Source organism: Telopea speciosissima, chromosome 3 (genome assembly GCF_018873765.1).
Source record: "Telopea speciosissima isolate NSW1024214 ecotype Mountain lineage chromosome 3, Tspe_v1, whole genome shotgun sequence".
NCBI classification, from domain to species: domain Eukaryota; kingdom Viridiplantae; phylum Streptophyta; class Magnoliopsida; order Proteales; family Proteaceae; genus Telopea; species Telopea speciosissima.
The window spans coordinates 59,453,207-59,525,295 of record NC_057918.1 but is presented as its reverse complement, the minus strand read 5'-3'; the positions used below and the strand labels follow the sequence as shown (position 1 = coordinate 59,525,295).

General features: G+C 40.6%; 2 protein-coding genes and 1 long non-coding RNA gene across 3 annotated transcripts in view; 2 read left to right on the top strand and 1 right to left on the bottom strand.

Moving 5' to 3' along the window:
• Positions 1 to 15,563: 15,563 nt before the first annotated feature.
• On the top strand, positions 15,564 to 46,849 carry LOC122655359 (RNA pseudouridine synthase 3, mitochondrial). The gene is made up of 9 exons (XM_043849560.1): positions 15,564 to 15,568; positions 32,190 to 32,506; positions 36,193 to 36,264; positions 36,449 to 36,607; positions 37,045 to 37,092; positions 37,188 to 37,268; positions 37,946 to 38,062; positions 46,344 to 46,445; positions 46,577 to 46,849. The coding sequence occupies exons 2-9, from the start codon at positions 32,192 to 32,194 to the stop codon at positions 46,847 to 46,849; spliced, it is 1,167 nt and encodes a 388-aa protein (XP_043705495.1). The 5' UTR covers positions 15,564 to 15,568; positions 32,190 to 32,191.
• Positions 46,850 to 57,931: 11,082 nt separating this feature from the next.
• LOC122655357 lies at positions 57,932 to 60,386 on the bottom strand. Its single transcript, XM_043849559.1, has 5 exons — positions 60,096 to 60,386; positions 59,436 to 59,987; positions 59,330 to 59,353; positions 58,436 to 59,233; positions 57,932 to 58,336 (listed from the first exon to the last, which is right to left on the bottom strand). The coding sequence occupies exons 1-5, from the start codon at positions 60,384 to 60,386 to the stop codon at positions 57,932 to 57,934; spliced, it is 2,070 nt and encodes a 689-aa protein (XP_043705494.1).
• Positions 60,387 to 66,813: 6,427 nt separating this feature from the next.
• Positions 66,814 to 72,089, top strand: part of LOC122656528 — a 15,552-nt gene continuing 10,276 nt past the window's right edge. The window contains exons 1-2 of the long non-coding RNA XR_006332119.1: positions 66,814 to 67,092; positions 70,164 to 70,168. This is a non-coding gene — a long non-coding RNA (uncharacterized LOC122656528). The remainder of the gene's footprint in view (positions 67,093 to 70,163; positions 70,169 to 72,089) is intronic.

The following is a 72,089-nucleotide window of genomic DNA, read 5'->3' as shown; positions in this document are numbered from 1 at the left end:
TTGTAATATTTGAATTTTTAATCGGAAAATGATGTACACACTAGCGGGATGTAATAGAATCTCACATAACAGCATTTTATTGACCGCTAGATGAAGCGGGAGGCTTCTTAACCATTCAATACCACTGCCCTACATCACTCCTAATTAAGGGTGTCAAAACCAAACCGAAACCATTTACCTAAATCAAACCGAACCGTTTCAACCAAAATGACAGATCATTTAGTTAAATGGTTCAGTTATGGTTTTAGAAATGACACCGTTTATTTAATCGGTTCGGTTCGATTTAGAGCGATTAATCCAACGGTTTCAAACCGTGTAATCCAATTAAAACCGATTATAACCAAACCGTCTAACCGTTTACAAGCCTCAGTTTCAGTGGAGCTATTGATTCATACTATTATGTGCTTCGGGGTCTCTGTATTTTGAAGCTTTAACCATGCCTTCCGTTGTTCCTATTTCATTCTTAATTTTTATATGTGTCTTCCTTAATGTATAAATATTACAGATTCTAGGAAATACGGTATTAAAAGAGATGCACTAGGTGGAATTTCTGATTGGAAAGATTAATAGAAAGTCCATTTTCTATTAAAAAAGCAGCAGTAGTCGTCTAACCGAAACCGTGTAAAACCGTTTAACTGAAACCATTTACCAAACGGTTCAGGTTTTGATTGTGAGACCGTTTAGTTATACGGTTTGGTTACGGTTTCTACTCTCAAGCAATTAAAATCGAATCGAACAGAACCATTTAACCGAAATCAGACCGTTTAGCACCCTTACTCCTGATCCACCGCCAACCAAACTACTGTGAGCTTTGCCCCATCTCTCCTCTTCGCATTTATCTCCCGTCATCGCCACCTTCAATCCCCCACCACAGTCACCTACTGTCCTGTCAACTCGAGATCGCTCCCCTACTCACACACCCCACATCTCCCTGCTATCGATTATCCATGGTCTCTACACTACTATTACCATTGATGTTTGTTAAGTTGGGCTACTTGGTTGTATTCACGATAGTGGGAGAGTCCCTATCGTGAGAGGTTTTTGTTTCCTATTTTATTTTTTATTGCTTAGTTAAGTAGTTCCTATTCCTGTGTTATTTATGTTATCTTAGATTCCTTGTTAGTCTGTAATACAACATCATTACCCTATATATGCATTGGAGTCCAGTGACAGTAGATACTTACTGATTCTGTTGTTGGATCGATTTTTCTCCAATCACTCCTCTCTTATTCTTCTTCTTCTTTCTTTTCTCTCATTCTGGTTTCTGGTTGATTGGTTGTGAAATTCTCATAAGTTACATGGTAGCAAAGAAAACATAGCCAGTCAATCACACATTTTGATTTTGATTCTCATGGATTGCTATAATCATTGAAAATGATTTGATAGTCTGCAGCAGATTCTGGAGTTACTCTACTACGTTATGGGCGGGCATTTTACTACAGGTTTCTATTGTATCAATCTACCCATGTTTGGTTCTTGTTGAAGCATCTACTGGGGGTTGGATTAGTCAATTACAGCCAATGTAATGTTTCATTCCAATGCTAAAGGGGTTTGGGATGACCTGACCGGACCCTGATCTCCTACGGCGCGCTGCCCGTAGCGGTGAGAGTGGTGCAGACCATGTTGCGAGCACAATGATCGCCTTACCCCCCGCTCGGGCAAGGTGCTAGGCAGGGGTAAGGCGGTCATTGCGCGTGCGACATGGTCTGCGCCGCTCACCCCGCTACGGGCAGGCGCGCCGTAGAAGATCTCGATACTGACCTGGAAAGAACTTTTTCTCAAGAAAAGAGTGTATATGATCTATATGATAAACTATTTCCTCTCAAGAAAAGTGACAGGTTCTTGAATGACTATTTTAACACTTTTACTGGTATAAGCGAGGAACTTAATATTAATCATCCTCTTACTACTGATTTTGAACAGTTACAACTTCAACAATAAAAATTTTTGTTACAAAATTTATGGCAAGATTGAGTACTGACTTATCAATATGTTAAGATTCAATTGCTTAATGGAGAAAAAATGCCATCGGTGAATGAATACACGCCTTCAACGTATTATTTCTCCTCCCGAAGACAATTCTACCTTTGCCTTTTATCGTGGTCGCAGTTTCTCTGGGAGAGGCAAGGTCGTGGTGGTAGAGGTACTAGTAGACAATAGAGTGACCGACCTCCTAGACATTGTACTTTTTATGGAAAATCCAATCAAACAATTAATACGACTTGGGCTAAACATGGTCAAATAGAGTGGGTTCCTCCCTTAGCTAATGCTGCTACTTTTGATCGTACTACTGCAAATATGTTTTCTAGTGGCATCAATCTTGTTTCCTCATCAAGGGCTATTACATTCAGGTCTGTGTCTAAAGATGACTGATGAACACATTTATGTGTTAAATCTTAGGGCATAAGGCATACATTTTACCACATTGGACAGAGTTACTTTGGTGCTTTCTTGTGCTTTTCAGGTTTTGGGGGGCTATTTTAGACTATCGAGAGCTACATCTCCAAATTTACATGTAAAGCTGCCTAATGTTTTTGGATGGCTATGTTCAGAGCTAAATTTTGAGCAAGATGGACGTGGCGGAATTCAGTTACGCATTCGTTTAGGCCACCATGCAATCGATTATTCTTTTCAGGCCAAGAAAGGATAATGGGTCAGAAAGGAGCTGTAGTGCAAGCCCATAGTCATTTTGCCAATGCCCAAGGACATTTTTGACATTAAAGAAGGTACTTCTAAGCAATGGTGGAGATCTACTACAAGTACAGGATTGTTTCGACAATTTTCCAACCTTGAATAATCAAATTTGATTGTACCTTGCTGTGCAAATCTAGCTACTCCGGACGATCTTTTTGGCAGTGCTCCTCAGGTACATCCACATGATTTAGGAATCTTGAAATGCTAAGGTTAAAGTAATCATCTTTGTAAGAAGAAACAATTATAACTCTACTGTGGCTGCAAAACATGTTTTCATTTGATTATGAGTGAAGGGCTAAGTACTTTATAAGAGTAATATTTCATTGTTAGTATAAAGAAGTGTGGTGCTAGGTGATAAGGATCCAATTAAAACTCTATTTCTTGTTAGTTCATAAATATCATTTTGTCTGTGTTATGCCATGCGTAGCTTAATATTGTATTTCATTTATCATTCTTTTAGACTTGATATAGCTAAAGAGGAACAAGTTAGTTTATATAGTTGAGACCAACTTTTCAATAGACATATTCATTTCTAACCTATTATTATACTTAGTTGACCATCCATACTTGTGATATTATTTGTCTAATCATTAACAAGTATTTGTGTTGGATCTCATACTACCTAATGTGCTTCGTGTTTCTATACCAGAGCATTCATTGTAACTTACCATCTCATGACAGTTCTAGAGATATATCATCAATTATTAGATTACAATCCCCTCAAGTGTGTTAAGGCATCAGTTAGACCTGAGCAACTCAAACTCAGAATTCTCTTTAGATGATCTGTGATGAATTTTGAATTTGTGCATAAAAGGACACGCTGTTTCAGTCTATTTATTTGGATGATTACTTGCTCAAGTCCTTGTTTCTGCCTATTGCTTATAAATGGGTCAGATTTGAGTTTGATTTAGACTATTGATCGCTTAATCTCTGTTTCAGTCCATTGCATTTTAAATGTATCAGACTTTAACATGACTTGGATATATTTACTTAAATCTCTTATTTCATCCCATCTCTGTGGATGCACTTCGAATCTGAAATGGGTAGGGTATTTGGTGAGGTATATCTCTGTTTTATATATGAATTTGGTTTGGATATAAAAATAGATGACATGATGAATCTATTATCTTTGAAATAGGTTAATGGATTGAATATATAAATAATTTAAAAAACAAAAAAAACCACATTTAGCGGCGTTTTTTTACAAATGCCGCTAAAAGTGTAAACTCAATACCTATAACGGCACTTTTTAAATGCCGTTGTAAGACACTTTTTCCAACGTTTATTGAAAAATGGCGCAAAAGAATTGAAATTCAATACCTATTACGACACTTATAAAAACGCCGTTATAGGACATTTTCACCGGCATTTATTAAAAACCGCCGCGAAAAAGGTACATACACAGACACACTAAACAAACGCCGTTGTACAAAAATGGCGGTACCTTTCCCTACATTTCAGCAGCACAAATTATAAACGCCGTAATATCCTATGGCGGCATTTTTCGGGCTTATAGCGGCGTTTACAAACGCCGTCGTAGGCCCAATTTCTTGTAGTGTTTGATTGTTGAGTGGAATCTTAGTCACCACTCTCTCTCTCCTCCAACTTTCGAAGGGCACTTTTGGAATTCTACTTTGGATAGATTTCTTTTGAAAAATATTCTCACATCCATGGAAGGTTGAAAAGTCAAAGATGCCTTGATCTCATTGTTTGGTGAAGACACCTACAAATAAAAGGAAGCACAAGTTTAGAATTAGAAAGTTACTTTTTAAAAAATAGAAGGTTTATGTAGCTAGGATTTTTATCTCTCCCTCTTTCTATTCTTTCTCTTTTTTCTTAGGGATCAAGCTATGTAAAGGAGGAAGGAGAAGAGAATATTCTCCTAGTTTTGAGATCCTCTCTCCCTCTTCCCTTTTCTCCCTTCTTCTCTCCTTCCCCCTATATATACCCCTTGCTCTTGGGTTGTAAGGGTGTTAGTTCTAGTTCAGTTTTTTTTTAGTTAGTTTTAGTTTAGTTTTAGTTCAATTCTAGTTCAATTAATTAGTGAAATTTCTTATTTTATTTTTCTAGTTTTTGGCTTTCTAAGTTCTAGTTTGATTTCATGCTTTCAATTCCATGGTTGTAATGCTTTTGATTCATGCTTTAATTTTATGTCTTCAATATGGTTGTAATAATTCTAGTTTAGTTTCAAGCTTTCTAGTCTAAGTTCCTAAGTTGATGACAAGACTTGGAGATTTAGAAGAAGAAGCCATGCAAGGTTTGTTCAAGTATTCAAGCTCTTCAATTACATTAATGCAAGCAATTTCAGTCCGTGTCAAGCACATCCAGGTTTTTACTCTCTAAACTCTTAATCTCATTCTCTCTTCTTCTATCTCATTCTCCTTCTTCTTCTTTTGTTTTTTTTTTATGTGGTTGTGGTGTGTGGCTGCAATTTATCCCTTCCAATCCGCGTTAGTTTGATAGGTTAGATGGATATGTGTTAGGACGCCAATTTAATTCATGCCAATTTAATTCGTTAGATGCTTGTGAGTTAGAACGCATTAATTTGTTAGTTTAATTAGTTTAATTTAACACTTTAATTTGGTTCACTTTGCATCACTTTAAAGTGAGTAAAATAGGGTGGCGTACATTTCCTTGAGTTCGACCCGTTGCTACGATTGATCCGTACGCTTGCGGTTATTATTTTGTGCAAACAAGTTTTTGGCGCCATTGCCGGGGAGATTATTGTCCACTCTATTTTTCTGATTTTTAAGTAATTCAGAGTGCTTAGTTTCTTGTCTTTTTCCCTTTTCTTCTAAAAAAAAAAAAAATCAGTTTTTGAAAACCTCATCTTGTTTCTCTTCTGTTTCAAAGACTGTTCGCCCAATCTAAAGTCCTTCTTATGCCCAAACCCAGCCTTTTTTTGTGTCCCTCAAAGGATTTGGTTACCTATGACGCTATATCTTGACTTGGTTGGGTGGATTGGCATGTGACTTATCTTTGGAGGTGACCAACTTTGATAACAGGAAAGCGACATAGTGAGTGGTTTGGAAACAGAAACGTATAGTTGTCCTCCATTCTACATCAGAATCCACTTGGAGTTGCCCGTAGGTGGCTCTTGAAGACTATACGGGTTCCCTTGCTATCAACCTATATGACATCCTTATAGCTTTGGAACCATTGTTTCGATATTTGAAGGCAATGCACCAATTGTCTATTTATTGATGAATGGAACTCGGCACAGAGAAGGGGGGGTGAATCTGTGCTTATTAAAATTTTTCGCAAACTCAGATTATAACAACCAACACACAATCGTATGGTCACGTTCCAATCACTACAAAGTAACTTGGTCTACCAGTGAACCACACCCACTCTGCAAGTAAGCACTTCAAAATAAAATATCAAACCACAACACAAGCATATACGTGGTTCAACATAATGGCCTACGTCCACGGAGCAATACCCTCACGGGTTTCGTGCTTTGCTCAAGACACTTCTATTAAAAATCTTAACCCAGCCCCAAATTGAATCCTCTAAGCCCTTATCTTCATCTCCAATCTTCTTTAACCCAGTAAAAATTCATATCATCTTCATCTCCAATCTTCTTCAACCCAGTAGAAATTCATATGGCCTCCTTCGATCCTCTTTTTTTTTTTTTTTTTTTTTTAAATTTCCTATACACTACAACCCAATCCCAAATTGAATCCTCTGTTGGTACAGTCTTCGGCCGGCGAATCTCAGCCTCCTTCTATCCTCCTTCAGTTTCTACTTTTTGTCCAATAATTTTTAAGATTTGTAGTTCTTTTATTATCTGCTCATGGAGGGGGCAGTGGAGGTCGCGGTGGTGCTGGAGGCAGAAGAAGAAGAAGAGAAGAAACGAAGAGAAGGGTTTTGTTGGGAGTAAAGAGGATAGTTTGGGTATTACAATTTAGTAAGGGTAAAATGGGGTTTTTGAAAATTTGGACATGTCCACGTCATCAGATAATGGAGTTTTCTAACAATAGGGTACGGTTGATAGCAAGTTTGAAAAGCAGGGGAGGGGGAAGATATTTTTCAAAACTTGGGTACTGGATTGATATTAGACAAACTTAGGGGAGGGGGATGATATTTTCCCAAAAAACTTTAATTAATCACATTATTTTTCGATTATCGTGCAAGTCCATAACAGAATATAGCATATTTTCAGAATAATTAAGTATATGTATAAGACAATTCTAATTTTGGTTTCCTGATCTCATCATGCTAGATTGAAACCTAAACATCTTACATGGCTGAGAATTGTTCATCACACTATTGCAAATTCTAACAATTCTTGGGTGTTTTATCTGATCAAGTTGCTTTAATTCAATATGACAAAACACTAGGTATAGGTCTATAAAAGCATAATAAAAAGCATTAGACTTACTTCCAATAATGCTGCATTGTTGGAGAAGTCACAAGACAGATCTGAGCATATTTTCATTGTTTCTCCCATATAAACTGTCTGTTCCAGCTCAGAGGTAGAAGAGTACACAATCCAACTGTCCCAAATCAATTGAAGCCATTAAGGGGTCTTTGGAACAACATCTGTACCCTGGCTACCCTCTTCTCCACCGCACGTCGCACCTTTTTGATTCTTCATATCATTGTAAGTAAGGTGAAAGACATGGTTACCATTTTGTTTTCAAGCAACTATACCCAGTTTTTGGGGACTTTTGCTGTCTTTTTATCTAGCCATTGTAGCTATATATGTTAATGGGGATAAAGCTACTATTGTTGATTAAAGCTTGGCACCTAAATTGTACCATCTGGAGGATGCTATTGGTAATTTCAAAGGTTGGAGTGTCCCTGAAACATTTAACACAAATGAATTGATTACTTCCTTCTTACATCTTGTATCATTATCAATCATGTCTTTTGCGAAGTTGAAGCTAATAACTGTTAAGGCTGCAAGTTCTGATGGTAAATCATAAAAAACTTTTTTTTGCTGTTTTCTTGCGTTGGTTGTTATTTCTAAATTGCAGAATATCATTGTTAGACAGTTAAGAAAATGGAAAGTTCATGCAAAAACACAATATTGGTGTAGTTTATTATCCTTTATAGCATGTTAATTACAAACCTCAATTGCCATCCGGGCCAGTTAAAACTTAATTCTTAGAATCTTTTATATTAAAAGAAAAAGAATAAAAACATGTTATCAAATTCTGGAGAAAATCTGGACAGATGTGATCAAATAATTTTTTAACTGAACAGATAACTCAAACATACTTTAAAAAGAGTGGGAGAGGAGAGGAAGAATAGTGCACCTCTACAATTCCTTTTTCCAACAATCACAAGCATCTTCAACGGGTCATTTTAGGTATTTCTGAATGTGAAAATGATATCTTTGTTTTCCCTGTTTTAGATTTCTCTAGAAACCAAGTACACCACGTAAGAGAGAGAGAGAGAGAGAGAGAGAGAGAGAGAGAGATCCATTGCCTCACCCAAGTCTCTCCCTCTCGCAGTCTCTTCTTCTCTCTATTCCTTTGTCTCACACAGGTCACACCTGTCTTCATTGTTTGTTGGAGAAATCCATGGCCAATGAAGAAGGATTAGCATTCATGATTTATTATCAAAAAGGCATATTCAGTGCACGAGGCTCCTGCCACTATGGGTCTGGGGATGGTCATAATGTACGCAGCCTTATCCCTGCTTTCACAACTTGAACTTGTGACCACTTGATCACAATAGAGCAACCTTACTGTTGCACCAAGGCCCACCTTCTAGCATTTCACGATTGATTAATTTTTTTCCCTTAACAATTAGTCGTTGCTTGAACTGTAGCTACAGATCCACTATTTATGGGTTTTTTTAGTAGATTTAGTAATTGAATCGAAACTGATGGCTTCCCTTTTGGTTAATCTGGCTAGGAATCCAGATTTAGAACGATCCAAGGGCTGGAAGGACAAACTCAGCTAGAACTCCTAAACAGTCAACTGATAAACAATTTACAACGGCAAAGGACAATGCTCATAAATTGGCTTCCATCCATTCTTGCAACTAAAACTATAAACTCCAACTCAATCTGTACTCCCAAATAGTCCTTGTTAATATGCTGCTTGTAAGCTTTCTCTCTATTGTCCTTACAAAGTAAAAGTGGATAGCTACCTCGTTAATAGGATTCCATCCATTGTTGCAACTAAAACCATAAACTCCACCTCAATCTGTACTATAGTCCTTGTTAATATGGTGCTTGTAAGCTTTCGCTCTATTGTCCGAAGTAAATATGGATAGCTAGCAGAAGACTTTATCAAAGTAAATATGGACATTGAATCAAGCTAATTCATGATTCAACATATATATTTTAGTAGGCCTTGTTGAATAACTGCCAGGATGCACAAATATTGACCAGTTACTATTTCCCTCTCCCCATCTCTCTCTCTCTCTCTCTCTCTCTCTCTCTCTCTCTCTCACACACACACACACACACACATTTTTGTCCACACATGCATTTGCACGTGCATGTTTACTAGTGTATATATATATATATCCTATCTCTTCCTCCTAGTTAATCATACTTCCCAATGGTAATTATGTCTTGTCTAATTATTGTGTAGCCTTTCTCATCCAAGAAATCCCCACATAATACATGTATCTGCATCTATAATGTACACACCCATCTTATCTTATTTATTTAAATTTGGCTCTATTATTGTTGTCTTTTGGTGGTCTCTTGTGTGTAGGGATTTCCCATGGCTCCATGCAGGTGAAATGATCTAGCCATTGTGCCAGCCCCTCCCCTCGCCTTCAATGTTGGGCAATTTACATATGCAGAAACTGAGGGCATTTACCGAGAGCACCTTCATGACAGGAAAATTTTAGTGGAGAGAGATGTCATGGTGGAGGAATTAATTGCATTCAAGGTGGGGATTAGATTCAACAAATTGAGGTGGAACAGCATGTTGACCAACCTGGACTTCTACTATCCCACACTAGTCAGGGAGTTTTACTCCAACTTGGTGCTAGTCAATGAGGATGGAGAGAGCATTAGGTTGACCTCATTTGTGAAGGGGGTAACCATTGCTTTCAATGAAGTGGAATTGGGCATATTCTGAACATTTCTACAGAAGGAGACAGAGTCTACTATATTCCTGGAAGTGACCCAAACAGATGTTTGTCTCCTACAGATCGTCAAAAATTGTAACGGACACTCACTAATGACAAGACTGATGATAGTGATGACCTCTCAAGGTTTGGTCCTTCTCAATAGGTTCTTACCTTCCTTGCCAAGACCAACTTGGCTCCCTCTAAAGGACATAGCACCCAACCTCCTCTGATGGCTACAACACTGGCATACTCCCTCTACACAGACCAGCAGACTTGTCTTCCTCATGTTATCATCCAGCATATGGCTCATGTAGTGGCCAATCCTCGCCGTAAGAACACCTTGCCATATGGTAGACTGCTCACCCGGGTTTTCCTTCATTTTGGAGTAGACCTCAATAATGAACCCAAGGGAACAAGCCCTGAATGGCCTTTTGGGTTTAATGCATTGCAGAGGATGGGCTTATACTATGATTATTACAGCTCCGAGGAGCCGGTCAAATATGGGGAAGGTGGAGGGCCCCGAGAGACCGATGATGATGATGATATAGAGTTTATGGAATCCAAACCACACACTGCAAGGGCTTCGAGTGCCGGAGATGCAGGTATAGGTGATGATGTTTTTTTTGGCCATCAGGTGGATGAATCTGAGAATGTTGGAGGGGTTTGAAGAAATCAAGGGGCAGTTCTCTTCTTAGGGTCGGCGCCTCGAGAGGATTGAAAAAGAATTGAACGACATCAACACTTTCCTCTTCTATGGTGACAGTGAGAGGACCGATGATCGTGATGGCATGGAGAGCTAGCCCCGCCACTCATCTCAAAATCAGAAGTTATTTTTAATTTGGACTTTTCTTGACTTGACTTGAATTTGCTAGAGCCCTTTTTACTTTTAGCTTTTCTTTATTTTCTTTTCTCTCTTTTGTTTTTTTTTTTTTTTTTTTGATCAGTTTGTTTCAAAAGCTTGGTAATGGTGGAAATGTATATTTTTGGGTTGGAAAGGATACAATTATACCTCCAAGGAAAAGATCTGAACAATTGGACAGTTGAATATTGGCTCTCCATATATATATATTTATATATATATATATATATTTATATACTTGTTTCCTGTAAGTTCTAGGTCTTCTTGGATTATTATTGATTATTGTGGATTGTTATTGCGGATGTCCATATATCACTCGCTTAGGGGTCTAACAATGTAATATAACAGTTATCACCCAAACAACATGTACTTTAAGTCCTAGATTCCATAATTACCTATTATTCTCTAGAGTTCTCAGTTGCACCACAACCAGTCTTCTCTTATGTTTGCATACACTTATTTATGATCTTGAGGCTTTTAATATAGAACCTAATTATTGCAAATAAATCAAATGGTTACGCCAGACTGCGTTCGGTGCAAAGCATCACGCACTGATACCAAGCTGTAACGCCCCCATCCCAATAAAGGGTATTTTACAAGAAAAGGGGTGACTGGGACGACAAGTGTCATCCCAAAACTACCAGGATCACAGATACAGTGTCCTGATCCACAGGCTACCCAATATCAAGGCATGATAATGTCGGGGTACGTAAATCATTGGAGAAACTGTTCCAAAATAAAGAGATTTAATTCAGCTGAAGCGTAAATCTTTTTAAAATCGAATAAGTACAAGGTGTCGGTTCTCTAGTTATAATCATATATTACAATTACTATATCCCGTATCCATCCAGTAAATTCTATAATTTTATAAATTGAGTCCATACATGAATAAAGTTGAATATAGAAATAAAGATTTAAGTCACACCACATGGGCACCATTCTTGGGTGTACGTCGACATCCAAGTCCAAGCCACCGACTCCACTCGATTGGCATCCATAGGAGCTCATCAAGAGGATTACCTGCATATCAACTAAAAGAGGTTGTGCAACGGGGTTAGCTCCACAAGCTAGTGAGAGAGCAAGGGGAATGCACAAACACTCAAACAGACTATTTAAAAGCAATCCATGAGGCATGCACATGTTAGATTTATTTTCCACCTAGCACACAAATTCTAAGTCAAGTGTATACTACTATGATAACTCGGGAGACACTGTGGGTCACTTAACTTATCGCCACAACGAAACCTCAGTTATCACAAGGGAGCCGAAGCCGGTAGAAGCCATCAGACCACCCAGTGGCAGACCACGATAGCCATCACTGCCCTTTGTGAAAACCACAACAAATTTAAATTTTTTTGGAACTTGAGTGATTTCAGGTTCTAGCTCTGAGTCTATGGTGGCATCGATGCTATGGGTTGCATCGGTCGAGGATACAGATGAATCTCTTGACACTCCTATGGAGGATTCTAGGGATTCTTCTCAACTTGCCCTTCTGGAGTCTAAGGATCCCTGTGGAACACCGCACCGGAGTTACCTGTGTTTGATCTGCTGCCTGGAGGCTATGTAGAACCTCTCCCTAAATTAAACTCATTGTAAGTATAATTTAAATGTATTTTATAGTGTTTTGTACGACCAAATAGAGCTAGAAGGGTATTTTAGTCAAATTGCCTCTGTGGAACCCACGTCACCAGTGGGGAATCCAATTCCCAGTAGTTACCCGTCTTTGGATTTCCCCTGATGTCAAACGATATCATTTTACACTTAGAAGAAGCTAATTAAGTAATTAATTCTACTTAGAATCAGTTTTAAGAAGTAATTCACAAAGCAGATTTTTGTTAGTGGGTCGTGGTTGGTAGTTGTCGACATTAGTTTTGACCATCGTCGGTGGTTCTTCTCTCTACATCGCTGTCTTGATTTCTTCTTCTAATCTTTCTCCTCGGCTGGATTTTTGTTGTTGCTTTTGTCATTTTGTTCTTTATTTGGGGTTTTTGAGTATCTAGCTTCTGAGATACATTTTCGTTGAAGAGACATTCTCTTGACTGAGCAAAGTGTTCGCGTTATTATCATGCTTACTTTACTGGCGAACATGCATATGGTTATCCTTCATCCTAACAATTTGGATTCCTTTAAAGCTCAGGTGGGTGGCCGAAAACTAATCTACTAACCTCCATGATTATACTGGCGCTCAATTGCCGAGGAATTGGTTGGCCCTTAGCACGATGGGAGTTGCGATCCCTTACTCAAACGCATCAACCAGACATTTTGTTTCTGTGCGAAACCAAAACTGCTTCTTCCGATTTTCTTTCTTTAAGTTGTAGTCTCAGTTTTGATAACTATATCTCATCTCCTGCATCAAACATGGCTGGTATTATACTTCTTTTCTGGAAAGCCTCTACAAGTTGATTTGTTATGGCAAAGTCCTTGGTGTTTTCATATGGTGGTTAGCTACTTGAACTCTCCACAATACTGGTTTCTCACTGTTGTGTATAAGAATTCTAATCTAGTATTAAGGCACACTCAATGGAGTTCTCTACATTAGTTGATTCCTTACATTGATAAGCCTTAGTTGCTTGTTGGGGACTAGAATACTTGTCTCTCCCCTTCTGAGAAGTGGGGAGGTAGACCTTGGAGTTCATCTTGAGCCACACAATTTATAGATTTTATCAGTAATGCTGCCCTTATTGATCTTCCATTTTCTTGGCCTCCCTTCACATGGGACAATTAACAACTTGGTGCTAGAGGAATTGAAGAGTGACTGGACCAATCCTTCTTCTAGTCCACCCTTCAAATGGTTTGTGGATTGAAAAAGTTCTTGTATGGACTAAAACAGTCACCTCGTGCGTGGTTTGGTTGTTTTACCGAAGTTGTTCTTGAGTTTGTTCTATCTAGATGTGGTGGTGATCACTCTTTCTTCTACAAACAATCAAGTGTAGTAAGGATTTTTTTGATAGTATATGTTGATGATATTATTACTAGTGATGATTCAGTAGGTATTGTGGATTTAAAGTCATATCTTCAACAAAAATTTCAGACTAAGGATTTGGGGAAGTTGAAGTATTTTTTGGGAATTGAAGTGGCTCAATCTTAGAAGGGAGTTTTTTTTTTTACAGTGAAAGTATGTTTTGGATTTACTTACAGAAATAGGCATGCTTAGGTCCAAACCTATTGACTCTCCTATGGATCACAATGTGAAACTCACTGTTGAAGGGGGAGATGTACTTGATGATCCTGAGAGGTATAGAAGACTGGTGGGTAAGTTGAACTATTTAACAGTTACCCAATCGGACATTGCTTTTCCTGTTAGTGTAGTGAGCCAGTTTCTCTCTTCTCCTCGGACTTCTCATTGGGATACTGTTATCCGTATTTTGCGATATCTCAAGAAAGCTTCAAGTAGAGGGATAGTGTATTGAGATCATGGTTACAATCGAATTGAATGGTTTTTAGATGCTGACTGAGCAGGATCTCCAATTAACAGGAGGTTGACTACATGGTACTGTACATTTGTTGGAGGAAATCTTGTTTCTTGAAAAAGTAAGAAACAAAGTGTCATAGCCCGTTCCAGTGCTGAGTCCGAATATAGAGCTATGACACATTTGACATGTGAGTTGATGTGGATACAACAATTGTTATCTGAGTTGGGTTTTAAAACTTCAGTTCCCATTTAGCTGTGGTGTGATAATCAGGTAGCAGTTCATATTGCTTCCAATCCTGTGTTTCATGAGAGGACGAAGCATATGAGATTGATTGCCATTTTGTTCGTGAGAAGACGCAGAATGGATTGATTCTTTCAAGTCATGTCATAACTGGAAAGCAGCTCGCAGATGTGTTTACAAAGCCTTTGGGTAGTGGACGGATCGATTATATTTGTAATAAGTTGGGCATGATTGATATATATACTCCAGCTTGAGAGGGAGTATTAGAAGTGTCGTGTGAAGATGTGGGGCCCATTAATGGTTCTAGGTATAACCGCCTGATGCTAAGGGGTCTCGATTTTTGTGTTTTTTTTTTCTTTTTGATTTTTCCTACTTTGCCCTTAGTCCTATATATATTTTTATATCTTCCTTTATTCATTAATTTAATTGACAACTTACGGTTGTGAGTTCTTCTTCTCCTTCTCTCTTCTCTTCTGTTCTCAGATTTTCGCAGGTAACACTTTACTTATTGAAAAAGAAGTGAGGGAAACTGACTCATTCAGTCATGAAATCTCCTTCATAAAAAGTCTACTTGGTTTAATGAATTTGGGTGGTTGTCAAGTCCTATTCTTTTGGGCAGCGTCGAAAAACTCAATTATATTTTCAATGGTTTTAGTTCTGATGAAGTGTATTTTGTGATGATCTCCTTTTGTGGGATAAATTGAATGGTGTGAATCTATAACCTTGTATGCATACCATTTTCCAGGTACAAGGTATGTCCTTTTTTTATTGGAAGCCCCAGATGTTCTATGTTTCTTGTTAAGAATAGAACACTATCAGCATGACAGCATTGGATGCTTTCTGTAAGCAACATTGTAAGGGTGGTACCAACGCATGATAGGAGATTTTCCATGCCAAAAAACCAACCTGATGAGATGGTAGTACTTAGTAGTGCCCATTCTTTTCATGGACATCCTAAATTAGTCAAGTGTTTGGCTACTCGAGACTTATTTTCCTATTCCACTCTATTGATACAAACTTTTCAAGATTCATGATTCAAGGTTTGGCTAAAGGTTTTATTCCGACTACCAAACTGTCAGCCTTTTTCTGCGTAGTAGTTTCAAGCATGGTGGTGCAGACCTAAAATGGTTAGCATGCCAAGATCGAAAACTAGTAGAGAATAGGGTCTGAACTGAAATGGGTTTGATAAGGTTAAGGTTGATTAGGATGGTTGGTTGCTGGTTTAAATGGAGATAAAGAAAAGCCACGGCTAAAGGGTTATAGAAAGAGGGTTAGGTATAGGGTTTAAAGGCAGCAAAGGGGTGCAAATGGAAGAAAGGTGCAGGAACAGAATATAAGATATCTTGATAACTTACTTGAAGATGATCTGTTGTAATGGATGATGGATGCTTGAAGATAAAGATGATAAATAAAAGATAAATTAGACAATTAGAGTCCCACTAGTGTCCTAGCCGTAGGAGTCCCACCTAGACCACCAAGGGAGATCCATCCAAGGCCCCTTGCTAACAAGTAAGGAACTCATAAGGAGATTGATTTGTTGGTTGTAATTCCTCCTTCCATGAGCAGCCATGGTCTCCTTATATAGTATGAGGATAGAGGCATAAATGCCTATAGATTATAAGCACCAATGACTTACAAACATGACTTTAGTAACCTACTACCAATGACTTTAGGTTACAATCATGACTTTAGTAACCTACCACCAATGATTTTAAGTTACAACCAAGACTTTAGTAACCTACCACCAATGACTTTAAGTTACAACCAAGATTTTAGTAACCTACTACCAATGACTTCAAGTAACATCCAAGACTTTAGTAACCTACCACTAATGACTTTAAGTTATAAACATGACTTTAGTAACCTACTACCAATAACTTTAGGAAAACTCAAAAGACAAGAATAATGAGGGCCGGCCAAGGTGGTCTGATCTGGTCCTAGGGCCAAGAGGATTAGCCATGGGCTAGGTCTGCTACTATTGGCCAGACTTGGGCCTATGCACATGAATTCTTAGTTGGGCTGGGTTGTGGGCTTGGACTGGGCCTTTAGCCTAGCATACTTCTTAACAAAGTAGTAATCAGGCCTTCTTGATGGTGGGCTGTCGGTTGGATCAGCTGGATGTTCTACATCAACTCCCCCATGTTGAAATCATTCATCCCCGATGAATGCTGGATAGTCATGTACTTTTTATAGAGATCCAGATCAAGGCGTTTGAAATCATCGGCATGGATCCAACTAAGATCAGTTCTCGGGTGTCCTTTCCATTTAACGAGAAACTTGTGATACCCCCCATTATGAGTTGCAACATAATGGTCATCAAGCATGTCTTCAATGGTATCCTTTGGGGCAGCCTTGAATTGGGGAAGACGAAGGGAGTGCTCGGTATCACCATCATCGAAATGATGATGGGTGTAAAGAGTGAGATCAGACACATTAAATACATTGGTAATGTTCATGTCGGGTGGTAACTCTAAGAGATAAGCATTAGGACCAATTTGCTTGAGCACTTTGTAAGGACCCATCTTTCGCGGGTGCAATTTGTGGTTGGTTTCAAGCATAATTCTCTCAGCAGGAATACGAACCATAACCATATCACGGGGTGAAAAAGTGACTAAATGTCAATGCCGATTAGCATTTGTAGTATAAGAATCATTGCTAAGGGCAATACGTCGATGCACATCTACATGTACCTCAGTGATGTGCCTAATAAACTCATCCGCCTCAATGCTGACCCAGGCATTAGGAGGGAGTGGGACCAAGTCTATTGGATGTCGGGGTTGGATTCCAAGCACTATCTCAAAAGGGGTGCAACCCATGATGCGGTTAACCGAGCTATTATAGGCAAACTCGACAAGAATAGATGGCCAAGTCTTCTCGTAATCCCTTACCAAACAACGAAGGAGATTACCTAAGCTCCGGTTGACAACTTCTGCTTGCCCATCAGTCAAAGAATGGAATGCCGTAAAGAACTTCAACTGGGTATTGGTTTTCAGCCATAGAGTTTTCTAGAAGTAGCTCATGAACTTGACATCACGATCCGAACAATAGACTCAAGGAGTCCATGAAGGAAAACCACTTCTTTAAAAAAGAGTATAGCAATGTATCCTGCATCAGATGTCTTACGGCATGGGATAAAATGGGTCATTTTGGAGAAACGATCAACAACCACAAATATAGAATCATGCTTGTCTCGAGTAGGAGGAAGACCAAGCATAAAATCCATACTTATGTGAACCCATGGCGAATGTGGAACGAGCAGCAGGGAGTACAAACCAGTATTTTGCTTAGTTCCTTTCACCAGTTGACACGTACAACATTGTTTGATCTCTTGCTCAACATCCTTGAGAGGGTGAGGCCAATAGTAACGATCAATAACTTATAGAAAAGTCCTATCACACCCAAAATGTCCACCTAACCCTCCTCCATGTAGTTCCCGAATAAGGTGCTGCCTTAGGGAAGATGCGGGAATGCATAAACAAGTGCCCTTAAATAAATAACCACCGTGTAGTGAGTATCTGAAATTTGTCCCACCTTGCTGTAAGGTGTTATAGACCTCGGAAAAATCCTTTTCTATGGGTTACTCAGTCTTTACATGATCAATGTTCATGGCATGGGCTGAAAAAGTATTGAGCACCAATATTTTTCGACTAAGGGCATCGGCCACCACGTTCTCCTTGTTTGCCTTGTATTTTAGAGCAAAGACAAACTCTTGCAAATAGACTACCCATTTGGCATGTTTTTGGCTAACCGACTTTTGTGAATGTAAATGCTTGAGGGCCTCATGGTCGGTAAATAAGATAAAAAAATTTTCCAATCAAATAATGGCTCCAATGCTTCAAGACTTGGACCACAACATACAACTCCATGTCATAAGTGGAGTAACGCCGTTTTGCATCATTAAGCTTCTCACTATAGAATGCGATTGGATGTCCAACTTGCATAGGAATGCCACCAATACCAACAGTGGAAGCATCAGTAGACACCTCAAAGATGATGTCAAAGTTGGGAAGTCGTAGGACAGGTGTCTCTATCATACACTTCTTAATTTGAGTGTGGGTTTTAGTAGCAGCGGGTGTCCATTCAAATTTTCCTTTGCCTTTGAGACACTCTGTTATAGGAGCCATGATGGTGCTGAATCCTTTGATGAAGCATCGATAAAAAGAAGCCAAGCCATGGAAACTCTGAACTTCGATGATGGTCTTTGAAATTGGTTAATCAACGATGCTTTGAACCTTCTCTGGATCAGCTTCAACACCTTTGAAAGAGACAATGAATCCAAGGAAAAGAACCTTGGGCAGCATGAAAGAACATTTCTTCAAGTTGATATATAGCTTTGCCGAACGGAGAACTCGCATCACATGGTGTAAATGCTCCAAGTTATTGATTGTGTCCTTGCTATAAATCAAGATGTCGTCAAAATACACAACCAAAAATTTACCAATAAGTGGGCGCAATACCTGAGTCATCACCCTCATGAAAGTAATAAAGGCATTGGTAAGTCCAAAAGACATGACTTTCCATGCATAGAGTCCCTCTTTAATTTTGAAAGTCGTTTTCCATTCATCTTAGGGCCAGATGTGGATTTGGTGATACCCGCTCCTTAAATCTATCTTTGAAAAGATATTGGAGTTGAAAAGCATGTCCAACATGTCATCGAGCTGAGGGATTGGAAATCTATACTTCACGGTGATCTTGTTGATAGCACAGCTATCGATACACATTCATCATAAACCGTCTTTCTTTGGGGTGACAAGGGCCGGTACAGCACAAGGACTCATGCTTTCTTGGTGAAAACCTTTCTTCAATAATTCTTCAACTTGCCTCCTTAACTCTGCATGCTCCGTTGGGCTCAATCAGTATACAGGCAGATTTGGTAAGATAAACCCTGGCACAAGGTTGATAGAATACTGAATGTCCCTCATTGGGGGCAACTCGTCTGGAAGTTCATCTGGGATAAAACCTGCAAAATCATTCAAAAGAGTCTAGATAGGCATGGGATAAGTAACTTTGGGGATGAGGATATTTGCCTTTGTGACCAAGGCGACGACAAGCCTGTTTCAGCACTTATTTTTACAAACTCTCGGCGTGGTACAGCTAGAAGCTTAACACCATTGGAGGTACCTTTTTCCAGCTTCTTGTTGAACTTTTGAGCTGGTGTATTGTTGACTGGTTGGTTTTGTGGCTTTGAATTTTACAAGTTCATTGGATTGAAGATGATCTTCTTTTCTTTGAAAACAAAAGAACAAAGGTTCTTCTTACCGCCAAGTGTTACATCATTGTCATAAATCTATGGTCTACCAAGTAGAACATCGGTCATACTCATAGGAATGACATCACATCAGATTTCTTCTTCATAGAAACCCAACTTAAGGGGAACCGAACATCTTTGATTAACCATTATAGAGTTCCCATTGAGGAGAGATACCTTATATAGTTGAGGATGTTTCTCGGCTTGGAGTTTGACCTTTGCAATAAAACTTTATGAGACAACATTAACACATCAATCGTTGTCCACAATAACTTATGCTACTTTGGGTCCACAGGCCATTCTATTATAGAATATGCATTGCCTTCGCCAAACCTCACCTTATGTTTCAGCCATTCATGAGATTCTAGCTCCTCTTCTTGGTTTTCAAAAACCTGTTCATCTTACTCATCAAGGGGTAAACCATCATTAATTTCAACATCATCATCATTAGATTCAAATTCAGCTACAGTAAGACTAGCACGTCGTACTTTCTGTGGATAGTACTTAGCAAAATGGCCAGTTTTGTTACAATGATAATAAGTTTGGCTTTTGTCACTCTCTTGCATAGGGGACTTTCCTTTGTCAATTGTTTTAGGGACAACACTTAAGTGAAGAAGGGGGCTTATTGTTGGTTGATTGGTTGAAAGTAGTCCTCCTAGCATCTCTAGTGGAAGTGTTAAAAGACCCAGACGATAATTTTAGCAGATCCTCAGCTTCCAAAGCTTTTTTATAACAATCCCTAATATCATAGATACTAGTAATTCCCATTGCTCTACGAACCTCAAGTTTCAAGCCAAGCTTGAATTTGGACATGAGTTGAGCATCACTAGCCTCAATACCAGTTTGAGAAAGTAAGGAAGTGAATTGTTCTATGTATTCAACCATAGACAAGGTTCCTTGATGGAGGGTGTTAAACTGATTATGAAGTCGATCAATGAAAGAAGGGGGAAGATAGTTATTTTTCAAATTATCTTTCATTTCCTCCCAAGATGTAATGGAAGTGCCTTTGACTGCCATTATATTTTCATGCATTTTCCACCATTCCCAAGCAGGACCAATTAATTTGGTCTTGACGAATTTGATTTTTCTCAACTCGGGCATCTCATACCAATCGAAGTAATCATCAACAACATTTAACCAATCAAGAAATATCTAGGAATCGAACTTTCCATTGTACTCTTTCAGATCCATTTTGACCTTGTGAGTATCATCTTGCCTTCGGGGATATTGGTCCGCATTTTGCTCAAAATACGTTGCATGTAATTCTCAAAGATTGGTGGCTGATGTGGTAGTGATGGTGGTGCATGTATGTTGGTCCTTAAAGGAACTCTGCTGGCTGCAAACGATCTGGCTAGTGGATGATGCTCATTTTCAGCCTCCATGTTTTTTATTAGAGGGTGAGAAGTAGAGGGTAATCGCTACTCTATTGCTAATATACGAGTTGACATCTCTTACATGGAGTTAAGCATCTGCCTCATAGTTGTAAAAATTTCTTCAAGAGAGTGGGGGTTATTCTCTTCACCAGACATAGCTCTGATACCAATTTGGTGCAGACCTAAAATGGTTAGCACGCCAAGATCGAAAACTGGTAGAGAATAGAGTCTGAACTGAAATGGGTTTGATAAGGTTAAGGTTGATTAGGATGGTTGGCTGCTAGTTTGAATGGAGATAAAGAAAAGCCACGGCTAAAGGGTTATGTATAGGGTTTAAAGGCAGCAAAGGGGTGCAAATGGAAGAAGGGTGCAAGAACAGAATATAAGATATCTTGATAACTTACTTGAAGATGATCTGTTGTAATGGATGATGGATGCTTGAGGATAAAGATGACAAATAAAAGATAAATTAGACAACTAGAGTCTCACTAGTGTCCTAGCCGTAGGAGTCCCACCTAGACCACCAAGAGAGATCCACCCAAGGTCCCTTGCTAACAAATAAGGAACTCACAAAGAGATTGATTTGTTGGTTGCAATTCCTCCTTCCATGAGCAGCCATGGTCTCTTTATTTAGTATGAGGATAGAGGCATAAATGCCTATAAGTTACAACCACCAATGACTTACAAACATGACTTTAGTAACCTACTACCAATGACTTTAGGTTACAACCATAACTTTAGTAACCTACCACTAATGATCATGACTTTAGTAACCTACCACCAATGACTTTAGGTTACAACTAAGACTTTAATAACCTACCACCAATGACTTTAAATTACAACCAAGACTTTATTAACCTACTACCAATGACTTTAAGTTAAAATCAAGACTTTAGTAACCTACCACTAATGACTTTAAGTTACAAAACATGATTTTAGTAACCTACTACCAATGACTTTAGGAAAACTCAAAAGACAAGAATAAAGAGGGCCAGCCAAGGTGGTTTGATCTGGCCCTAGGCCCAAGAGGATTAACCATGGGCTAGGCCTGCTACTGTTGGCCAGGCTTGGGCCTATGCACATGATTTCTTAGTTGGGCTCGGCTGTGGGCTTGGACTGGACCTTTAGCCTAGCATACTTCTTAACAAAGTAGTGATCATGCCTTCTTCATGGTGGGCTATTGGTTGGATCAGCTGGATGCTCTGCATCACATGGTTCAAGGTCTTGGTTTCGGACCTACTTTCGGCTAGGCCAAAAATCGAGTTGGATCGAGATGTCGGCAAGTTGGTGCACTTTTTTATTTTTGAACTCGTTCCATGGTTTTGGTTGGAGTTTAGTCATGAAACTTTGTATACAGCCTGTTTTGGGCCATTTAAACACAATGACACTATCAGATTTTGAAAAATCAAAGTCTAAATAGGAGTTCGACTTCAGACTCTAGGTTGGTAGGCTCCAACGTACTAATAGGCCCTATTCTACACATAATTAGTAGTATAAAGCAATTAAAGCATACATTTAATATAAAACAACTTAAATAAGCATTAGAAATTAAAAAATGTAAAATACATCAATCTTAACATAGATCTCTATCAACTCCTCTTTCATTCTGACTTGAATCACTTAAAACTTATACATCAAATACTAATACATCATTCCAATATGATCAATACTAAATACTCATACTTCATTCCAAATTTCCAACCTATCACGCAAATGAGTGTCGTGCTGGATCAAAACCTTAAGACCTCGATTGACTTTGCCGAAGCAAGTTAGTCTCTGTTTATGACACATAGGCTTCCCATGTCATAGTGCTGCTAAAGAATCGCACGTAGGCTATGACACATTGGCTTCCCATGTCATAGTGTTGTTGAAGAATCGCACGTACTATTCCACACAATATATAATAGTGGAGTCATCAACAAACCGAAGGTACCCTATCTTAGGGTATGGAAGAGGCGGTGGCGATGATATCGATCCACTGCTATTGCCATCAAGCTGTCGAACTACCATCGACATGTATAGCTGGGTTGGAACTGTGAATATGTAGTCCACAAAACTTAACCCAGTGCTCCGATTACCTCCATAATCAAAACTCAGATGCAGAGTGTACTGATGATGGATAGCCAAAGTGCGACTGCAGCTGCCCAAATTGATCATAACCACTATATTCAGAACCGGTGCTCTCTTGGCCATAATCATAGTCATACTGAGGCTGAGATGCATGCCATGACTCACTCTCACTAGTAGTATCTATACTCATGCTTCCAAAACTTTCAAGCATTGTCTTCATAGCCATTTCCATCGATCGTAAGTTCCGTAACTCCTCATTCTCATCCTGAGCTTGTAACTGTGTGCGACATGGACGTCTCTTGTACGTAGCAGGGGGACCATGGTCTTGATCCTATGCATAGTTGTCATGGTGTCGCCATGGCGTCCTGGCGCTGGAGAAAACTACATATCGAGCTTCGACATGGTTAATGTATAAAAATCGACCGATATGGCCTCCATGGTGTCGCCATGGCGCCGCCATAGACGCCATACCACGATATATGGGCATATCGGTCGATATTTGTACATTTGAATGTATAAAAGTTAGACTTAAATTTTTTTTTTTAAAACCATTTAATAGCTTAGATGTTTTTTCATTAATGTGTATTGGAGGTGTACATTCAAATTAGGGTATATGTTTAAACTATATATGGACATATCGGGCGATTTTTTTTTTTTTAAACCTCTGCCCCTTATTTTCTATTTCCCCCAAATTAAGGTATATGTTTAAACTAGCACTCCCATGTGTCTATTTGTATCCTTCCCAAAACAAAGGGGGTAGAGGTATCTTTTCATATGGGGAGAAGAAAGTTTGCCAGAGTCGATAGACAATGGAAAATAAGAAGGAAGAATTATGAAAAGAAACATACCAACAGTATAGGATACTGTAGCAACTCAAGTGCTTGTTCTAAGGTGATGGTCTCCACATCCTTTATCTGTGATATGATTTGTATTAGTTTCATAGATAATGTATGGACTCAATTGTAAGTGATAACTCTTGACAGCTGTCACAACATAGAAACAATATATGAGCTCAATTGTATGTTTCAACTCATGACAGTTATAACATAGAAACAATAGAGAATTTCGTAAGGATGTCAATTTGGTTCAGTTTCGGTTTGAACAAACAGTTCTTACACTGAAACCAAAACCGAACTGAACCGAATTAAAATAGTGTTTACTTAAACTGAAACAGAACTGAATTTATTTGGTTTGGTTAATTTGGCTCGGTTTTGGAATCAGTTATCGGTTCTGGTTACATGTTGTCACCCTACCCCCTAGGGGAAATTATTCTTGTAGCAAGAGTCTATTATTTTTCCAAACATAACAAAACACCAAATGCCCTTATGAAACTATAGTCAAGGACAAGATGAGAAATAAAATTTACTAAATATAAAGGTTAATTCATATTATTAGTTAGAATTTTCTCACGCTAAGCCCTTGAGTCTCTACAACCAAACCCTTCGATGTGGTCTTCTAGTTGTCTGAAACTCGAAGGCGAACACCGATGCCCTTAAAAAAAGAAGTTTGTAAAGGGAATGATCTTGATCCATGGACTGGATCCTAATGGACTGAACAAGCCCATGTCAAGACTCAACTTCGTGCCAACCAAATGATAGTTTTGACTTGATTTAAAAGAAGGGCTAAAGGGCATAGCAACAACCTAAATCAAGTATGTGCAATCACATAGGGCCCAAGTGATGGCATGGGCCTAGATTGGACTAGGCCAAGGGTTCCACAATCTTACTGAAATCCGATTTATGATTTCTCATAGATGCTGGACTCAATGAATGCGTCAGATCAATGGTTTGATGGTTTAGAGCCCAACCCATGACTCTTCATTGATTTTGGACTTGATAAGATGGGCCTAGAGTGACAGCCCAATGGTTTTTGATGATCCATGGTGGGCCGATACAGAACTTAAGATTCTAACAGTTTGGTTCAGATCCGGGTACAAGTGAAAAATTTATCCAATTAGGATTAAAAGATTGTAATCCTTGAGGTAAGATTGATTTGAGGAACCGGTTTGGGCCCAAAACACTTTGTTATAAGAGGATTTAAGGAAGAAGAAGAAAAAAAAAAAGAAATCGGAGATCATTGGAATCTTGCGATAGAGTTTGCCCAAGATTTTATTTGACTTGTATGACTGGGATTCACTCTTGCCCATAAAATCAGAGTACATTTTAGGTTTAAGCGCTTGGGGCATTGTAACAAGCTTTCTAGGTTTAAGCGCTTGGGCCATTGTGTCTAGCGATGGATCATGCGAGCAGGGGATTTGTCAACTGATATTGAGTTTACTCAATTGGGAAACTCATTATTGTTTGTTTTTTTTTTGGTGAAAGGGCCTTTGTATTTACTTGTTCTTCAAGTTCTCAAGAGTCCATATCGCATCCACTTCCATGAAGTGGAGTTCAGCCCATTGGCCATGAGTGGATTTTAGGTCCATGCGACCCAACCGAAGCTCTACTGCTTCATCTTCTTCTTCTTCCACAGATCGAGCGAACCGTCCAGCTTCCAAAACTTTAAAGCATTGTCTTCATAGTCATTTCCATCGACCGTAAGTTCCGTAACTCCTCGTTCTCATCCTGAGCTTGTGACTATGTGCGACATGGACGTCTCTTGTACTTAGTGGGGGGACCATGGTCCTAATACTATGCATAGTTGTCATGGCGCCGCCATGGCATCCTGGCGCTGGAGAAAACTACATATCGAGCTCCGACATGGTTAATGTATAAATATCGACCGATATGGCCTCCATGGCATCGCCATGGACGCCATACCATGATATATGGGCATATCGGTCAATATTTGTACATTTGGATGTATAAAAATTAGACTTAAATTTTTTTTTAAACCATTTGATAGCTTAGATGCTTTTTCGTTAATGTGTATTGGAGGTGTACATTCAAATTAGGGTATATGTTTAAATTATATATATGGGCATATCGGTCGAATTTTTTTTTTAAAACCTCTGCCCCTTATTTTCTATTTCCCCCAAATTAGGGTATATGTTTAAACTAGCACTCCCATGTGTCTATTTGTATCCTTCCCAAAACAAAGGGGCAGAGGTGTCTTTTCATATGGGGAGAAGAGAGTTTGCCAGGGTCGATAGACAATGGAAAATAAAAAGGAAGAATTATGAAAAGAAACATACCAACAGTACAAGATACTGTAGCAACTCAAGTGCTTGTTCTAAGGCGATGGTCTCCACATCCTTTTTCTGTGATATGATTTGTATTAGTTTCATAAATAATGTATGGACTCAATTGTAAGTGATAACTCTTGACAGCTGTCACAACATAGAAACAATATATGAGCTCAATTGTACGTTTCAACTCATGATAGTTATAACATAGAAACAATAAAGAATTTTGTAAGAGTGTCAATTCGGTTCGGTTTCGGTTTGAACAGACAGTTCTTACACTGAAACCGTAACTGAACTGAACCGCATAAAAATAGTGTTTACTTAAACCGAAATAGAACCAAATTTATTCGGTTTGATTAATTCGTCTCAGTTTTGGATTCAGTTTTCGGTTCCGGTTACATTTTGACACCCTACCCCCTAGGGGAAATTATTCTTGTAACAAGGGTTTGTTATTTTACAAACATAACAAAACACCAAATGCCCTTGTAAAACTATAGTCAAGGACAAGATGAGAAATAAAATTTACTAAATATAAAAGTTAATTCATATTATTAGTTAGAATTTCCTAATGCTGAGCCCTCGAGTCTCTACAACCAAACCCTTTGATGTGGTCTTCTAGTCGTCTGAAACTCGAAGGCGAACACCAATGCCCTTAAGAAAAGAAGTTTGTAAAGGGAATGATCTTGATCCATGGACTAGATCCTAATGGGCCCAAATGATAGTTTTGACTTGATTTAAAAGAAGGGCTAAAGGGCAGAGCAAAAACTTAGATCAGGTATGTGCAATCACATAGGGGCCAAACGATGGCATGGGCCCAGATTGGACTAGGCCAAGGGTTCCACAATCTTACTGAAATCCGATTTATGATTTCTCATAGATGCTGGACTCAATGAATGCGTCAGATCAATGGTTTGATGGTTTAGAGCCCAACCCATGACTCTTCATTGATTTTGGACTTGATAAGATGGGCCTAGAGTGACAGCCCAATGGTCTTCGATGATCCATGGTGGGCCGATACAGACCTTAAGATTCTAACAGTTCGGTTCAGATCCAGGTACAAGTAAAAAACTTATCCATTTAGGATTAAAAGATTGTAATCCTTGAGGTAAGATTGATTTGAGGAACCTATTTGGGCCCAAAACACTTTGTTTTAAGAGGATTTAAGGAAGAAGAAGAAAAAAAAAAAAATCGGAGATCATAGGAATCTTGCGATAGAGTTTACCCAATATTTTATTTGACTTGTATGACTCGGATTCACTCTTGCCCATAAAATTAGAGTACATTTTAGGTTTAAGCGCTTGGGGCATTGTAACAAGCTTCCTAGGTTTAAGCGCTTGGGCCGTTGTGTCTCACAATGGATTATGGGAATGGGGGATTTGTCAACTAATATTGAATTTACTCAACTGGAAAACTCAATATTGTTTTTTTTTTTTTTTTGTGGTGAAAGGCTTTGTATTTATTTGTTCTTCAAGTTCTCAAGAGTCCATATCGCATCCACTTCCATGAAGTGAAGTTCAGCCCATGGGCCATGAGTGGATTTTAGGTCCATGCGACCCAAGCGAAGCTCTGCTACTTCATCTTCTTCCACAGGTCGAGCGAACCGTCCAGCTCTGAAGCCTACAGAGGTTCTCTCTCTCTGTATTGTTTTCTTCACGAACCTTAACCTTACTTTGTTGTTCAGAAACGAGACCTGCTCGAGAGGTCGAGTACTTCGTTCCTCCTGATCGCCTTCTCGCCGGTATTGATTACTGAAGGTTGGTGATCGTCTTCCTACCCTGTAACTGGTGTGGATTCGACTCTCTCTCTCTCTCTCTATACTGTTGTTCATCACGAACCCTAACTGTTCATGTTGTTGTTGTTGATGGAGGTGCATTTCGGTTAATCGAATGATTTATTTTCCTTAGACACTCTCTGTATTGTTGTTCTTCATGAACCCTAACTGGTCATATTGTTGTTGTTGATGGAGGTGCATTTCGGTTAATTGAATGATTTTATTTTCCTACTCTCTCTCTCTCTCTCTGTATTGTTTCTGTTCACGAACCCTAACCTTGCATGGTTGTTGTTGATGGAGGTGAATTTCGGTTAATTGAATGGACTAAAATTGCATTAGTACATACCTACATTATAAATTGGGGATGTTCTGAAAAAAGAATACAGTTTTTATTAAGATTTTTGGAACTTTAAATTTAACCGTTGAATTTTAAGTACATCAGATTGCTTCAAGCTTTTTTCCATAGGAATACAGTTACTAAGTTTCATGTTTACTATCTCATAGGAGCTTTGTTGTCTCTATATTTTGAGATTCGATTCTGGGTTACTTGCTACATTCTTCAATTAGTTCTGTTTCGACTCTGTTTTGAATTAAAGCATAAATACCCATTTCAGGGTTTTGCCTTATCTATCCTTACATTCTCTCATTCTGAGTCAGCTTTGAAGGTCTGTGGCTCATAATCTGGGTCATCAGTTCATCACCATATCTCATGCTGTAAAAGAAGAATGCAATTCAGTTTCTGAGGTGCATGGTTACTCACATGAATAATCATTTTTCTCTATTAAAAATCTCTGGAGTCTTCGAGTCTTTTCAACACTACAAATAATGCATTTTATTAACTGCCATCAAAGCCATGGTTTTACCAGAATGCCTTGCCATGTTGGAAATGAAGATTGTCAATTTTTTTACTGTGACATGGACAAAACTTGATCAATCATTAATATTATAAGTCACTTGGCTCATAATTTTTATGAAGCAATAGGTTGGCTTGAATGGAAATGAAAAATGTCATCTATTGCAAGAGTATGCTGATTTGCTGTTCCTCACTGACCTTTAATGTTGCAACTCCTAACTTTACAGTTTTATTGATGAATGTGAGGCCTTTTGTGTTTCCCTTGGCTATTGGATTGTGTCGAATTGTGGAATGTAGGGGTTATGCTCCTGTGATTAATTTTGAGTATATATATATATATATATATATATATGTATGTATATGTCCTACTTGTTTACTGCTTCAGTGAAGTGAATGAGTTCTAGGAGTGTCCCTCGAACGTCAAAATTGTCATCAATAATATAAACAAGAGAGATGGGTTTTGTGAGCTCCATTCTTAGCTGCGAGTGCTTCGGATCTGGGAGAGCTATGATGGATCACACATACCATTTTAATGGTTGGTCTCTAGCAAACTTCAACTCCTGTGATAGACCCAGCTCTCTCCACCACCTATCATATGGCAAAAGAAAGCATTATCGAGCGGTTATAGTTATAGGGACATTCATCATATTATCAAACAACATAAAGGAATTAACCAACTAAACTTTGCACTCAACTTACTTTAAAATCTGAAGGAGTTCTTGGTGATATGCACTCAACTTACTTTAAAATCCGAAGGAGTTCTTGGTGATATAAGGATTGAACCATGTTAAAATCCATCTCTGCAAATTCCTGTACAAGACTTCTCCATCCATATATGTATATATGTGCCTTGAGAAGTAGTGAGGTCGTAGTTTCTGGCCTTGAATCTAGCAAGGTTCTTGTGATGGGGATGCTCCAAGGTTTCACGTACAGCCCTGGCTAGTCCAGGTTCGAGATGAGTAGTACTCATGTTAGCAGTAGTACTACTAAGAAGGTGCTTGTGAGCAAAGCTGTTGGCTTGATCAAGTGTATCTTCTTCTCCTTGTATTCCAAGGTGTGAAGCTTCATATAACCCCCCTGAGAGGTATGTGGGGTCTCTCCAGAGGTCTCCTACATTCTTTTTATATACACTCACTCAATAACCCCCTGAGAGAGAATCTCATTTAACATTCCTTACGAGACCCCACGAGTGGGCTACAACTACTTTTTCAGTCCCCGCTAGTTGGACCCCATGAGTGGGCTACCCAAATCCTCACTTAAATCATGGTTGGTCTTATGATTTCAAGATGTGTTTGATATTGCCTCTTTTTCTTTCGTTGTGCATTTCATTGTCTTTTTCCACACTTAAATCTTGTTATTGTTGTGGAATCCTGCTATAATTTGACATGTCACCTCAAATTGATTATTGTATTTTACTTTCTATTGTTATGGAATATACCCTAACTTGAAAAGTTACACCTGCAATACACATTAACATAAAAATTAAAAACATTAAACATATACCCTAATTTGGGGGAAATAGAAATCGCAAAAGCCAAAAGAAAGTTCGAGAGTCGAGGCAGAGGAGAGAGTTCATGAGACAGAGGATCGTGACTACGGCAAGCGGCAACTTGGCTTTAGTTCCTGGCTTCCTGCAACTTGAGAGTTCTTCACTCCTTCGAAGTTCGAACCCCTCCGGCAACCTCCAGGACTCCAGGCAAGTAATTTTTTATTTTTTTTTTAATTTGGTTCTTCTTCCTCCTCCCAGTCCTCCGGCAACTCGATCTTTCAGTTCAGTTCTTCAGTTCTCCTCCCAGCCTCTGGTAATGATTACAGCCAGTACTAGTAGTATCGTTTTTTTTTAATTTTTTCTTCTTGCCTTGCACAGCCACACATACATAGTTACACACACAGAGACAGGGAGAGAGTCGAGAGACAGAGGGAGGGGGATTTATTCCAGTTAGTAGTCCTTTCGTTTTTTTTTTTTTTTCTTCTTCGCAACTGCTTGTACAGTCACAGAGACAGGGAGATAGTCAAGAGACAGAGGGGGGGAGGGATTTATTCCAGTTACAGCCATAGTCCTTTCGTTTTTTTTTTTTTCCCCTTTTTTCTTCTTCACAACTGCTTGTACAGTCACAGAGACAGGGAGATAGTTGAGAGACAGAGGGGGGGGGGGGGGGGAGGGATTTAGTCCAGTTACAGCCATTGTCCTCTCAGTTTTATTTTTTCTTCTTCTTGCCTTGCACACAACCACACATGCACAATTACACACACAGAGACAGGGAGAGAGTCGAGAGAAAATAAAAAATAAAAATAGAGAAAATGACATTATAAATAGAGAATAGTAGAATAGTAGTACACTGTCATGTTGATTTTTGATGTTATAGGGTATATATTATAGCATACTAAATGACATTATAAATAGAGAAAATAAAAAATAAAACATGGTCCACATGATCGCCATGGCAACGCCATGGCGGGCGACATGTCGATATATCGATTTGACACCCTTCCTCCGACTAGGATCGCCGTGACGCCGACAACTATGATCCTATGTGGCATGAGTAAACTAAGTCTCACCTATAAACTGCACCGGCTTTGACTCCGTCTGCAACCCGTACTGGTACTGCTCGCGCATCCCCTCATGGCGATCTTCATAATAACCACCTCTTACCATGCCACCGCTATCAAAAGTCATAGATCGCCCAAAGTTGTGTAAGATATAATAAACTGACACCCAACCACCAAGATTTGAACATATGTTTTTGGAAAAAAAAGAGATTTAGGGAGAAATTGCTTACCGTGGAATGTTCAATTCTTCTTCAAAGTTCTTTGGATTTGTTGTAGATCCTGCAAGTTTGATGTTTGCTGTAGTATCTCCGTGCAATAGTGCGATTTTCCGTCAAAAAATGGGTTCAAAACCAAGTTTTTGGAGTATTTTGGAAGTGCTCTGCTGAAACTAGTGAGACAACCGGGAGCAGTCGAGATTTCATATATGTGGGTTTGGTTCAGTCTTGGTCGAGGCAATGCATTCCTCCCATTTCGTAGCTGGTCTCGTGTTGGTTTTGCAAAAAACCAAGATATTTTCAAGACCTCGTTCCATGATTTAAAGAGTAGGGTTCACATTTAGTGTGGGGCAAGTGCTGAGTGTTCCTACTATAGGGGTTGTTGATATTCTTCTATTCTACCTAATGAGTATGATATGATATGTCTATTCTTAATATTTGTTGGAGAGACTCTTGTTTTTTTGTGTTCTAAGTTTGATAGTACCTAGTTGATGTAGAAAGAATAGATAATCCAGGTGCTACCATCTGCATACTAGTCTGCTGATAGTTATCTACTGAATCTACTGTATAGGCCCTCAAATTGGACAGTTTTGATTGAGAATAATTAAGAATATTTACTTCATCTATGGTGTTAAAAACTAACAAAAAGCTTTTTCCACTTCTAAAAGCATATTAATACAAGGTATCCCATTTATTCCATTAGTTACTCTCTTTCTCTTGTTTTATTATGTGCAGTGATGCGCAGGAAGCTACTCCATGGGGGTATACTGCACATGGTTAGGCACTACTCTAGAGTATCGCCACCCCCTCCTGCACATGCGGCCCCCGTCATTCGAGTGCACAATAACATAGCCCAGCTAGGCTGCCCAAAAGGGGGCCCAAAGCCTCGGCAGCTACTTTCACTTCCTGCTTTCCCTGGCCTCCCCCTCCCTGGGAAGAGGTCAGTCAGTGTCCCTGGGAAATCTCCGCATGTCACTGCCATCAGCTGGGTCAAGTACTACTTTGATGACATCCCTGGCTTCATGCTTCAGTCCCATTTCAACAAGGGCCTGGTGAGTATATGCACATTGGAATTTCTTTTTTTGTTATTTCAGAGAGCTTTTCCTTATATATTAGGATCTCAGTGTGGATTTGTAAATATTAGATTTAAGTGCATTCAAAAGTATGCAGATCCTTATATAAGATTAAGAAAAATGCTTTGTAGAATGATCTATGAAACAATTTAGTGTTTGATTACCCAACTTGATCTTAATTGGTAGTACCTCTAGAGTCCACTTCTTCCCCATACTACGAGCAAAAGAGCAAATGTAAAGACCACCATTAAAGCGGCCCATGCGAGGCTTACCATATCTAGGTAAATTATATCCCCTATCTCTATGAATATGAAAGAAATATTTTGTTATATTTTATGTTATTAATAACTAATAAAATAATCAATTTTATAAATAAATATTACCTATGCATAGATATAATAAAATATAATAAACATCCAAAATAAAGGACTATAACTATTATGACTATATAATATAGTAGAATCATTTACGCAGAGTCAAAAATGGATTTTCCCCGAAGTCTATTGATGAACCAATCTAATAAATCCACTCATAACAAGCCCCTATATGCTTTTTGATAGAATCGAGAAGCATTAAGCACAAGCAAGATACAGAGTTACTCCCTTGGAACTAGCAAGGGAATCTTACTAATGGAACATATCGGAATAGTAAGACCTATTGTTTCTTCTGGTGCTTTTCATAAGCGAAAGGCATAAAAATATACAATCCAGATAGATAACTATCTATCACATACCTTCATACCCCATTTGATATAATTCTTACTGTCTCCTGACTTTCCCTCTAAAACAATCGGAACACATTCTATTACCTTCTTGATTGGTCGTTACCGAAAAGATATCTTTCTTTTTTCGATTTTTACTAAAAACCTATTATCTATCCAATCTCAGTGTAATATTGATTTGAATGAATGTCAGAGCCCTCAGTCCGAGACTCTCCTTAGTCTACTCTTCCGCCCCTTCCACTGCTACTAATTTTATTACCGATTGGACTTTCCAATCTAATTCAAGATTCAGTCAGTAGAGATTGCACTAGTAGTGGAAAGGAATTAGGAAGTCTTCATTGTCCTTCTTATACTATAATCTTTCTTTGAATCCTAGGGGCAAGAATTTATAATCTTTTAAAAAAAAAAAAAATATAAAACCTCCAGATTCTTACAGACAGTTCTAGGTCTTTTCCTCTGCTTCTGCTGGGCAAAAATTCGGCAAGTTATATCAGCAGAATAGCAGAATAAGGTATTTTGAGTCTTTGGTTGATTAGGCGACACCTGGATTTGAACTGGGGAATTTGCAGTCGCTCGCCTTACCACTCAGCCATACTGCCAAAACAATACAAAATAGATTAGATGGAAATATTCCCTTTTCTTTTGGGTTGATTACTGAACCTTTTTTTTTATTGAATTAGGTTTGTATTGTATAGTGTATAGTATCTCAACAATTCCTAAAAACTTGCCTTCTCTTTTCTACTGAAATGAAAAGAGAAAATATGGATTTTTATTTTTAGTCACAAAATCCAAAATTCAGGACAAATTATAACCAGTAACTATTGTATTTATACTGTAGTGATTGCAAATTCATAAAGGATTCTTAGGTTTTGATCTCCATTTGTGTTTCCTTAAAAACATAAGAATATAAAAATAGAATATAGAAGAATATAAAATATTGAAAGAATATAAATATGAGATCATATCGAAGCAATAATAAATAGGTATAAATAGATCAACATTTACTTGAGATCCAAACCTAGATCAACATGCCCTCGCCGCAAGCACTATCCCTCCAAATGTTATTAGCATGTGAAGTGAAAGCATGCCTCAAGTGCCGAGGCTCCTCTTGGGATAACAATTATATAATTCTCCTCAGTGTATTGTAATGCTTTAATATAAAGTGGGAGTGAAATAAGGTTCGAGTGTCCGGTTTCATGACATAGTACAGGTGGAAGTAGTTGCAAAAGGGGATCCCATGGGATGCGTCCACCTGATTGGACAGGCCTTGAACCAATTCTAAGCTAGCACTTGCAGATTTGGGAACAAACACACTCAAGAGATGAATACCATGTCCAAGGAGGCAAGGACCAAAACACACTAAGAGATAAGGTGGGGGGGGGGGGGACTCACCTGGTCTGAAACACAGTTGTCCTGGTGTCTAGGCAACCCAATATGTTGGAGAGGGGCTTGACAACTATGGCATTGTTTGAAAACCATTGGATTTGGGAACCCTAAACTCTAAATCATGTAAGGAGTATGAAGGCTCTAGAGCTTTAGAGTCTAGAGAGAGAGAGAGAGAGAGAGAGAGAGAGAGAGAGGTTGGAATGATCTTGCAAGTCTGTTCTAGAGTGTGCAGAGTATCTTTCTTTTTTTTGGCTCCTGAGGATTTGCTTCCAGAGCAGTTTTATGTCTGTTTCGTTCTATGAGACCATAAGATCAAACCTGATTTGTCAAACAGAATTATACTCCCAATCCGTTCCCACAGAACAGAAGATCAATGGAATCGCTCCTGTGGAATGTGACCAAGTGGAATGATTTCCCCCATTGTGTTCCTTGGGAGAGATGTTTTTTCAAAAAATTGTTGCTGCTCAGGGAAATTATTTGGATTTGTAGCTTTAGTACTGGATCATGGACCCATATTCTGTATGGAGCTTCAATGTGTCTTTGAGCTCCCCATTAGCATTCAAATGACAGAAAAAAATATCCCCGAATCTGCATCACATAGTAACATTGAAGCTCTAAATGACTGACTTTCTGTGTGTTGTGTTTTACACACACACACGTCACACACACGCTGACTGTGATTGTCCGGTGAGGATTTTGTCAAGGCTAACTGCTTCTGTGTTCAGTGTCCGCATCATTTTTTATGAATATGGGGATTGCAAATGAACATGAATGGATGGACCTATGTCAGAACTTGATGTTAGTATGTAGGAACTGGGGGCTTTGCTGGGTCAAACTTGTTTGGGCCAAATTCCAGCTTTTTAACCAAGTTGTGACATCGCCTCCTGTATCCTGGATACTCACAAGAGTAACATTATGCATGTTGTCTATTCTGTACCTATGTTTTTTTTATGGGAATTTATAGTTTTTCTTTTTCGATTTTTTTGGGAGAGCAATCAATCCGTATGGATATACAGCTTACTCATTCACATTTTGAACTTTCTTGGGATGGGTTCCATCATTTAGCAAGTGCTTTAATATCAGACAAAAATTTATCTGGTAGTCCATCTTTACATATTGTTGGACACTCAAAGGCTAATGTTCTGACAAAAGACATGGATCTTACCATCTACAAAGTTTTTGTTTAACTACACATTGACTCAATTTTGTTTATCACCTTGGTTGTGCTATTGTTTATCATTTTTAGGTAGAATGCTGATATAAATTTAGATTGAGTTGACAAGAACTCAATTTGGTCAAGATAGGGTCTCTATTTATTGATCCAACTTAAAAGCTTAAACAACGAATGTCAGACTGAATTGATTGGATCAGTGTATTCTTCTCTTTTTTTTTTTTTTTTTTTTTTTTTTGGTGATGGGTAAAATTTTTCTCCTTAATGTTCTCTGATTGTCTGTTCTTGAAAATATTAATTCCACATCTTCTCTTGAGGATATGAAATAAAATATATATATATACAAATTCATTTGAAAGCTTGACTTCCTTTTTATGCATTTTTTAGGTTCAGATAGAATGCCATAATATGGATGACTCATCCTTGGACAAGCAAGGTCAAATGCAATCCTTGAGAAAGGTACAGATGTTGAGACATTTTTTTTCCTTCTTTTTTACTGGATATATCTCACAGGAGACATGTATGAAGTCTCATTTGATTTGATTCGATTTTCCATTCCCTCTTCCTCCCACCCCCTTTCTAGTTAAACTGTATGCCATTTGTTTTGGGTTTATTTATCTACAGTTTAACAGTCTGGATACAGATCGGTCCTAGTGAGGTTATGGAGGCTGGTATGAGAATTTATATACCTGTTTCAGTTGCTGAGGCTAAAATTTCAAAGAGATTTGACACCATACCCAGTGGAACTCTTTATCCAAATGCTGATGAGATCGAGTACTTGCAAAGGCTAGTGATATACAAGGCATGCTCTTCCTTTGTGCTCTCAGTTTAAATTCATTACCTTTCTCCAACTATGTACCTGGATACTGGTAGGCTTGCTGATGTGATAATGGTCTAGGTTTAAGACTTGCTTGAACACATAAATCCAAGGGTACAGGTCAGTTTTACAAAATATAAACAGTTAAAATTAAGTTTCCTACATGTAATTTTTATTGCTTTCCTGTTTCCTCAATTAATTTTATACTGTAATTATTTTTGAAGTTAAAAATTTTGAGAATGGGTGAGCCATCAGCCATGCCTTTGGATTTGATGAGTTCCTTGAGGATTTTACCATCTGCTTTCCTTGATGTAATTTTTACTTGTGGGTCACTGGGAGCTAATATATGTCATTCATTGAGTCCATTATTGTTGTGCTATTTTATGAGCTGAGTCCCATCATTATTGGCTCTGAAATTTCAGGATCCAGCTATAATTGTACTAAATAAGCCCCCTAAATTGCCAGTCAAGGTAAAATCTGTGACCTGCTGCTTTTTGGTGTTTATAGTCTTTTGCAGAAATTAATTTCTTTATTCAACCTTTTTGGATCTTTTGATGCTGTCTAGGGAAATATGCCAGTTCATAATAGCATGGATGCATTAGCAGCTGCGGCATTATCTTTTGGTTATGAGGAGGGTCCCAAGTTGGTGAGCCCCTGGTACTGCATTCTGTAATTCAAGTAAACCAAAATTTGGGAATATGCAAAAAAATAGGTGCCTCTTGTTCATGCTTTGTACTTGAACCCAACAGACTGGCTTTGCTAAGCTGTTTCTTTTTGAATCTGTTGCTTGGGGATAGTTTCATTCCATTTGCTGGAAAGATGTATCATATGCAATTAAATGATGGCTTTGAAATGAGTGGAATTGGAAGCGTGTTTAACTGTAAATCAAATGCGCAAAGATGTGTTGGTAGTGGTTCCTGCTCTCTAGACTGGCTTGTTCAACAATGGAGTTGTTATATTGAAAGAGCTTCATTGGGGGTATAGTGTCTATATTGAATATTGAGAGAACTAGTTCCATGTTTATTTCTGTAATTTTGTGCAAAGATATATGCATGTAGGTATATAACCACAAGTTGCAGATGAGACGTTTTTATTCATAGTGAATACATAAATAGAGTCCCTCCCCCCCACCAGGCCACTACTAAAGATAAATAAAAGAACTAACAGAGAGTGGGGACAAAAAATATTTGAATTGGTCGTTTCTTATGAAAATATTTGATTTAGTTTTTCTTTTTTGAGAAAACATGTTATCTTTATCCTTTTTCTTTTCAGTAAAAAATTTGTTACTTATCAGGAAAAATCTCTTTTTTGATGTTTCATTAGGTTCATCGCCTTGACAGAGAGAGCAGTGGTCTTCTTCTAATGGGTAGGACAAAAGAAAGCAACGATCGACTACATTGGTTGTTCAGCGACACGAGTAAAGCAAAATCTTCATATAAGGTACTCATACACTCTCCTTCCAAAACCTACTCAAGATTTATTAAAGGGTGATGAATTTCATGAATAATGGCTTGTGAACAATGTGTCCACAACCCTTTTATTTATAATCAGAGATCATTACAATAAAGGAAGTCCAGGTCACGAGTCAATGGGTAATCCGTGAACATTCAACACTCCCCCTTAAGTTGGTGCATATATATCATGCATGCCCAACTTGCTAATTACAGAAGAAAAAGACTTATTACAATGACTTTTAGTAAGGACATCTGCTAGTTGATCACTGAACTGAACAAATGGAACACATACAACTCCTTGCTCCAGCTTTTCCTTGATGAAGTGCCTATCAACATCCACATGTTTAGTACGGTCATGCTAGAGTGGGTTAATGGCAGATTTGCTGTCACAATAGAGACACATGGGCTGAGTTGTGGGAAGGTATAGGTCCTGTAGAAGACCTTTTAACCATAGTAACTCACAAACTCCATGTGCCATGGCCCTGAATTCAGCTTCAACACTTGATTGAGCAACAACAGATTGCTTCTTGGTTCTCCAAGTGACTAAGTTTCCTCCAATAAAGGTACAGTACCCTGATATAGACCTCCTGTCATCAAGGCAGCCAGCCCAATCAACATCCGTATATGCTCCTACTCGAGTATGGCTGTGTGGAGAATACAAAATTCCTTTTCCAGGTGAAGACTTCAAGTACCTCAAGATTATGTAGGCAGCCTTCAAATGAGAAGAGTGAGGGTCATGCATATATTGACTGACCAAGCTCACGGCAAATGCTATGTCAGGTCGGGTATGAGATAAGTATATCAAGTGACCAACTAATCTCGGGTAGCTGCCTTTATCAACTGGATCTCCTTCCTTGCTCTTCAGATGAGTGTTAGGCTCCAGTGGTGTGTCTGCAGGCTTACATCCTAGTATTCCCGTTTCACTGAGTAGATCAAGGGTATATTTTTGTTGAGACAAAGAGGTGCCATGTGCTGTGTGGGCAACCTCAATTCCCAAGGAATATCTAAGTCTCCCTAGATCTTTACTTCAAAGTCAGTCCCCAGGTACTTCTTCAACTTCTTCATTTCTTAAGTATCACTTCCAGTGATCACAATGTTATCAACATAGACAATCAACACTGGGACATGCTGCCCTACTTTCTTTATAAATAATGTGTGATCAGCTTTACTCTATGTGGTCGTTTGACACCATAGCTTTGTAAACTCTCCCAAACCAAGCTCTTGGTGATTGCTTCAAGCCATTCAATGCTTTCTTCAGATGACAAACTTTTCCCTTAGTCTTTGAAGTAGCAAACCCCCGTGGGATCTCCATGTAGACTTCTTCAAGATCACCATGGAGGAAGGCATTCTTTACATGTAGTTGTTGAAGATCCCAGCTTTGGTTAACAACACAGGAGATTATTACTCTAACCGTATTCATCTTTGCAACTGGGGTGAATGTTTCCTGGTAATCAATGCCGTGGGTTTGTGTGAACCCTTTTGCAACTAATCTTTCCTTATACCTCTTAACATACCCATCTGCCTTCTGTTTGATGACAAAGACCCATTTGCAGCCAACCGGTTTCTTCCCAGGTGGAAGAGATGTCAATTCCCACGTTTTGTTCTTTCCCAGAGCATCCATCTCCTCATTCATTGCTTCTTTCCACTTCTGTTCGGCAATAGCCTCCTGCCAAGAGTTAGGAATGGAAACAAAGGACAGGGAGGAAACAAATGCTTGAAAGGAAGGAGATAGAGCATCATAAGACACAAAATTAGAGATGGGATGTTGAGTACAACTCCTTTTGGGTTTCCTAATTGCAATAAGTAAATCAAGACTAGGATCATAGATAGGCTTACCACAGTTTGGAGCAGATTGAGTAGAACTTGGAGCCGGTAGTATGGGTGGAGGTGGGCCAGTGGTGGTAGTCTTTTTGTGCCATGTTCCTCTTGCAAATGTTTCATTGAAGGAAGGATATTTTTCAGTCTCCCCTTGAACAATAGGCTACTCCTGAAGCTTCCCTTGATCTTGTTCTTGCCTAGTAATCCCTTTTTGAAGCTCTATTTTCATAGATGGTTCTTCAATAGTTGGAATCTCAACCTCCAATGGCTTAATGAGAGGAGACACCTCTGTACTCCTAGGCTCCCCCTGAAGAGAGGTGTAATGGGTGAAAAATAGGCCTTAGATTCACAGAAAATAACATCCATTGTAACAAGCATCTGCCGTGTGGGGGCATGGTAGCAGTTATAGCCCTTCTAAGTGGCAGAATACCCTAAGAAAACACACCGTAGACCTCGAGGATCAAGTTTACCAATGTGGTGATGATTGCATGCAAAAACAACACACCCAAACACCTTTGGAGGTACAACAAAGGATGAATTACCCAGAAGGACTTCAAGAGGGCAGCGAGTATCCAAGACCCGAGTAGGTAGTCGATTAATGAGATACGAGGCAGCAAGCATAGCATCTCCCCAAAAACATGGAGGGACTTTCATGGTAAACATGAGGGAGCGAGCAACCTCTAAGAGATGGCGGTTTTTTCGCTCAACAACACTATTTTGGACCGGCGTGTCAACACACGAGGTCTGATGTATAATCCTATGAGTGTCAAAGTAGACGGCCGTTCATGTACTCCATCCCATTGCCAGTACGCACAATCTTCACTCGGGCAGCAAATTGATTTTCCATCATTTTATGGAATAATTGGAAGTAAGTAAATACATCACTCTTCTGATTCATCAAATAAACCAATGTGGTCCAACTATAGTAGTTAATGAAAGTAACAAACCAACGAAATCCAGAAGTTGACACACATCGGGTAGGGCACCACACATCCAAATGAATCAAACCAAAAGGAACTAAACTTCTTTTGTCAGAAATGGGAAAAGTAGCTCTAGTTTGTTTAGCAAATATGCAAACATCACAACTAATATTGTTTGGATTACATCCTTGAACCAAAGAGGGAAATAAAGTAGTTAAAATCCCAAGAGAGGGATGGCCAAGACGTCGTTGCCATTTATTAAGTTCATCAAGGACAGAATCAAGAGTGCCAGAAGGAGAGCCATGTGAAGCCAAAGTAGAATTTGCAGAAGAGGATCTGTCAAGCACATAGAGACCACCAACCACCTTACCATTACCAATCGTATGCCCCGAGTCTAATTCCTGAAACAGGCAGTGAGTAGGAAAAAAGGTTACTTTGCAATTCAAGTCTTGGGTGAGACTACTAATGGACAACAGATTAGTAGAAAATTTCGGGACATGTAAAACAAAGGAAAAATGCATAGAAGGCAAGCACTGTACAGTCCCTTTTCCAGAAATAGGAGAAAGGGATCCATCAGCAACACAAACAACTTTGGAATTAACAGATAAAGGGGAATAAGTTAAAAAATTGGAAGGAGAACCTGTCATGTAATCTGTTGCTCCAGAGTCAATTACCCAAGAAGCGGAATCGACGGAGGAACAAGTACCATTAAAAAAAAAATACTTGAACTAGAATTTTTGGGCATGGAAACGACAAAGGCAGCCGTAGAAGAAGTAGAGGAAGCATTGGTGTCCAGTCGGCTCATCAAAGTACGAAGGTGCTGCATCTCGTCCTGGGAAAGAGGCCCGGTCTGATCAGAATAGTGATCATCAGAAACAGCTTGGTTTGAACCATGTCCCCGGGTATTGGCACGACGCCCATAGAGCTTCCAGCAACGGTCCTTGGTATGACGTTCCCTGCCATAGTAGTCACACTTGACCGGAGGGCGATCATTGCTCATATGATCAGTCCCAGTACCCCGGGCAGAATTCCCTCGGGCATCAGACTGAGAACCAGAAAGGAGAGCAGATCGTTCTTGGGTAACAGGTTGAATCATTGCTGTCCGACGATCGTCTTCAGTAGCAACCAGAGAATACGCTTGTTCGAGAGAAGGAAGAGGATCTCGATTTAGGACGGAGGCCCGGATCTGATCAAACTCCAGTGAGAAAATAAAAAACACGCAAGTCCTCCTCCCATTTTTGAAAAGCAGTAGTATCCGCATCACAGGTAGCAGTAAAGGTCCCATAAAAGTCCAATTGTTACCACATGGTATACAACTTGGAATAATACTGGGAAAGAGTCAACTCCAATTGCTTGGTCTGAAGAATTTTTTGGCGAAGCTCATACCTAGTAGTAGCATTGCCAATCTTGGAGTAAGTATACTTGGCTGTTTTCCAAATCTTCGAAGTCGTATCAAGAAGAAGATAACGCTCGGCGATTTCTTGTTCCATAGAGTTCACCAAATAGGACATGACAAGAAAGTTAGACGTCACCCACTTATCCTAGGCAGCACCAGCATCAGTTGGTTTGGCTACCGATCCAGTGATATAGCTAGAAAGACCACGGGAACTGATAGCGAATAGGCAGGAGCGAGACCACAATAAGTAATTGCTACCATTTAATTTAATGGAGCTGGTTTGGAACGGAAGGAAATCACGCTGAGTCGTGCCTTCATGTCCAAATGAGGCAGTAGTAATGTCAGAATCCCCTGGCATGATGGTTGGTTGAAGAAACTCGAAGTATAAATCACTGGGAAGGGTTAAAAAAAGACCGGACAGATGCTTAAAGCATTTGGATCAGAAACGCCCCTTGGTGGGAGTCAACTCACCACCATGGGCGAAAAAGGGAAGGCAGTAACAGAAAAGAGCAGAGAAACCCTTCCGTGAAAAAAGAAGATGGGGCGGAAGGGCTTAAGGAGGCGGAAAAAAAGGAGGGGAGGGGGGTGGCGGAAAAGAAGAGGCGGAAGGTGGAAGGGAGGTGGAAAGTGGTGGCTGGTGGTGGAGGCGGTTGGCGATGGTGGTGGCTAGGGCACAACCGTGAGAAAGAGGAGAGGAGAAAGTAGGAAAAAACTCAACTCCAGGATTCCCGCTCTGATACCATGATGAATTTCATGAATAATGGCTTGTGAAGAATGTGTCCACGACCCCTTTTTTTATAATCAGAGATCATTACAATAAAGGAAATAAAATCCTAGCCAAATCACATGTGCAACATGTGCATAATGAACCTGAACACTTTAATGTATCTGGGTCCGGGTCGCGGGTCAATGGGTTATCCGTGAACATTCAACAAAGGGAAAGTTTCATTCTTTTCCCAATGATATACTTATATACCTATAACTACTATATAGATTTCCAAAGGGTAAAGAGAAGAAAAATGGACGATATGGCTTCCTATGATCCATTAGATTGAGGGTTTTAAAATGGAAACTGTCTGGCAGGACCAATGTCATTCCACGTACGTCATATAGAGGGTCTGGAAGATAGATGCCATACTTTGTTTATATGTGCAACGAAATCCAGTATCTGTATCAATTGTTTCTTTAAGGCTTTATGCTTTTGTGTCATGACAGAATAAATGGATCATGGGGAATTATAAAGGAAAAGTTTAGCCAATTGAAGCATAATTGGAAAGCATTCCAACTAAAGCGGCTAGTTCTTTGACCTAGATGTCGACCCTGATCCATCGCGTGTAAATTTGGGTCCCATTTCAATCACATGGCCCACCTTGCATGGGGCTTTCCCCTTGATTTTTCAACAGTTCTAGTACTGCTCCTATTCAGTAGAAAATGACATTTTTACAACCGAACTCAACTCAACTAACCCTTATCCCAACTAATTGGGTCGGCTACATGGGTTCGGTTTTGATATTCAACTCTATTAATAGTCATTCTTGTTGCAACCTTTGTCCCTTCATGTCTCTTAAAGTCATTTTAGGCATGCCCCTTGCTCTTTTAGCCCCGCCAATCTAAATCATCATTCCTTGAGCATTCAGAGATCTTTGTTGCATATATCTATGCCATCTCAAATGACTTTCTCTCAACGTATCATGCATTGTGCCTACTAAATTATCTCTAATAACTTTTTGGGAGAGAATTCTCTGAGCAAGCGGCATTGTGAAGCACACCAATGAGGGCAGTGAGGTCATTTCAAGTGAGGAAGAGAAAGATAGATGAGGTTGCTAGCATACCCTCCCTTGGTGGCTCAGAGAATCTTTGCCCCAATTTTATTGATAGTTTGGGTCTTGTGCCAAGTATGACCATAGATAGAGCCTATTGGAGGGTAAAGATCCACGTTGTTGGCACCATGTAGCTGAGATTTTCCAAATTTCCTGGGCTATCCTCTTTCCTCTTACTTTTATTTTCCTTTTCTCACTTTTCTTATCTCATTTCTTCATTTTTATTCTTCATTACTCTTACTTTCCTTTCCCTTTGTTAGGACTGCAGTTTTCCCTTCTTTGTTTTGAAAGGATCCATGTAGTCGACCCCATTTAGTTGGGATAAGGCTGATTTGTTGAGTTGTTGTTGTTTCTTACATTTAGCTTCATACATCATCACTATGTCTTATAGCTGTCCTATAAAATTTTCCTTTAATCTTTTAAATGCATTAAAATGGCATGTTGAGAACTCATATAGATCTGATTTGACCCATGATTAAATGATGATAAGGACATGCCCACTAAATTTCAGCCCCATCGAACACCGCAATGTGCCTGAAAAGCTCCTTCAGTTGGAAACTTGGAATACCTTTCAACTTGAGGCACAGATCCAAAAATTTATCAATTTTTCATAAACAGATACTACCCTTGTACTTAAATACTTATGCAAGAAAGCAAATTTAATTCCAATCCAGCACATTCCAGAGTAACACAGGACCATTTAACCAACCATCAGAACTAAATGTTACAAAACGTTTTGTTTTGCATTGAAATATTTAAGTGTTGAATAATCTGACTCAGATTAATCTTGGTAAAATGAAATGGTTCAACTACTGATTTACTGAACAATGAGTTTATTCAGGGATGCACACTGAATGTTGAGATAATGCAAGGCATATCTAGTAGGGACAATTAAGCAAGAATTCACTTTATATAACATTGTGTATTGGAAATTTGGACCATATAATATTGCTATAATATTATCTAGAATTTCAATTATTCTGATATTAAATCCACTAGTATTGTATTCAGCCTAAAAGGATAATAGTGGATTTACGTCATTTAACCAAAATTTCATTCTGAAATGCCGAAAAGCATAATTATCGTGTCACCAAAGGTGCCCAAGTCAAGTGCCATATTTTAGGTGTATTTACTATATTCCTTCACGGAGATGGCGAGGATTATGGTGATGATGATAGTTGAAGATGAAGATAGATAGTTGGATAGGTTCAGCCCAGAGTCTCAATGGTTGCCAATCGTTGGAGTCCCACCTTGATCCCATTTGAGTCTCACAAGGAAAAAACTGTTTCAAAAGGAGTAGTCATATTTCAGATTTTACTTGGATGATTGAGAGCTCACCCATGATTTCAATTTATAGATGAAGGAGGCTGTGCCTCAATTGATTACATCCTAGTAAGCATTTGGAATTCCTAAACAAAAGGAAGAATTCCAAAGGCTAGATACATGAAAAACATTAAATGGTCTTTTGGAATTCCCAAGACATGGGGGGAGGCTTCCAAAGACAATAACTACTTAGCTAGGAAAAACTAAAAGACTAATCAAAACTACCTAGGAAAGTAAAACCCACTACATTAATTAACCTAGAATCATAGTTATCAAGGCGTCGCCAAGGCATCGCCATGGCGTCCAAGCTCCTCGGTCGTCTTGGGTGCCATGGCGGACGCCTTGCCACCATGGTGGTGTCACCTTGAATTTTGACCTTCTAAAACGCCATGGTCACCTTCCCGCCTTGCTAACTATGCTAGGAATGAAAATAAGCTACTACTAAGCCTAATCCCGTATGCCTTCCTTGTGTACCCACATTTTAGGCCCATTAAAGTGGCCATTTACAAGAAACCACATGGAAGCAAAGGCCCAATTCATATATAACCCCACCCAAGGCTTATTTCCAATAAAATAAGCCCATTATGTGACTTATTTGTATAAATTCCAGGTTTGAGTTATATATCCTTGATCTTCTGGGTTTGCAAAACATGATACATCAAGCAGCTAGACAGCTTGATCATCAAGGGCCAAGTTAATGCCTAGGCAATCCATTGACTACTATGTCAAGAAGTTTCTTTTTTTTTTTTTTTTTTTTTTTTTATGTGTTGGGGGGGGTGGGAGCTGGCATTAGGACTGGAACAAAATTTACTACTTAGGATTCTAAGTAGGCATACCATAGCCCTTACAGAGATGGATGAAATTTTCCCTTTTTAAACTGGAAAATTTTGTAAAAAAATAAAATAAAAAATCTTCAAGATAGGTGGCATTGATTTAATTTTGTTTTTCAGTTATCGATTTTAACGATAATGTACTAATTGGATAATTTAGCCTTGGAATGATGCTTGTCAAGCAACAGTGCAGAGGTACTGGGCATTGGTCATAGGGTCTCCGAAAGAAAAAGAAGGTGTTATTCATGCCCCTCTTTCAAAGGTTTGCTGCTTACATTTACTTTACCGCTATGTGCAATTATTGGACTGAAAATAATTCTTTTTACCACTTTTGGATTATATGGCTATGTATTTTCAGTTGAATTATTGACTGTTAATTGCCTTTGATTTCAGGTTCTTCTTAATGATGGGAAAACAGAAAGGGTCATCCTGGCCCATCTCTCCGGTGTAGAAGCTTCTCAAGAGGCTATAACTGAATATCGGGTATTGGGCCCTACGATAAATGGATGCACATGGATTGAGCTGTGTCCACTTACTGGCCGGAAACATCAGGTACATGTAGTATCTAGTTTGAGAAATACCATTGGTGATGGGACCAATCCTCACCTTGACCATACTTTGACCTACCATTATTCAGAATCAGGGCAATCTGGGGTTTTGTCTTAGTTGAGCTGATTCTGATTGAAGTTCAGTCAAAGAATCTGTCATCTGTCATGGATGAAACAATCTCCACAGCATTGTTCTAGTTAATGGTTGCCATGATAACTTTGTATCAATTGGAAGGCCACTCCGCAATTGTGATCTCAAATGGACAGTAACTTGCTGACTGAAAATATGCCATGAATGGTGGAATAAAGGCATCCACTTCACAAACCTTAGAAGAAAAAGAAGAAAATATAAAATAGGTGTCCCGAACAGTCCTTAACAGGTTCATCATTGGTCCTCTTTGGAACCAGAGAGTTGGAAGTTAAAGAATGTAAAAGAACAAGGAGAAAGATGAAGGTAGAAGGCTGAAGAAGAAGAAGAAGAAGAAGAGGAAGAGGGAGAAGAAGAATGTTGTGTGTTAGAGAATTATCTCTACTACACCTATATTACTTCACTAATAAGATGTAAGAAATTACATACACCTCCCTAGGGAGGTAAAGGGTAAAAAGGAGAAAATACAATATAAGACAACTAGACAAATAAACTAGTTCCTAAAGTACCCTGCAATGTAGGCATTGGGTTCGGCAATAATAATATCTCTACCCTTATTACATAAACTCTAACACTCCCCCTCAAGTTGGAGAATAATATCATGCATTTCCAAATGCAGCCAGATCTTCTCCCTGATGAAGTGCCAGTCCATTTCGACGTTCTTTGTTCTGTCTTGTTGCACCGGATTGTGAGTAATGCTTATAGCTGCCTTGTTATCACAATAGAGCCGCATAAGTCCTTCAGTATTGGACCCCAACTCCTGGACCAATCGTCTCAATCATATGAGTTCACAAACTCCATTAGCCATTGCCCTAAAATCTGCCTTTGCACTGGATCTAGCTACAATAGGCTGTTTTTTGCTTCTCCATGTGACCAAATTGCCAGCTACAAATGTGCAATAGCTAGATGTACACCAACTGTCTGAGATGGGTCCAGCCCAATCAGCATCAATGAAACTTTCTATCCTCAAGTGGTTGTGCTTGGCATACATAGTCCTTTCCCTGGAGAGGACTTCAAGTATCTGAGAATGCGATATACAACATCCAAGTGCCCACTCTTGGGAGCATGCATAAATTGGCTTACTACCCCCACTACATAAGAAATATCTGGGCGAGTCATAGACAAAGAGATGAGCTTCCCCACTAGCCTCTGGTACTTCCTTGCATCAGTAAGGGAGGGGCCACAGTCTTCTCCTAGCTTGTGTTTCTGCTCAATAGGAGAACTTGCTGGTTTGCAGCCCAACATCCCTGTCTCTTTCAACAAATCTATAGCAAATTTCCTTGACATATGTTGATTCCCTTATTGGACCTTGGCAACTTCAACTCCCAAGAATTACTTTAAGGGTTCCAGATCTTTGATTTCAAACTGTTGGGCCAGATAGGTCTTCAACCTAGCTATCTCAGTCCTGTCGTCTCCAGTCACTACAATGTCATCAACATAGACAATTAGGGCGTTCAGCACTAGTGGGGCATATGGCTTTTGGTTTTGATTTCCTGGATTTTAGGAGATTATTTTCACTCCAAAATAATCCATGGGTGGACGATATTTGGTGGGTCCCAGCTTAGAAAGAGTCCATTGACTTGTGGTTTCCATACTACTTTTGATTCTCCCAAAAACTAGGAATATCATCAAGATAAATCGTGGAAGGGATCATAATTATCAAGACAGCAAGGAGACCAAGGTGTTAGGGAGGCTCCAAAGTTCGAGGCGGTGACAACAAGCCGGACCAAGGTGTTCAAGGCGCCTGCCTAGGCGACCAAGGAGCCTGGATGCCTAGGTGTTGCCAAGGCGTCTCATAACTATGGAAGGGATCTTAGCAGCCCTATTTAGTAGTTATTTTATTTCAAGATTTGTAATAGTTGTCACTGCATCTATAATGTAAGGCTAGATTAGGGGTAACCTAGCCCGAATTAAACCCACAATAATTCACAGCAGTCAACTAAAATAACCCCAACAGTAGCAGGGCCAAAACTCAGATGTAAGGCCTTGGTTGTAATCCAAAATCTAGCCACTCAATAGGGCTGATAGCAAGGTTGAGTGCAGATCCTAGGGTATCAGCAAACCCTCCAAAGAGGAACGGAAAAGGATGACTAGATCACAAGTTATCAACAGGTCACAAAATTAGAAAGTATGGATCAGTGCGTAGAAACCAAACCATTCAATAGAATGAAACCAAACTTAGGTCGAGTGATGTTTGTATAGAGTAGAAGCACTGCTGAAAGTTTCAATCAATTCTGATGGTGAGGTTGAGAAATGTAGAAGTTGCACCAAAATAGAAGGTTAAGAGATATCTCACAAACCAGCACCTGTTGGGCTCCAGTGAGGATCTAGTGGAGGCCTTGTGGAGTAGGTGATTTGCAACAAGGTTGGTGTAATTTTGATGGACAGAAGTGAAGTTATGAATGGGGAAGCAAGGGAAACCCGGGCTTGAGTGGAAGAGGAGGCGTTATTCGCGACCAGAACGGTAATTTCCTTATGGCCTTTGCTAACTTTTATGGCATTTGCTCTAATACTGAAGTAGAGTTGAGGGTTCTCCTTGATGGTCTTCGCATGTGTGCTAGTTTGGGTCAGATGAATTGCCATGTCAACTCGGACTCCAAAACCATTGTGCGGTTTATATCTACGAGATCTTGTCCTTTATGGAGCTGTTGGTATTGGTTCCGGGAAGTCACTCACTTGATTGATTGTCTCGAAGCGAACGTCCTTTTTTTCCTTTAGAGAGAGTAATCGTGCTGCAGACTTTCTGGCTAATTTGGCTTGCGAATCTAAGAGTAGCACCTCCTTCCAGGTGCAGAGGGAGCTCCCCCCTAGACGAGCAGGTGAAGCCTCTGAGGGAGGTGGTGGCGGCAGTGGAGAGGATGGTGCAAAATCCAAGAAAGATTTTCCTAGGGTCTTACGCTTTGATACCAAGTTCGGAATCAGAATTAGGAGAATGATTTTTGTCATTAATGACAGAGGTCCACTTTATTTATATTGATTACAACCCCAAGGGAAAATAGTAAAGAGGGAAAAATAAATAAAACCTTAAACATAAAGAGAAAATATTCCAATCCCACGGTTCTCAACAGCTACGGATACTTTGCCAAATTTTGCCCACAACGACAAAGCACCAACTGCGTCATTGTTGCACTTGAAGGCAACCCCCAAAGTTCCAAATTTGTTTACCCATAGGATTTGGTGAAGCTGATGGAAAGGATGAGGATGCTGATAAAGAAGATGCTGAGGGTGAAGATGACATGGACGCTAATGGCATACATATCCCATGTGTGGATCTAGCCATTGAGGAGACTGAGAGTGACAAGGAAGAACTTTAAGAGTTTGGGTTTGGAGCTAAAATGGGAGACCCTATGGACACGTCTGAGGATGCTGAAGTTGAGCACTTGGAGTTCATCATTCCATTGAAGTACCTTGAAAAGCGCCTTCTTTGCCTATACAACTACATTTATACTTCCATGGAGTTGCCGGAATTTTTCTATGGATTGAATACGGATGTGTGCCACGTGAAGATCAGTCCACAACTTATCAAAACCCGTTTTCGAGTTTTTGTTTAAATGGGGGGGGGGGGGAGTTGATGTAGTTTGGACCACTCAAACCAGCATGAACCAATACCTTCAAGTGGACCAGATTCATGGAGATCTAGCAGTCCCTTTTGATGGACCAGCCAGCTCGCAGGAGCCAAGTCTTTCTAGTTTTATTTACTTTATGATAGTCCTAGTTCCAGTAGGAGTTTATTTATTTAAGTTGTAATCAGAAACTAATTAAGTAGCTAGATTAGAATTTATATTTCATTATTTCCTATTCAGAATTATTTTGTTTTCTTTTAAGTTGTTGTAGAGCCAAGGGCTCAAGTACAATTTGATTAAGCAAAGTTTGGAGTTTACTCTGCAACTTGTGAGATTCAACCTGGGATTCAGACTGGTGAGAAGCCGAGAGGACAGAGAGATTCTGATCCGCAGGTGGGAAGCCTTAGTTCTTCTATTCTTTCTTTTCTATACTCTGTTTCTGCAACCAATCAAAGTGATTAAAAAAAGGGTTTGTTGGAACTCCTTCGATAGACCTCTGTTTGGTCCAATAACTTGATCGAAGGTAGGGCTTTCATCGGTGAACAGAACCCTGGAGTCGCTTTCCCCAAATCCTCCTCTGTTGCGAGCAATAGATCAGTTGCAGGTCTGTTTTTTTTTTTTTTCTCGCCATATCCAGATTCTGGTTCTGGTTTTGTGATTGGGGCTTACCAATTGGTGTCTATGCTCTGAAATCCATATTGCTAAGGATTACGAACCTCTTTGGAGCTTATCGTGGTATTTGGAGTTCTTGTTGGAGGTTTGAATCAATAGGGAGGGATTTCCTTCCCGCTGGTTCTGGTGTGTTCAAGGTTGAAGACAATCGTTCCCTTCCCCTGATATTACTTCTTTAAGAAATTACAATTTTGCCACTGTATTCCTTGAGTTGTTTTAGTGTCTGGGTGGGACCAAAGCGATCCAAGCCGGGTTTTCGAACCCCAGGTTGCATCATAAAAGACATAGGGACAGGAGGGAGAGGAATTTCCATCAATATTGATGCTGCTGTGGCTTAATTTTCTCTTTGATAGATCTCCAAACTTGTCCATTGAGGTAACCATTGGCTTGAATATAGATTCATCCAATATTCTTTATGGAACCTCCATCAGTCCTATCAATTTCTGTGGCTTGGGGACTTTAACATGCCATCAAGATCCAATAACATATCCATCCAGTTGGCATAGCCGGTTTGACATAAATCTGACTCATTTTGACCTCTATCTTTGGTTTCTTAGATCTGCTCAATTAGTCCTCTCAGACCTGCTGATTTGTGCACTACATCAATATGTCACACTAGTGTGGGTGTGCTCAGTAATTCTTGATTTCTTTCAGCTCAATTAAATTCAAACTAAGTTTTTATTATTTCTGGCAAAATAAGATGTGGGGGGAGGGGGAGTGAATAAATCACTTTCAAAACCTTATGGCCTGCTTTCTCATGCCCATAACTTCTCACCCATCCAACCCTAATTCTCCATGTATGAGCTACAAATTAAATTCATTCTTACCTTGAATTTACTCATCATAAATTTAGAATGCTGAAGACTCACTGATCTTCTACCAAATGCATTGTGGCCATTTGCAGCATGGGACACATTTTAATCTGTATTGCCATGCCAGAATTTCTAAAACATTCTGGGAAACATATATGCATGAGCACAAATACTGAGAAAGAAGCATATATAATAGCTGTATCACTTGTTCTCAAGTAATACCTGTAAAAAAATTGCTTCTCTGCAGTGCTTTGAAGGCTGACTCAAATCCATTGCCATTCATCTTTGTTAGGGATGTAAATGGATATTCGTAAATCCGTATTCGATCCGCGTTCGTATTCGTTTAGGAGAATCCGAATTCGTCCGAAACTAATCGGATACGAATATGATAATCCCCTTATCCGATCGATTATTATCCGATTCGTTTAGCAGTCCAACGGTAATAAAATATCTGAAATATAACTCTGTGTTTGTCTATCCTTTTAAGTTACCTTATTGGATTTTGTTACCTTATTTTTATAAATTTATAAGTTAAGATAATGTGATTCTTTTTCTAGATTTGTTATGGGTTTATATTTATTATTTTATGCAATGTGGTACATGGAATTACATATCTATTAAAAAATCAAAAGTAAAAATCGTAAGAGAATAAAAGACTAAGAAGAGTAGAAGAAAGAGTAATAACTGAACTCTCAAGTTTTAACCCTAACCTTCATCATAAAAATGGTAAATATGTCAACGGATAGTCGAAAAATCGTATTCGATCTGTATTCATATCCATTTAGGAGAATCTGTATTCAAAAAATCATTATCCAAAAATTATCCGAATCCGTCCGAATACCGATAGGATATATCTGAATCCGTCCGAATATAAACGGATACGAATATGATAATGCCACTATCCGACCGAATTCGATCCGTTTACATCCCTAATCTTTGTGTCCCTCTCTTTTCTTTTATCAATTTTTTTCAGATTTCTTAGAAACGGGAAATTCGATCGAGTGAAGAGAAGTACAAAATTTTTTATAAAAGGAAAGGTCCTGAGAAGAAACCCAAAGTGTGAAGAAACAGTAAGAACTGAATAAACCCAAACTTGGTATTAAATTGGAAAAGCAACTTATTAAGTTGTAGAAATTAATGCAACAAACATACCTTACTTCTCTAATAAATTAATGATCACAACACATAATATAATGGAATACAGTCTTTACAATAGTAGAATGTAGGTAAAGCAAGATGTCACTGACCTTGTAAAGCTTCAAATTCCTCTTAAAAATATATCATACTTCAGTCAAAAGATGCAATGTGTTGAAGAAAGTGTAGTGCCAGAATATGAATATCAATTATTCTTGATGCACCAAAGAAAAACCAAAAGAGAAAAGCAAACAATGAAGTAGAGAATGAGAAAGAGAAAGTGATAGAAAGTTAGCTATAAATAGAAGTGGTTTGTTGATGGAGAGAGATTTTCTAATTGATAGGTAAGTATTGAATTTAGATTTATTTCCTATCTCTATTTCTCTCTTTCCTTTATGAGAAATTGAGAGAGAGGTACTGAAGTGTTAGTGTATCAATTATTTCCTTTTGTAAGTTCAATTGAGACAATCTATAACTGGTAGGTAAGTTTGGCTTGAAATTTATTTCATATCTTCTTCAACCATCTTACCTTTTTGAATATTTTTTTTTGGTAACTAATGGCCAAAGGTATCCTTTCACTTTGGAGGCATGGTGAAAAGAATCTTAGCAGCAGTCATGAAATCCAATTTCTCTAATTGACGATACCCATCAACATTCCTTTATTGTAGCATCCTTGTTACCGTTTGCATTGTTGTTTCTTTTTGATACAATAGAGTTGTTGGAGGAGAGAGACCTGGGTTGGATGAGGCATAATCCCCCTAAAAATCGGACCCGAAGGTCTGCTCCCACGCAAAATGTCTACCTAGTACCCATCTTCTTTCAACATTTCTGTACTACAAGGCTTAAAATTGAGGGAAATGTATGAAACACCCCCTGAAAATGAGTCGAAACTCGGATCACCCCCTGAAATTTGAAAATACTCAGATCACCCCCTGAACACTAACACCGTTAGACTGCTGTTAAACTAAAATGTGAAAAGACACATTTACCCTTTTTCAGGTTTAATCCTTTAAAACTAAAAGATTAAAAGACAAATTTGCCCTTTTCAGGTTTAAACCTTTAAAGTAAAAGAATGAAAAGGAAAAAAACCCCAATTTACCGTTGTGGAGCTTAAGCGCAGGACTTCTCTTCGTCCTTCTTCTCCTCTTCGTCTCTGCTAGGGCAACTAGGATCATCTACTACAGTAAGTGTTCTCCTCTTCATCTTTTGCTTCTTCTATTAATAAAATGTGTTGTCCTCTTCGTCTTCTTCTTCTTCTATTGTGTGTTCTCCTCTTTGTCTCTGATATGGCATTCTACTAGGGATCTCTGCTACAGTATACCCTTTGATAATCATCTTTCATTCTTCACTTATTATTAGATTCAATCTGTTCTTCTCTGCTGAAATACCCATTATCAAATGCAAATGCACTAATAATGTGTAATAGACCTAGGATTTTAGAATCCCTTTAAACTCTGAGGAGCAATAACATAGGGAAATTTCTATAACATATTAAAATAGGATGTGAAAAGGGCATCAATTTTCGTGTCTATTTTCATTGTTCACTGAAGTGCTTGAAATGTACTTGAGAATTAGCAACCCAGGCTGCTTGAAATTTCCTTCAAAAATTCTGTTGTGCATAATTTACTTTTCTTGATAAATTATGAGCTTCATGTGAGACTGTCTTTGTTCTCTGTATCAGTTAATATCATGGGTTTCAAACACACACACATATGTTACTTGATTTTCCTATGTTTGTCCTTGAAATTGTACCATATTTACAGATGTTCATGTTTCTTTTATAGATATACAATGTCACTAACAAGTGTGAATGAAAGCTACAGCAACCAAGGTGATTTGAAGTATCTAAATCGACTATGTAGTTGTAACAAAAGAGCAGCAGTGAGAATATCAGAGTCCCAACAGAACAAGCACAAACTATACTACTGCTGTCAAGATGCACCATCAAATGGATGTCGATACTTCTCATGGTGTGACCATGTTAGTTCTCCTAGAGGATTGTCGTTGACTAGAGAGAATTCCCAGACAGTTGTAGCTGAACCTAGCAGAGAATTGCAGTAGATGAATGAAGAAATTCGAAGTTTGAGGAATATTATGGTTAATAGGATGGAGAAGTCAGATTCAAGAGTAGAACTTTTGAGTTATTTTGTACTTGCGTTGTTTGTTTTGGTGGTAGTGGTATTGATTGTAAAAAAATGACTATTGGGTTGACTCTATAGTTAGTTGGGTTGGTTGTTTTAGTATTAACAATGTTTAATGTAAGAGAATCAAATGTTTAATGTAAGAAATGACAATGTTTAATATTTCAATGAAAATTTGGAGTCTTCTTTTGTCATGTATTTGCTCAACTTCTTGTTAATTATTTGAGAGAAATTATACCCAATTGAGTTATATATGAGTTATATAACTCATAAATTTCGGTGAATGACTATGTGGGAATCAGAAGCCAATCATATGATCCAGCCCAATTTAAGAAATCTCATTGTGGTAAGCTGGATCTAAATCCGGTATGCCAGATTCAGATCTGGTATACCTAATTATCTGATTTGCTGCAATTCCTTACAAGGCCTGATATGGGGTGTCCAATTGGCAAGGGCATAAATTATTTTTCAAATATAAATTTCATAAATAATAGATCATTGCATAGATAGTAAAGACTTTCAAGATTACATTTTAACCATGTGCATACCATTTTTCACTTATTATCTCCCTTACATTATCAAAAAGTGTAAAAAACAAAACAACTTATGGGGCTTCAGGATTGGGTTGATCTTGAGGGAAGGGTGGAATGGAGGGAATAGAGCCAGATTCTACAGGGAAGGGTGCCTGAAAAGGTGGTCGAAAACCTTGAGGTGTAAAACCTTGCGGAGTCGCTCCCGGAGTGTCAAGAGATAGGAAACCAAGATTCATAGTCAAGTTTTGCACCGTTGTGAGGATCCGGTCTTGTTTAGAGTTTAATGAATCAAAACCGGTTCGAACTTCTTGATGCAAAGACAGCACATCTTCTTGGAGCTTCTCTTGTCCTATTTCAAGATCTTCCACTCTTGTGTTGGTCTCCTCCATGTAATCCTCCAAGTTGGAAACCCAAGTTTGAAAAACTTCGGGTGCCCAAGGTTGTTGACGGGGTTGCCTCCTTGGTTGGCTCTCACCTTCATTTCCTGAGTCTGCTTCCTCATATTCTTCATTAGAGTCCGGAATATGAATGGTATGGAAAGAATTTCGAGTGATGGGAAGGAATGAAGTGGTAGATTCCATCTCACGATCAATGTCAATGTCATATGTCTTGAAGATGTGTGTAAGATGGCGACCATAAGGAAGGTTTGTGGACCTCTTTGGGTTTTCAATGGACTCCATGTACCGTATAATAAAATAAGGTAGGCACAAGGGAGTAGAGGTGTTGACACAATAGGTAAGGTAAGCTTGAGGGTTCAAGCACTTACTCTGATCTCCTCCTCTAGGAATGAAGTTATGTTGGATGATATATGAAATGACGTGAGGAATGAGCTTGAGGCGAGAAATAGGAACCGATCCCTCATCTCCATGATATTCTTAAAGGATGTTAGAATATACCTCTTCATGATCGATGAGGTCACGAAAGGAAGTGCTCTTGGGGGTCCAAAAAATACACAGACCTTCACTAGAGATATTAAGATATCTAGCAAGATCATCGATCGAAATGACCATGTGATTGCCCTTTACAAAAGTATTTATCTTCAACTCCCTTTCCGATCCGCTAAATCTGAGATTGTTGTAGAAGTATTTAACAAGATTTGGGTAGCAAGGTTCCGTAAGATGAAGGAAGGAATCCCAACCCAAATTCTTGAATTTTTCTTCAAGTTGTAGACTTTGGAAAGAGGCAACATCCATTTCGCGTCGTTCTTCAATTTTCCTATCACGGAATAGAGGCCAAGACTCCCGGTATTCATCGTTGGGGAGAAGGTGCTCCTGAAGTGGTTCCATGACCTCTTTTAGAAGGTGGGGCATCTGGAGGCAATGGGTCCTTCCCTTTATGACTCATGCTTGAATTGATTGTAAAAGTTTTGAGAGAAATGATTGAGAGTAATTGAGTTGATGTGTTTAGCACAAGGTGAGTAAAAGTGAGTGAAAAAAAATGAAGAACACGACAAAATAGTGCCTTTTATATAGGCAAAACATATCCTCCAACGGCTAGAAAACAAGTAGAAAACTACTTGAAAATCCCAATCCGGTATACCGAATCATATGAAAAATTGGACAAATTTTGGCTCACAGTACCCCTTCAACGACTAGAAAAATTAAAAAATGAACATCAATCCGGTATACCGAAACCAATCCGATATACCGGATTCAATATTAACAAACATCCAAGTTAAAATGGTATACCGTTTCCAATCCGGAGTGTGCCGATTTGCTCTCTGGAATTTCACATCTGATGGACATTAGGAAACGGTATACCGGATCCATATCCGGTATACCGAATCGACATTCTCAGCAATTCTGTAACCCAATAGACAATCCCTTACCCAATCTCAGCCAATCCCAGCCAATCCCACCCATATTTAAACCCCTATATGCATCCTTTATACATTCCCTTACTCAATCCCAGCAATATTTAAACCCCTTTATTCAATCCCAGCCATTGAACCTTTGTTTATGACTGGCTACAATGCTCCTAGGTTCCATTAGTCTTTATGTTGGCATTGACAGTAACATATCTTTGTTTTCAAATGGAATCATGCATCTCATTAAATTACATGTAGTACTGAAATTAAAACCCAATAAATAAAGAAATTAGAACTTAAAAACCAAATATTCCATTGATCATTAGTTAAAACACAATAGTCATTACAATTTCTTCAAACCCATCCTAAAAACCAATAAACGTAAAACAGTCATACTGCTCCTCTCCCCCTTGTTGTTGGTACTGATGCACCTCTCCCCCTCGTTGCTGGTACTGATGCACCTCTGCCACCCCTTGCTGCTACTACTGATGCACCTCTGCCACCAACAGCACCAACTCCTCTGCCAGTTGCTGCTCCTCTGGTCGTTGCTACTTCAGCACCTCTGCCAGTTGCTGCTCTTCTGCTCCTTGTTACTACTCCTCTGGTCCTTGTTACTGCTGCTCCTCTGCTCCTTGCTACTGATGCACCTCTCCCCCTTGGTGCTGGTACACTGCCAGTTGTTGGTCCACTGCCAGTTGCTCTCCTTATTCTCCTTGCTTGCTTGGTAGCTCTAGGTGCTCTTTTCAGTTCCTGTGTGGTAAGTTGGCTTTGGGAGCCACTTGCATCATCATTTCTCTTTCTCCACACAATATAAGTTAAGCAGTACAAAAATTAAACAAATATAACATAATGCAATTAAAATAAGTTATTTAAAAGATGTGTTAAAACTAATACCTTCATTGCTCCACCTTGACATGTCCTACTATTATGCCCAATTTGTTTGCATACATCGCACCTAACAGTATTACTTCTCCTTCTAAAATCTGAAGGGTCTGGTTCACTTGGTTCCCTCTTATTTTTCTTTGGTCTTCCTGGTTGTCTTTTCAAAGGTGGAGGTAGCATCATATCATCACCAGGGACAACTTCCCATTCATCCAGACTAGTGAGTGGGTGAATAACTTCCCTGTATGCCAATTTATATCTCTCAACAGAATAACAGGGGTCACAATAGATGTGAATGTCTTCCCTATTAGACATGACACATGCTGCTACATGCTTACAAGGGATTCCTGTAGCTTCCCAGACTCTACAAGAACAAGTTCTGTTTTGTAAATGCACAACAAATTGTGTCCTCCCTTCTAGGACTTCAAATTCATAGTCGGATGCTTGCATAGGATTACAATCTCTTGCTTGTTCATTAATTGAACGGATTATCTTCTGCACAGAAGGTGTCACAATCCCCTCTTGTTTCATTGCATGTGAATACCTCTTGTAAAACCTTCTCATCAATTTGACTCTAATCTCATCAATTAATGATAGAATTGGCTTACTCCTCACATCTCCTATCCAATTGTTTAAGGACTCTGTCATGTTATTAGTTATGTGATCACTTTTACAAGAGAAATCAAATGCATGCCTGCTCCAAGTGGAAAGGTGACTTCTCATCAGCCAATCATGTGCTTCCTTGTCACACAGCAATATTTTCTGCATTGCCTTCTGAAAGAGAAACTCATTTGGTACTTTAGTTGCAGCCTAAAATTGTGTATTCAACCATACACCAAGAAATTTTTCCTTGAAATTACTGTAGATATGTCTACAACAATTCCTATGGTTGGCATGGGGAAAAACTTCAGCTAGTGCATCTTGAAGGCCCTACAACACAATTTAGAAATTATATTAGGACGATATCATATTAACAGAATTGTAACTACACAACACAATTTATAAATCATACATTTCGCTTATCTGACATAAATATCAGGCCAACTGGTAGGTTGTTCGAGCCAAGTGCTTCTTCTAGGTTGTACAAGAACCACCTCCAACTATCTTTGTTCTCAACTTCAACAACACTGTATGCAATGGGAAACAACCCATTGTTCCCATCCACTGAAATTGCAGATAATAGTATTCCTCCATATCTGCCCTTCAAATGACAATCATCTAAACCTATAAAAGGTCTACATCCATTAATAAAGCCTTTCTTGCATGCATCAAGACAGATAAATACTCTTTTAAATTTTGAAGCCTCAGCAAAGTCATGTCTTTCATGGCGGTTGATTATACACACTGTACCAGGGTTCCTATCTATCAAAAGTTTTGCATACAGGGGTAATTTTGCATATTGCTGCTTATGCAATACCTCATTCTCTCCCTTCACAATCAACCTTGCTTTGTAACATTGCATCCGACCTACTTTTATGCCATACAACTCTCTAATGATGTCCACCATAGACTTAACCTTCATATCAGGCTCTGTCCTCAACCTAGATTCAAGCTTCTGAGCAATCTATTTCTCAGTGGCATTAGTATTTTTTCCAGGTCTTTTACACGTATGTTGTGAGTTGTATGTCTTGATTATGAAAGTTCTTTTATCTGAAATCACTTATGCATGCACCCTCCATGGGCAACCATCTGCAACACATATGGCTGTGACCCTATCCTTTTCATTTTTGGTCTTCAATGTATCAAAACCATTTCTTATAGCATACTCACCAAGTGCAGCCCTAAAGTGGTGCACATCAGTAAATACTGATTCCAAGCCAAAGTCAACATCTGCATCATCATTTACATTAAACTCTTTATCAAATTGCCCATGATATTCATCAAAATCATATTCTGCTAAGTTTTCTTCATCCATTTCTACATTTTCTTCTTCTTCATCCACTTCATAATTTTCAAATGCCATCTCCCTTTCCTCTTCCTCTCATCTGATGAGACATTGAGTTCCCTGTCAAAGTCATCATCTAATTCAGGGTCACTTCCATCATCTTTTTCATTGCCTTGCTGTCCATATTCTTCTTGAAGCTGATTATCACTCCCTCAATAATTTTCTTCATTGCCTTATTGTCCATATTCTTCTTGAAGCTGATTTTCACTCCCTCCATAATCTTCTTCACTGCCTTGCTGTCCATACATTTCTTTATTTGGATATGTACTTCCAGTTTTACCAGTTGTACTAATGTTAGCATTGGCACCACCTGAACTGCCACCATTTCCACCAGCTGCTGCATCCATATTACTGGACAATCTTGATCCAGTAAATTCACTCTTACTATTTACACGAGCAGTGGCATTACTCCAACTTCCAGTAGCACTACTGGATGCCCTACCAACAGAATGACTATAAATACTCCCTCTTCTCACAGGTTTCTTTCCATGCCTGCTTGTCTCAGTCCTTGTTTCAATTACTCTAGGAACCAATGAAGCAGGAAAGCCATTTATTGTATTTCCCTCAACCATAGACTCAGACACTTGTAAACCATGCACAAAAAAACAGACCTGCTCTTCTTTCTTATGCAAACCAATGCACAGTAACAGAGTCTCATCATTTATAACATCTATCTCTTGAGATTCATCTGGTAATAAACAACTCACACTGAAATATACTGTATGCCCCACAGGGGCCTCATTTCTGATCACTGAATTGTAAACATCACATACTAAATCCAAATACCCATACCTATCTACATCTATCCATTTCTCAGTTGTTTGCCCATTGTAGTAGTAAAATATTGGTATCTTGGAATCCATTGCTTGTTGTATCTTTGAAAGACAACTCTGCAATTCAATGATACTATTAATGCATATATCCTCTATTATATAGCAAAAAGTACAGAAATTTACACAAGATAACTACAAAATTATTGTGCTTGACTAATGAAGTCCAACAATTTAATTGAATAATTCTCAGCAATAAACAAAGTATAAAGGGCTGAAACCAAAGGGTGGAGAAGCCCAGCCTTGGCCTAAAAATTCCCAATTATCACAAGCATATCATGGTACCATTTCTATGTTTTTAATTAGGTATCTCAAATATTAAGATTAATATGTAATAACAAAAAGGGAACCTTAATAACATAAACCCTAACTGTGACCGTCTGAGCAAACCCCAAATTGAGCCAAAAAATTGAAGTTACTACTAGCATTTGAACAAAAGGATGGTGAAATTGAAAGCAATGGTTCAAGATTTACCTTCGATTTACTCTTGCACGGATGTAACTTTCCTCTTTCTTGGCCGAGTAGCGTCCCTGTCAGAAATTAGGAAGAGAGTGAAGAACGAAGGGTGCTTGAATAAGGGTGTGAGTCAAGGTAGTTTCGACAACCCATTTTTCAAATTCCTTGTCTTTCTTCAGTCCGGCAAAGTTCGCTTTTGGAGCTACAAGTCATTTGGGAAGAGAATGAAGCTTTGGAGTTGCAGGTCATTTGGGAAGAGAGTGAAGAACGAAGAAGAAAACATTAGACTTAGGAGGGTTTTTCTTTGCATGGGTATTTTCGTAACTTTACATTGCACAAGGGTAGTTTAGGGTTTTAAAAATGTGCAAGGGTAGTTTAGGGTTTTTAAAATTATTTAAATGGCTGACTTCATCGTTTAACGGTGGACCACTAATGGCAAGGTTGGATCTAAGTATTGGGCTGTATTCCAGGGGGTGATCCGAGTTTTGACTCATTTTCAGGGGGTGTTTCATAAATTTCCCTAAAATTAAAGCATGGGTTAAAGCTAGAAACCCATTTCTTTTTCAATATTCATTCCTGTTAGAGACAATATGCTCTCAAATAACCTTATGGTTCAAACTTACATATATAGAGAACCATCTAATGGTTCAAAACTACTTTCACATAAACTAATAGACAAATAAAAGAAATATCATGGAAACTGATGAACCCAAAATCACCCTGACCAATCAGGGATTGCCACGTGTCCTAACCCAAGAAAGAGGGCCAGCACAGGACTAGAACCAAGCAGGCCAATCCAGGAGAGAACTGACCCAAACTGGACCCAGGCGCGGACTGCCTTGGGCGCGGATCACCCCGGGTGCGGACTGCTCTGGGCGCGATTACCCTGGGCGCGGATCAGAGCTGGGCGCGGACTGCCTAGGCGTAGTCTAAACATGGACAAAGACCCCGGGCATGGATTCTCCAAACACATCATCCCCGGGCACAGTCTCCCGCGAACACGGCAGGAACCACCGCCATCAACAAGACACAGACCACATCACCAAGGACTCTAAGCCACCGCCTATCAAGTCACGTAGTCTGAAAGGACTCATGTACCAGGAACCTCATCTACCACGTAGATAGGTCAATCCACCAAGGATACCAAGTCTATCGTGACACCACGTTTCACGGGAAAACAACCAATCAAGGATGAGCCCTGCTACTCAGGGACTCTATCACCCACGACGGACACTCTACATTAACTGGGACTCTCCACACTGCCATGCTCTACTATGAAAGGCAAGGTACTCAACCCCATCAAGGGACATCTTAACTCATCTTGAATACTACTATTCATCTGTTTGCTCAGAGAGATCTAACTTAGGCATCGGAGAGTCCTAGGCCGGAACCACACCGGTTCTTCTTTGTCACCCAGGGTCTTTTGCAGGTTACGGCACTTGAAGGACCGCTGAGCGATTTCTTGACGCAACAGATTGGCACCATCTGTGGGAATGACGCTAGCCATCACCTCTACTAGCAAGTTTCCATATCTGTTCAACCATGGCACCGTGAGGCAAGAAGACCGCTCCCTCCGCCAACAACGCCCCTAGGGTGAGGAACGGATCACCTCCTCTAGAGAGCTCACGTCGCAGAGCCACTGACCATGTCTCTCAGGAGAGGGAGGTCCTAGAGAACCAACAAGTTGGGGTAGACAACCTCAACCCTGAAGCAGCCATTGAAGCCGCCCCCGCGGAGCCAGCACCTGATCCCAATGCACCAACGACTGTGGGTTAGATCAATGACTTGCACCAACAAATCCTCCACGATCAACGACTCTTCCGCGACTACCTGAGGCAGCATGCGACATCACACCATCGTAGGACAGATCCTCGACAGGAACAGAGCCCCAGGAGGTCACCTCCCAAGGGTGACAGATCAGAGAGGCACACCAGGCAGCGGGGAGAGCCTTCCCAACCTTTGAGGGGAAGAACGGTGGACCTTCCAGCACGGTCGGACCAGGGGAGAACACCATCACACCGATCCGTGGTACCTAACCCTAAAGGGTCCATTCGGAGGTCGGTGTTTGATGGTCAACTAGGAGGAAGTCATGCACCAGAGCAAAGCTAGACTTACCGTGAAGGAAGCCACTCGCGTTCAAGACAAGATTCATCACGGCGTGACCCTTCACCATGCCGCCAACAGTCAAGGCGGGAGGGGACTTCTAGGAGAGGACGCGAACGAGCTCGCAACGAACGACCAGCCAGACGTGAGGGACAAACACGGGACGAAGAGCTAGACAAGAGACTCCGAGAGTTGGACGAGAAACTGGAAGGGTTGAAGAAGCAGACCAAGGGTGAGACCCACTCATTCCCTAGACAGCACCCCTTCTCAGAAGAGATCATGTCAGCCTCACTCCCATCTAGGTTCAGGATACCCACCTTTGGACTCTACAGTGGTACCACTGACCCTAATGACCACATCAACTATTTCAATGGCATGATGACCCTCTATGGTAGATCGGACGTGGTATCCTGTTGAGCATTCCCTGCATCCCTCAAGGGTACAGCGACCTCATGGTTTTCCAGACTTCAACCATGATCGATTGGATGATTTGTAGAGCTATGCGAACAGTTTGTGACCCTCTTCTAGAGCAGCATCAAGTAAAAGAAGACCACAGTCAATCCATTGAACGTGATACAAAACCCTGGGGAGTCCCTCAGGGAGTATGTCAGCAGGTTCACCAAGGAGTCCTTAGAGGTCAGAGACCTAGACGACCAGACCCAGTATGCTGCCTTGGCTGGGGGTATCCGAGACATGGAACTGATCAAGGACCTGGTGCGTCACAAGACCAGGACCATGAAGCTCCTAGAGCAATGCAACGAGTTCGCGAACATGGCCGAGATAGTACAAGCTTGGAAGAAGGCAATTGAAGCCAAGCCACAGGACAACAAGAGGTCAGCGCCAAATGACTGTAAAGATAGTAAGAGGTCAAGGACCGATCGTCGACAGGAGAAGGGCGATCGCCCATCTGGGAGAAGTGATCGTCACCCAGAGAGGAGTGAGAGAGCAGGCAGTCCAGAGTTCACACCGCTGAACACCACCAGGTCCCAAATTTTTATGCAGATCCAGGACCGTGACCTAATTCAATGGCCACGACCCATGCTAGCAGGACCTGAGAAGTGCAACCCTAACAAGTGCTGCCTCTTCCACAAGGACTATGGGCATGATACAGAGGAATGCTATCAAATGAAGAGAGAGATAGAAGGCCTTGTGAGAGCAGGGAGTTTGAACAAGTACGTGAAGGGGAGACATGATGGCCGTTCGGGCCAAGGAGATCAAGGACGTGACCGAGAAAGAGAAGAACCAAGGAGGGAAGAAAGAAGGGCAGACCGAGATAGAGAAAGAGACCGCACTGACGAAAGAAGGGAGGTAGCAGAGCCCAGCGGCACCAAGGGAGCCCCCATCCTCACCATACTCGGAGGACCGGGGCAGGAATCAACCAGGAAGGCTAAAGCCCATGCCAGGTTCGTGCGAGTAGTAGAGAAGCCAAGCAAGATAGCAAAGACCGAGACGGTGATCTCCTTCTCGGATGATGACTTGGAAGGTGTGAGCTTTCCACATGAGGATGCCCTGGTAGTACAAGTGGAGATAGCCAACCGACTCATACACAGGGTGTTGATAGATACAGGGGCGTCCGTGGACGTACTCTCACTGGAAGCCTACCGCAAGTTCGGATTTGGAGACGATCAACTCAAGCCAAAACCCACCTACCTCCATAGATTCTCAGGCGCCACAGCCTCGCTCAGAGGCACCATAGAGCTACCTATCACCTTTGGAGAGCACCCTCGACAGGTGACCATCATGGTAAACTTCATGGTCGTCAGGTCCGTGGTGTCGTTCAATGGCCTCCTAGGGCGACCCTCCCTGATAGCCCTTAGAGGTGTGGTGTCTCCACTCCACCTGAAGATGAAGTTCCCCACTGACAACGAAGTGGGGGAGGTTCGAGGTGATCAGAAGAAGGCCAGAGACTACTATGCCACCGTCGTGAAGAAGAACAACGGTAACACACGGGGGATGGCACTGTGCATAGAGAACCTGGTCAGTGACCAGAGAGATGAACTGACAGAAGAGAGAGGAAGACCGGTGGAGGACCTCATCCCCTGGCCACTCAGCAAAGATGACCCTTCCAAGGTTGTACAAGTCGGCTCATTATTGAGCGATGAACAGAAAGAAGAGCTGGGGCACCTCCTCCAGACTAACATGGATGTCTTCGCATGGTCAACTGCAGACATGCCAGGCATACCCAGATCCATAGCAGAGCACAGATTATATGTAGACCCAACCTAGAAGCCCGTCCAGCAGAAGAGAAGAAATTTTACCTTCGACCGATAGGCAACCATCAAGGAAGAGGTCGAGAAGTTGAGCCGAGCAGGGTTCATCAGAGAAGAGAAGTTCCCTCCCTGGCTCACGAACGTGGTCATGGTACCCAAGCCTAATGGGAAGTGGAGAATGTGAGCCGACTACACTGACTTGAACAAGACATGCCCAAAGGACGAGTACCCAATACCTAGGAATGATCTGCTGATCGACGCCACCGCTGGACATGAGATGCTGAGTTTCATGGCCGCCTTTTTTGGCTACAATCAAATCCTCATGCATGAGAATGATGAGTCTTACACCACCTTCCGAACGGACAGGAGAACTACTACTATCATGTCATGCCGTTAAGAATGCAGGGGCCACCTAGATGGTCAATAAGATGTTCAAGGAACAAATTGGGCACAATATGGAGGTGTATGTGGATTATATGCTCGTGAAGAGCGTCCAAGCCCATCACCACCTAATCGACCTGGAAGAAGCGTTCACCGTGCTGAGAAGGAACCAGATGAAGCTAAACCCTACGAAGTGCGTCTTCGGGGTGACGTCAGGAAAATTCCTGGGGTGCATGGTCTCGGTATGGGGAATAGGAGCCAACCCATCCAAGATCAAGGTCATCCAAGAGATGGCACCACCTCGGACAGTCAGAGAAATACAGAGATTGAATGGAAGGATCTCTATTTTCCTTTGACGGGCATCATCCGTTTTCGGAGGTTGTTCATGAAATCACTGATTCCGTTCTGGAAGATGTGATGGAATGGGAAAGACCAGGCAACTGGGCTGCCTTATTATTAGAGAAAGGGGAGTACTCTCTTTAAGAATTGACGCTTCGCTTGGGCGCTCTATTATTGCCTCCTATTCCTGAGGGGGAGATCAGGGGCAAATAGGGATGGACAGCTCGAAGAGAGCGCCTCATCGGAACAAGAGTACAACCAATTCATAGAGGGGAAGTCAATAGACTCTTTTCCTTGTCCTTGAAAGGAGAGATATATTCTTTTGTCGGATCCCTATTTTCCTTTGATGGGCATCATCCGTCTTCGGAGGTTGTTCATGAAATCACTGATTCCGTTCTGGAAGATGTGATGGAATGGGAAAGACCAGGCAACTGGGCTGCCCACCACCAACGCCTTAGGGAGGAGACCGATGAGGCACAACTCGTATTGGAGCATCTGTATGAAGAAAGAAAAAAGAGTTATTTATATATACAAAGAAATACAGAGAAGGGTCATCTAAACAAATCCACTTTTCTATACTTCTTTGTAGTAGTCCTTGATTTATTCATTCGGGGCACGGGTCTAGGTAGCCATCGGAGACAAAAGGAAAACTAATCTCTTGTGGCTGAATCCCTATTCTACACTTCGAACTGCAAGCATTTCTTCATCTTCAATGGCAAGTGAATGCCCTTCGCGTTATTCTTCCTAACCTTCCCTTCCTTCCTGACTTTCCTAACCTTGCCCGATCCAACAGCCCTTCCAAGCTGCTGATTCAAATAGGGCAACTTAGAATCACCAACCAAATCGGAAACTCAATCCTAAACTTCGGAGTGGAAGATAGCAGAAGGCGGGTTCTCTGGATGTTGGCAAACTGGCATGAGAAGGAGCATCGTTCCCTGCTGGAGATCCTTTACTAAAACCCCAGGAAAGCCACCTCTTCTTCGTTTTGCTTTTCTATCTAAGGCTCTTTCGGAGCGGAATGAATTCTGCTAATGTGCACGGAGTTTAGATGAAATCAGGGTGGACCTTAGGGCTGCTGTCTCTCATGCCACTGCAGAATTGGGGGCTGCCCTTTCAAGGTTTGTGTCATGGTCAGGAGACAAGTGCCTGCCATTCTTCAAGACGTTGAAAAACCTCCAAAGTCCAAAAGACTTTGCATGGACAGAGGAGTGCCAAACAGCGTTTGAAGAATTGAAGGTATACCTTGAGAACCCACCATTGCTTGGGCGCCCAGAACCCAACGAAGAGTTGCAGATCTACTTGGCAGCGACCCCCGTCGCAGTGAACGTAGTGCTACTAAAAGAAGGGGTAAGATACAGAGACCCATCTATTATGTAAGCCATATCTTAATTGATGCAGAGACCAGGTACACAAGGATTGAGAAGGTAGCATACGCACTGGTGATCACGGCTAGGAAACTCAGACCTTACTTCCAAGCCCATACCATCACAGTCCTCACCAACCTACCACTGAAGAAGGTACTGCACAAGCCAGACATCTCTGGACGGTTGATTGCCTGGGCGGTTAAACTGAGCGAGCACGACATCAGGTACCAACCCAGGACGGCCATTAAAGGCCAAGCTTTGGCAGACTTCGTCGCCGAATGCACCCTACCTAAGACTGAGTTAGAAGCAGAGGAACCAGATGACCAGGACGGAGGATCATGGAAGATGTTCGTGGATGGTTCGAGTAACGCCACAGGAAGCGGAGCTGGTTTCATACTCACCAGCCCCGAAGGATTTCGAATCCAGTATGCTCTCGGATTCACCTTCCCACCATATAATAATGAAGCAGAGTACGAAGCACTACTGGCTGGACTCCGGGTGGCAAAAGCCATTCAAGTCACACACCTATCCATCCGGAGTGACTCCCAGCTTGTGGTGAACCAGGTGAATGGAGAGTACGAGGCGAAGATCGATCGAATGGTGTCATACTTAGCACGTGCTCGAGAGTTTATCAGCGGGTTCATGAAGTTCGAGATGGTTTGAGTTCCCAAGATCGAGAATGCCACTACTGACGCACTGTCCAGGCTAGCCAATGACGAACTCAGAAACATGGCCAGTGCAGTGTACGTGGAAATATTGCATGAACCATCATACCAAGAGAAACAAGTCAACGAGATTGAAGAGGGGCCTAGCTGGATGGACCATATACTCAACTACCTATGGAACGATGTCTTACCAGAGAACAAGGTCGAAGCAAGAAAAATAAGGATGAGAGCTGCAAAGTACACCATCCTGGACGGAGTACTGTACAAGAGGGGGGCCACAGCACCACTGCTTCAGTGCCTTGGACCCAAGGGAGCCCAATATGCCCTGGCAGAGGTACATGAGGGGATCTGTGGAAGCCACATGGGAGGAAGAGCTCTAGCCTATAAAATCCTCTGATAGGGACTCTACTGGCCGAGAATGCAAGAGGAGGCAATGCAGTACGTCAAGGCTTGCGAACATTATCAATTGTTCATTTGTTCGCCCCAGTACCCCATCCACCCACCACCAAACTGACATCGATCCTCAACCCCATTCCCTTTGCCATGTGGGGAGTCGACATCTTGGGGGACTTCACAGCAGCATCAGGCAATCGCAAATACTTGGTGGTCACCATAGACTACTTCACCAAGTGGGTAGAGGCCAAACCATTAGCCAAAATCATAGAGAATGACATGGAGAAGTTCGTCCGTGATGACATCATCTACAGGTTCGGTGTGCCAAAGATCATAGTCTCAGATAACGAGAAGCAGTTCAATAACCCCAAGTTTAGAGCCTTCTGTCAGAGCTACAACATTGACTATCGGCCTATTTCGGTAGCTTACCCACAGGCCAATGGTCAGGTGGAGGTCACCAACAGAACCCTACTGGATGGAATAAAGAAAAGATTGGAAGGAGCCAAAGGGAAGTGGGTCGAAGAACTACTGAATGTCCTGTGGGCATACCGCACCATAGTAAGGACACCCACAGGAGAAAGCCCATTCCGCCTGGCATATGGCACATAGGCACTAGCACCGGTAGAGGTCATCGCCATGTCCCACAGAGTACTGCACTTCAACGAAAGGACCTACACAGATGGACTGCGAGCAAATCTAGATTTCCTAGATGAGGTACGAGAGAAGGCACTACTGAGAAACGTGGCATACCAGCAGCGCACAGCCAAGTACTACAACGTCAGGGTGCGAGAAAGGTTATTCCACCAGGGAGACCTAGTCCTAAGGAGGGCAAGTGCATCGCAGCCACGGAAGGAAGGGAAGCTATCAGCAAACTTGGAAGGACCTTACATAGTTTCCAAGCAGATACGTCCAGGGACATACCGCTTGAAAACTCCGGGGGGCAAGAAGGTAGACCGTACCTGGAATTCAGAACACCTGAAGAAGTACTATCAATAGCAGCAGTAGATGGCATCACTGTTTCAAGAATAATTTGAAAATTTTTATTAAAGTAAAGAGATGGTTTCAGAAATACTCGTCTTCTACTACTCAATCGAATCACTACCACCACACCAAGGTCCGTTGACCACCAAGGCGTTATACCACCAAGGCCCGTTGGCCACCAAGGTTCGTTGGCCACCAAGGCGTTATGCCACCAAGGCCAGTTGGCAACCAAGGCCCGTTGGCCACCAAGGCGTTATGCCACCAAGGCCCGTTGGCAACCAAGGCCCGTTGACCACCAAGGTCCGTTGACCACCAAGGCATTATGCCACCAAGGCTCGTTGGCCACCAAGGCGCGTTGGCCACCAAGGCGTTATGCCACCAAGGCCCGTTAGCCACCAAGGCGTTATGCCACTAAGGCCCGCTGGTCACCAAGGTCTGTTGACCACCAAGGCGTTATGCCACCAAGGCCCGTTGGCCACCAAGGTCCGTTGACCACCAAGTCGCAATGCCACCGAGGCCCGTTGGCCACCAAGGCCCATAGACCGCCAAAACGTAACACCACCAAAGACTATAGACCACCTGAGGTCGCAAAAGTAAGAGAACCATCGAAGCAACAAGGATCAAATGCATGCCATATCAACATCACAGAAGGTAAAAAGTTAAGTATATACAAGTCGGAAAGAGATCACAATCCAAAGTTCAACATCCAAAAAACACCTATAAACTCAGGGAGCATCAGATGGAGGGGCAGCATCCGACCCAGCGGGGGACATCATATCAGCCTCAGCAGGGCGAGCAACACTCTCCTCTGGCAAGACCACACCCTCCTCCATCGCCACAGCATCGTCCTCAGGAGAAGCACGAGCCACAGCAGCAGTCGTAGGCAACAACGTGGTGACCTCCGGGAACCCTGAGAAATCATAGTCGGGGGTCTTCTCCAGAATGCGGACCGCCAAGTCTCGGATGCCTGCATCATATATCTCCTGGTTGTACTTATAGAAGTACGCAGTGATCTCAGGAGACTTCTGATAAGTTACCACTGCTCACTCCTCGGCCTCAGATACCTCAACCTCATGACTCCACCTCAAGGCGCGAAGCTCCTCCTCTAAGGCACGAACTCTAGAAGAGCTCTTGGCCGCCGCAGCAGACGCCACCCTGAGCTCCTCAGCCATACTCCTCTCACGTGCCACGACCTCCTCCCGGGCGACCTTGTGCCCATGAAGCTCCTTCTCTAAGCCCTGCAGCTTGCGGTTCAGCTGGATCTCTCGAAAAGCATGACTCTCCAGGCGAAGCACCGTCTCCGTGACACGATGCTGGACCTGCAATCAACATAGCCACAAAGAATCATCCCAAATACAAGAAAAGCAATAACATGAAAAGCAAAAGAGCGAGAAGCACAACTCGCAGAAGCCATGTCCTGGTAGAGGGTCTGTGTTAAGAAGGCGTCGCTAAACCCCTATAGGACTGAACGCTCCCCAAGAAGCCTCCCTATGTCCAGCCACTCCCGGCATACTCCGCGGCTGGTCAATGTCGCTCCCTCCTGAAGATCCCAAGGTAGTACCAAAGGGGAGGAGGTTGGCGGATTAGTAGTCACGCCACCAGAAGAGGAGACCACCCCTTTGCCTCTCGAGGGGGGTGGAGCAGAAGATCCAGGAGCAGTGGCGGTACAAGACGAACGCGGAAGGATAACACGCGGCCCAGTCCTCACTGAACTCGGAGGATCAGGGCCTCCCTTTCGCTTGGTCCCAATGACCCCGGAAGGAGAAGAAGCAGGAACCGCAGGATCAACAACAGAAGAACCATCCCCAAAGGAAGCAGTCTGAGTACTCCTCTTCCGCAGGTTAGAGCAAAAGACACTAAGATCTAGTCGTATGTTCACTACACAATGACACCCAATCAAAAACACAAGGTAAGTCAAACAGTGGATACATAGAAGAAAAGTACATAAGCAAACATCCAAGAAGCCAAATATCTTACCAGGACTCAACTTCCAAAGGCA

What these genes read in the sequence shown, in the direction of transcription:
- LOC122655359 (XM_043849560.1), top strand. Translation starts at nt 32,192, where the DNA reads ATGCGCAGGAAGCTACTCCATGGGGGTATACTGCACATGGTTAGGCAC. An exon ending in CCCATTTCAACAAGGGCCTG is followed by an intron (nt 32,507 to 36,192) that starts GTGAGTATATGC and finishes TGCATTTTTTAG; the next exon opens with GTTCAGATAGAATGCCATAA. An exon ending in AAATGCAATCCTTGAGAAAG is followed by an intron (nt 36,265 to 36,448) that starts GTACAGATGTTG and finishes GTCTGGATACAG; the next exon opens with ATCGGTCCTAGTGAGGTTAT.
- LOC122655357 (XM_043849559.1), bottom strand. Translation starts at nt 60,386, where the DNA reads ATGGCATTTGAAAATTATGAAGTGGATGAAGAAGAAGAAAATGTAGAA. An exon ending in CAGATGGTTGCCCATGGAGG is followed by an intron (nt 59,988 to 60,095) that starts GTGCATGCATAA and finishes ACTGAGAAATAG; the next exon opens with ATTGCTCAGAAGCTTGAATC. An exon ending in TTCAAGATGCACTAGCTGAA is followed by an intron (nt 59,234 to 59,329) that starts GTTTTTCCCCAT and finishes ACACAATTTTAG; the next exon opens with GCTGCAACTAAAGTACCAAA.